Consider the following 72,089-nt stretch of genomic DNA (forward strand, 5'->3'; position numbering starts at 1 on the left):
TGAAAAGACACTATGAGACACTGTAATGTAGTTTTATGCAGATATATAATATATTAGGTTTTATTAACAACTACAACTCCACCTAGGCATCCATAACGGATGTATAAACAGAATGCTTGATATCAGTGATCTAATCATGTACAAGGATGGGCTTAAACTACTTAACGCATATTCAAAACAGTTTTAAAGCCACTTGTGAATGATTTGTTCATAAAACTATGATAAACCAATATACAATACAGTTAGTCCCCTCCAATCTTCCCTATTATGTTGTATTTGTTGTATATATAATAAATAAAAGCATTTTCGGGGTTGTCTTGGTAACAGATTATATATGTGATCCAAGGTCCCTGGTTCAATTCTACCCACTGACTATTATTGCATGTCATTACCATTCTATCTTTCTCCCCTTGTTTCTTGTCATCACTGTTAAATAAATGCAAAAATACTTTAAAAAATACATTTATGATTGATCAGAAAACTTTATCCTATGAAGTAACCAAGGAAAGAGTCCAAAGTTAATCAGAAACTTACTACAGATTAAGTTTTTCTTGAATAATTAAGACTCAACGACTATTATTTATTTAACAGCCAATCTCGGAACCCATCGGCTTCTTGTCTGATGGAAGATGAGCCTCTGGGGGCAATGGCTAATACTTCAGGCTATCCTGTGTATCCAACAGATATCCTGGCCAAGACTCTTCCGAGCAGAGTTCAATGTTTACGGCCCGATTATCAACTTGAGATGTGTTAATGGATTTGGACTTAAGAGACAGCATCTCTACTACATATGAATGCAGATAGATAATAACAAAGAGCTAATGAAAAGCTAAATCGCCATCAGACAATAGTTGATGGGTTCTGTGATTATGTTGACAGCTGCACCACCTTGTTTGTCCTCCACAGGGACTCTTTACCTGTATGCAGCCGAAGTCTGCTCAGGCGTGACTGGTAAATACTACTCGGCCTACAAACAGAAACCCAAATCTTGTCCCTTTGCCTACAGAACCTGTTTATAGAGATGACTTAACAGCAGGCTGTGAAATTTAGTCATACTAAACTAGTACCTATATATCTATGAATCTGCCTGCTGACTTAAGAGGGATTTGATCGTGTGACTTCAGGGAGAGACGGATATCAAAGAGGACAAACGCAGGATCTTCTGTTAAGGCAGTTTATTGCAGTAAAGTGGGAGACACGCAAGTTGCTCTCCTCATAGTCAGATAAGACCACTTGTTATATACTCATACCACATACAGCACACAAAGGATTTCCGGATGTACAAATATGCTTATGCAAATTATTTACAAGACTTTCTGGCACCAAGTTGAAATATTACTTGTTGGAATATCATGCCTTCATTATTATCTTTCTGTCCGACGGTCCTGCTGACATATGCCTCTGGTGCCATCCTTACTTAATGGGCCCATATGTTCACATGTTTATGACACATAATCCACAGCAAGCACAAAAATGATCATCACAAAAATAATTTCTTCATACATATCAGGATTTGCAGATTTTTTTTTAATTATACAATTTTAAATTTAATGTGTCTGCGTGTTTGGCATGCAATTTGGAGATGTCACCATTGGCTAAGTGAAACTGTGAGGGGCTTTTGTCATTTTATAGATTAAATGGTAAATTGAAACTGGGAAATCGACACATTAAAAAAAATAAGTAAGCTGTGGCCCTAATTACCCCCTTATTATGTGCATATTGCTATTTTTGTGCTTCCCCAGGAACAGCAGGGCTCACTATGTGACCAGGAATGCATCATTACTACCCAACCATCAAACCTATGTGAGGGAGAAAGTAAAGCTGACACAGACACTATCTAATTAGTGTATTTATGTAGCTGACACTTCAAGTAGAATGTCTTCAATCACTTTTGGATACAGAATCCAATTCATGTACAGTATGTTCTCTGCCCACGCTAGCTATTAGCTACCTCCGCTTGCCTAATTACTGTCATTCATCCTTTATCAATGAGAAGTGGTGGGAAGCAGCTGCTACTAGGTGGCTGCGTTCTCATATGCACGCAAATATACATGTGCACACACACACACACACACACACACTCACTGCACAAAAAATGTCACTCAGATGGAAAAACATGATGGATAATTTTCCTGCATATTTTACCTTTCCAAGTGATCTTCTGCCAATAGCTTACTTCTGTTTTTGGTATTTCTAAGCTGTCTCCTAGATATACGATGTGCAAGTGTTTGTGTGTGTGTGCGCGTGCGTGCGTGCGTGCGTGCGTGCATGCGTGCGTGCGTGCGTACATGCGTGCGTGCGTGTGTGCGTGATGGCATATTCTATTAGCTCATGCTCGGGGACGGGCGAATATCTCACAAGAGAACTCAACTGTGCCACTGTGGATCGTGAACTTCTTTGTTCCTTCTCATCTGTCTTCCGATCCCGTTTCCGCTTCCTCAAATCATCCTGCCTCCATCCCTCCATTTCTCCCCGCCTACCCCTTCCACACCTTAATTCCTCTGTCATTCTTACTTCATCTCTCTCCTGCCTCAATTCTCCAATCCTTCACTCTGCTCTGGCCTTTTCGTTGCATCTCCAGCAACAGGTGCCCGTTATCGGTGAAATAACCCTGCCAAGCCGCGCCTCCTGCTACAAACCGGCCTCCTCCTCTCATGACAACTAGCTAATTATGTGTCACTGTGGAAAATGAAAGGGAAATGGTCGGTAGATACAGTAAATTCATAAAGCTGTTAACTCCCTCACTTTTGGCAAGCCAGGAGGATTGGAAGAAATGGAGATGAAGTAGATTAGGTGTGGAGGTCAGCAAAGGAGCGAAGAGCGCTGGAAGGACGATGAACGGATGGAAGGGATTGGGAGGAATTAGGAGGATTGAAAGCTAGATAAATGCGGTAGAAAACGAGAAGATGGGAGTAGAATAGATATATGCTAAGAGACGTGGGAGGGGAGAAGGTGAGAAAGTGATTCAAGAGGCAAAGGCCACTACTGCCGTTCCCTGTGGCCACTAATAAAATGCTCCAGTCAGACATCTTGTATGTACACACATGCATAAGAAAACACACACACAAAAGGGCAGTTAGATTTCTTGATCGATTGAGCCATGCCCTGCTCTGACGTCTCAGCAGGCCTCAAGATGAATGAGCTGACCTATGAAGGCAAAGAGAAACAGGAGAAAAGAGGACAAAACAAACCTTTGGCTTTTAAATCTCAGAGGTTTTTCATGTAAGTTACCACAGGAGGGTTCAGTGTGTTTATCAACACATATTATGTTCTGTATGTATCTGTAAAACATTTCACATCAATGTGTTTCAATTGTTTGCCCTTATATAGTCTCAGGAACAAAATCCTATTTAGGGTTATGTTTAGGAAACTCAAAGAAAGTTGGTCAGGAAGTAATCGTGACCCTCGTTAACTTCTGTATTTAAAAAAAAGTTAAAGCTGACTTGAAGAGCAAGATTTGACATGTTAACTTTGCAAATTATTTAAGCCAAACTCTATCTTTCCTTAACCTTAAAGGGATCTTTCTGGTATTTTCAAGTGGGGTTGTATGAGGTAGTTTTTCATACGGTAGGAGCGCCCGCAGTTTGGAGAAGCAGGCAGGATTCTCAGCCCTGGGGGTTTAGGAAATGTGATGTTGTAGATGGGGGCGGTGGCAAAAAAGGTATTATAGCCACCTAAAAAAAAGACTTGAATGAGGAAATCTATACTGTATTTAAAATAATTTTACCACTTAACCTTGCTATCAGAGAGTCCTTTCCTTTTGGACGACATTTTCTCAACCGTAGATCTTCCATATTCCTACAGTGCCACGCACAGCCATAGATCAACTGTTGTGCTCATGCATATATCATGCTCGTACATACTGTACATTGTAGGAGACAGGATTGTCATGCTTGCTAATGAGTTAGTAATCTGTATGATACATACATGTGTCTGTTTGTGTTTGTATCTAGTTGTGGGTGTCCGTGTCAGAGTTTTGTGTTTTAAACTGTACCATAGCCAGAGACAGTTTTGAGCTGCTCCTGTTCAACCCAGCACTTGAGAACCATCCATCACCTCTCAGCTGACGGTCCACCACGGGCCAACCTGTCACTGCCACTCAGACAAGGCAACAGTCGCACAGCAGCCAAGAGAATGACTGTTGTGCACAGAAAAAGGCTCATCGACTAATAATAGGAACCGTGCCCAAACTGAGCTCGAGGCTAATTAGCTGTGTATCACCAAAAGTGTGACCTCCATACTAATGGAGGATATTCTGTTTACAGCTTTTCAGACCACAGCAGGTAGCCGACAACAGACCCCCCCTAACATTCATATTTCCTTTGGTAGAATCATGAAAAGTTAATATAATATAATCACTCTCACAAATATTCAGTGATGATATTAATTCTTCATTAAGGCAATTAGGAACAAGAGCATCCAATCAATCAATCTCATTAGTTTCTTTGTGAAGTAGTTCGTCTCCTATCCCTGCATGGCGTACAGTATTTATTGCCATGATGCTCATTTAGTGTCAGTGCTTATTTAAGTCATTGCATAGCTATGAAAAGCCCCGCTCACAGATGGCTTCCTATTACATTCCATATAGAACATATAAATGAGAATATTATTCAGGGAGATGATGACTACACTGTTTCATGAGAATGACTGTAATTTTCTATACACAGTAATAATGACAGAGTACAATCCCTTGTTTAAGAGAACAGCAGGTACTGTGACTGACAGTAATTCTGTTGCTGGAAGTGCATTCATCAATCCCATACACAAACAAACGTGCACACAAAGCACCTGTTTGCTGAACTTACAGTCCACACTATACAAGCCCTAAAACCATCTTTGAAACAGGTCTGGGTCAAGAAAATCACTGAAGCTGCTTCTGAAATAAGAGGGGTGCAGTAGATGCAGCAAAGACTGCACAGGCATGAAATGGCAATGAAACATAGTAGGTCTAGACTGCATAACAAGAAGTGCAAGGGATTTCAATTTCACTTCATGTTCGTTTAAGCTTGGCACGGGGAAAGCCATTTAGTGTCCCAAAGAGGAGGAGAGGAAATGTAACTTCTGGTAAGTTGTTGCGTTTGCATATTGCAGCTGGCTTGTTAACGTTATACCAGTTGTATTTTGTTAAGAGCTGGAGCATATCTGAACCCTGCAGACTCATTGTTAGGACGAGACTTTGGAAGACCTGCCGCGTTCACTCACCATGGCGGCGTAAAGCTAGCTGTTGATGCACAGTAGATACAGCCAATACGTTAGCTGCTTGTTAAACCTTAATGTCTTGTTTCCTATTTCTGTGTGATGCCCCATTTTAAACCTTAACATCGTCTCAACGGAACAATAATCATCAAATTAGCCACCAAGGCACACATTAGATGAAGTGAAATTTCAATTACCAAGTTAAATTGGCAAGCATTACAACCTACCTACTCTGTCTGTTTGGTCCAAGAGCTCTAAAAGGAGCGGATACTATCCCTTCCACTGAATAAGCAGACTTTGAATAGCTAACATTGCTGGCTGCTTGTATAAAAGCGAGGGTATTTTGTCATGCAGACACTGATGAGTCTTATGTTAACGTTTCTTATAGCTTCATTCAGACATGTCAGGACATTCATAGAAACAGCAGTGTTGCATAAGAGATTTGGATTGAGACAATACAGGTATATTCCAGAAGACAGTACAGATGTGCATTTACTCTCTCTTTCCTTTTGTGCATATTTTACCTTGTGCTGCTTCAGTGTTTACGTTTATAAGATGGCATTCAATTCAGACTTGTGACGTATTGATAGTGATTCGGAAACTTACTGTACTACGTCCGTTCTAGTAAGATTGCTGTTTCCACTTTTAGATGAAAGTAAATTTATACATGAGATCAACATGTTAAAATGTAAATGTAAAGGCATGTCTGGAAGGAGTTAAGACTAACATACAATGGTTCTTTGGTTTCCTATGTATGGTGAGAGCAGGGGTGCTGTTTCAGCTATAGTTTTGGGAAAGCTTCTTTCAGACGGTTGTTTCGCTTCACCGCATGAACTCTAACTGTAAGTGCGATGAGGTAGGTCTGTAAGTGTGATGAGGTACATTGTGTTATACCTCATCACACTTACAATTAGAGTAGCACTGTGGGCCAGTTAGCAGAGATATGGTGAAAAGTTTTACTACAAAGTCATCTCAGGGAGCCTCAATATTAGCCTGAGGGTGCTTAGCATCCCTTAGAACTGTGCCAGCTTTGAAGCTACCAATTCCAGACATGCATGGATGGCAAAAAAACAAAAAGAATACCTGTATACACTTGCCGGCACTCACACACTTTGTAAACTCACATCCTCCCTTCCACTCACACTTTCATGTACAGTAACCCCAGGGGAACATCACTCAAACCACCGAAGAGCAACAGGAGGTGATTACTGTGATCTCGCTGTACTCTCCTTGTACTCCAGTAATGGAGTCAGCCACGGTGATGCCTGTTGAGTTGATGTTTTAAGAGCTTTAATGGACTGGAGAGCCACAGATGAGAGCTGGGTCTCTCTGTGCTCTATTTTGATGATGTACTCGTGTATATACGTATATACTCTGGGATACAATGTGGGTCAATTAGATGAAGATCTTAAGTGTACTATCCTATGGAAATGGGAGGGTTTACATTTTCAGCCATGAAAACAAGCAGATTTTATACGTCAAAGTATTTGGGTTGCAGACGTATAAGGAGCAGCTCTGCCTCTAGGGACCTATAGCAATGCTTAGTCTTGAGTGTTGATTACTGCTTGAGTTACACACAAACACATTTTAGAGTGTTTTAAAGGCCCCATTATTATGTTGTCTGAAACCAACAATCACATTATTGCTGGAGTTAGAGACAGTTTAAGTGGGCTTTTCCAAGCAATGTTCTAAAAGAGCCACGGCTGGTGATTTAGTCTATCTTTGGTCCATCTCTATTATAGATAATGCTGTGTAGTTCTCCCAAGGGCTGCATTAGTAACTCTGATTCCATTGTCATCTCCTTTAACTTCACAATCCACCTCTTCTGTACATTTGACTTTTCAAAGTCTAGTCTATTTCTTTTTTCCTCATGTCTTACTTCCCTTCTACTTCCCCATTCCCCTCTATGCCCAAGCCTCGTGTAGCACATTCAATATTGATGAAGTAGATCGATCAGAAGAGCACCGCCCTCCCCTTTCTGTTATGTCTTGAATAATCTATCCCTCACCCGATGTCCTGATACAGGCAATAAATGGCTGACGTTAAAGATTCCTTCTACTTTCAGATCATCATCTTCTGAGCCAAGAATTCTGACTGTCAGGAGTGCACAAACTACTGTACTGTATCCTGAGACATGCTTAGGGACTGACTTACAGGTGCAGACACAAATTCACCCCCAAATAGTAAGAGCAGTTCTTGACGCCAATAAGTAGAATATATTTAATCCTAATAATAAGAGATTAGAGAGCCTTTAATTGATAGATCTGGGCTGCTGCACACAAAACATTTTATCTCACCACTAGGACTCCTAAATAGCACTAAACGTTCCTGAGAGAAAGGGCGGACCCCGTTGCTATGGACGATGCCATGTTTCATGAAACTTTGACTGTTTTGGGTCTAGAAATAATGTATGTGGGATGTTGCCATATTCAAATAAAGATTTTAACTGACTACTTTAGCTGACTACTTTTTATTTAATTTTAATTTTCATAGATTTAGGATCTGGATGTAGTACTAACCCGTTTTGAGAAATATTTTTAGATCAAATATTTGGGAGTCCTAAAATTAGGACTGACCCATTTTGACTGACCCAGAGTTACTTAAATCAGCAAGTTAGGAGCTACTTTTAGCCTTTAAATGTTTCGTGAAAACGGGCAGTGGCCTTTAACTTTTACCACCCCAGGACAGTGGTCCAGAGGATACAATAAAGGAAAAAATAATGACATATATGGCTGCAGTATTTTCTAATTACAATATTAAAGGTGAGAGAGAAAAAAGGGCAGAAAGAGATTCACGGAAACCTTTTCCTTTGTTTTGACTCTTCTGACATTGTGGTGTGGTCCTTTTTATATCTCGTCTCTGCTGACATAATTGTGTCAAGCCTCTACCATTATAAATTGGGGTTTCATCTCAATTGTGGCCTTTAGAGATTTTGCCACATAAGTGATCCTTGACTGTAGCACCTCTTGCATCAGTCATCATCACAGAGGATTATGTGACTGTTGGTCTAATACAGAGAACAGTTTGCACGACATTTGCCTCGCATGGAATTTAACTAGATACACTGATGATTGCCTTTTCCTTCAGAGACTCTTAACTAAGTTATATTTTAATCTTCTGTTTCATCTAAACACTATGACTTCTTACAGTGTCTAAATTAAATGAGGACGTCTGCTCCCTTAAACTTGATACGGTGAAACAGATCTGCCAGAGGAGTAATTGTGGGAAATTGAAATTGTGTACTGTGTTGTTCCCTGTGTATAAAACAAATGTAATACACACACTGTAGCATGCAAACACCGGGCCGTCCGGCTGGCTGTGGCCTTCTAAACCATAGTTCACAATTACCCACAATGCTACCATAGCTGCTCCTGAGGGACTTTGACTGAACTCATAGCAGCTTTTTATCACAGACAAACAATTATGAAATTGAGTATAATGCCATAATGGCATGCTGGTTGTTTGCTCATACTTGTTAATCTGGCAGCTAACGGTTTGTTTGTGTTCCCTTAATCCTTTGACAACAAGCTGGTGATGATGGTAATCAGCCTTAATTGTGAATTTGATGTGATTTTGAAATTAAGACCGAGAGTAAGCTCAGGAGAGCTTACAACTCGGGCCATATCGGAATAAGTCTGATTGTTATTGATTGGCTTGAAGCATTGCATGATTGTGTTGTGAGATACTTCTGTAATGGCACACATAAGCATAAACACAGGCGCACAACCACACCAAAGACAATGTTGTCAGATGAAATGTTAATCACATCCTTTCCCGCGAGGACTTGAAGTAAACAGGGCTTATATAAATGTTCTCATGCGCTCCAATACTTGTTCGCTTATAAATAAGACAACAAGGAGATACGCTCAAATAAATGCATGCTCTCTGGTCCTTTTTTTGTAACCTGTCATGGAAAACATGCAGAGGCAGAAAAAGCCTGGACCCATTGCCAAATGCACACACAAATGCTTAAACACACACTTTCACTTTTACTGCAGTCTGAGTAGAGGTCTCAGAGACAGGGGGAGTGTGATGATGGATGTGTTGTATCTTCTTCCTCCAGACAGCTGGTCTGCGGTGTGGACAGAAGGACAGGGAAGGCCATCGGTCAACACACACTTTAGACCTATTTTACCTTGTGTGTGTGTGTGTGTGTGTGTGTGTGTGCGTGCGTGCCATTGCACATCCTGGCTGTTGTCCCGTCTCTCCCTCTGACCATGCCTCCTCTGGTGGTGCATTTTCCCTTCCCATCTGCCCCAACACCGCCTTTGTTGTCCCTCTGCTAGCCGCACTGACAGGCAGAGTTGCAGCGGTGATGGATGACTGTGCGCTTAGTTTCAGTGTCAGAGTCCTGCACCTCTGCTACCTGCCGTGTGGGTCTCTGTCAAAGACTTCCTGTCGGGTCAGCTATACTCTGCCCCCCCCCCCCCCTCTTTTATCCAGTTCTTCATCTTTGCTTTATTTAGCTCACTACTGGGACCTGTTTCGAAAGTTAGAGCAGGGTGTATAATTTCCCAAAAATAGGTTGTCAACCTCATAACTTTTGAAGAGCCACCGAACAAAGAGACTGATTGAAGAGACATTTAAATGCTCATTCAAAGCCATTCTCCTTCAATCAGTTGGATTGAACGAGTCTATTAAGAGTTTAGACACAAAGTATGTTAATTAATGCATTTTCCCTTAATTATCTGCATGATGTGAAGTCATTGCTCCCTTTTCTGCCAAGAAATTGTGTATGTTAGTGTGTGAATGTCTCTGTGTGTGATGGCGAGAGTGCACCTGCATTCTCCAATGTGTGGTTGTGTGTTCATTATACAGCAAGCTTCCTTAGGACCGACCTCAGTTTTACGCCACGCATTTTAAATAGTGGCCCTTTGAAATGAGGTCCATAAGCAAAGCACTCATGAGCTTTGTCTGTGAATGTAATTAGCCAATTAGTCCGTACTTTATTAGAGACCAGCAGCAGCCATGCGTCTCTGCTACCAGGGACTAGTTAGTGTGTTCTAATGAGCCTTTAGCTTCCAACCAGAAGCCCTGTGAAGCATTATTAATAAAGAGGCTATTTGTGCAGGCCTTCCAGTTTAAACACTGTTAATACCAGAGAGCCATGCTCATACACATTCATCTGCAAGATTTGTGAAAGTTGAACTGTAAAACCAGATTAAAAGAAGGTAGAAGAAAAATAAACTGATTCTTGAATAGAGTTAACTCATTATAGTTTTTATTATTCATGTTTGTATATTTGTTATTTCCTTGGCTGATCTCCAGTACAACTATGGCAACAATATAACAAGCAGATTTCTGTAGCATCCACTATAAATGTCCTTGGGCTGTTTTACAATTACTTTCATATTATACCCACATTTCCTCAAACCTTTGTTTTACACTATTAAACTGTCAGTGGGAACAAGGAAGAGCAAAAGCGTGGAATTACTTATTCTTCATGTGAAAAAGAGGATAATATATTTAGAATTTAATTCTCTGTGCAGTGTTTTTGCACTGTAATCATAACAGACTTGATATGCTAATAACAAAAGCAATTTGTGACAGGTAAGTTTTAGAGTAATTGGTGTAGGATTTCTCTGAACTTTGAATTGATCAAAGAGACAGTGGAATGAATAGAAACTGCCATCACCACTCTTAAAGGGGAGCTTTGAGAATTATTCAAAATGCCAATACCAAGCAATAGTATTACCACCACCGAAAACTGCAAATTACACAATCCTGTATGCATGTGTCAGTAAGCCAGTTCCTTAGTTCCTGTCATATATATCTTGTTATAATATCAAATGTTCTTTCTGAACATGACTACAGTCTCAATTAATGAGGTTACGTGTTTAAACATTTTCTAAATTGATTTTCCCAATAATTCAATACACGTATCATGACACATACTGATATTGTGATAGATGATAACATTTACCTTGATAGAGGATCACCCAATCTTCTACCTCTGTAAAAGTGTTTTCTTCATTTGCTTTATTGTTTAGTCTCAGTGGAATAATTATTAAAGATAAGGTGCCAGAGTGAACTTGTCGGATGCAGAGCTTTCAGTAAGGGCAAATGGACTGCATAGGTGAACCTTATACACCCATATTGGACATGAGACCACTCAAGTTGTGTCTGCATCTCAGCATAGCATGAGTCTTCCAACTGTATGGAAATTCTGCATAACAACAGTCAAGACCCCAGCTTATCTCAGACACACAACTGTGCAAACCACCTGGGACTCTTTACAGTCTGAAATGTGACTGCTGCCTCTCATTTTCTCCCCCCTCCCCTGCGTTTCTCTCTTTCTCTCTCCCCCCACAGCCTCTCAACAACACAGGGATGAGCGATGCCGTCTCTGCGTCGTCTTTGACTAGCAGAATAAACACTGTTACCACAGCAGCAATGCTGAGAGACCAACTACAAGGTACAGAGCTAGACAGACACACCACAACTGTGACAGTATACGGCATGAGAGATAAAGCTGTGACAGTGTGTGTGTGTGTGTGTGTGTGTGTGTGTGTGTGTGTGTGTGTGTGTGTGTGTGTGTGTGAGCTCAGTGATGATAACAGAGTTAGGAGGCAGATACAAGTATGATAGTATGAGAGATGATGCACATGAATATGACAGTACAGGGGGACCTGTGGGTGGGGAAACTTTGAACGATGATAGTCGGTAGAGGCACTGACAGTGGGACTGAAAGGTTGACTTGGAATATACTCATAACTCAGGTTTGTGCTTTACTCTGCTACTGTTCCGAGCATATTATTAGTTGGGGAATCACGGGCAGGTATGCTATTAGCACACCCAACCACTCAGGAAAACAAAACTAGCATTAAAGAAACCTTTTAAGACCCCCTCCCCCCTGGCTCTTCGCTGCCTGTAATTAACACAAGAAAGAGAGAATTGAGACAAAAAGGTAACACAGGAAATGGGTAAACTGAGGCAGGGGTGGGGGTGGGGGTGGGGGTGGCGGGGCTGGTGAGGAAACAGGAACAAACTGAAGATGGAGATGAAACACTGCAGGCAAAGCAAGGCACGAGCAGAAGAAAATTTGCACAAGAACAGTAAAGCGTGCCTGAAAACACAGCACGGATAGAAGGACTAAAAGAAACAAACATAAATGTCAGGGTATCGAAAAGGAAGCAGTGAGAGGCAGCACAAACTGGGAGAGATAAAGAGAGATTGACAGGCCAAAAGGAAGACCACAGAAATGCACATACCGCCGATATTGTCATTCTGTGCAGCAACCCGGCTCCAATGTGCTGATTATGAGAGTATCATTTGAGACTGACAACCTTGTTCCTATAGTACAGTATGCCAAACATATTCCCAGCCCCCATCTTTCTCTCACCGCGTTCTCCCCCTGAGCTCACACAATAGCCATCTGATGAAGACTGAATGATTGGAGGGGGAACAAAGTGAAACGTGAAAGAATAACAGAAAAACACACACTTGGAAATGCTTGTGTGCAAAAAAAACAACAAAAAAAAACTGAGAAAGAGAGGAGAGGAGGTGTGGAGAACATGGGTACAATGCAGCTGCAATTAAGGGAGCGATTTTGTGCCAGGGAATATGCTAATTCTTCCTTTGTGTGAGCAGTCGATTGGCCATTGCACAGTGCACCAGGCGGCAAGAGAAGGGGAAGCAGTAGGCTTGGACGCCTCTGCCTGGCACGGCGTCCATCACAGGCCTCGTTTTGCTACACCATCACAGTTAACAGCATCGGAAGGGGAAAAAAACACGTTTTTGTCAGATCTCTCTCCTTGCTTCGGCATGTACATCCAAGGGATGTAGGGAAAGAGATGCTAGCTCAATTAGCAAGCTCCCGGGACAGAGACAGGTACAAAGATACTCATTAATAGTCTCGTATGACCTTTATATTTGAGCTGAGCCTCAATCCACTGAAGACTGGTTGTAATTTTGGACCAGAGGGATTATGGGAATATAGGAGGAGTCCAGGCAGCATGAGAGGAAAAAGAAGCTACTGTATAATTTCCAGTGCAGTTAGTTTCTATTTTGAACCAATAGATATAATGTGCTGCATTTTACAGATACATTTACAATTAAAAAAAAAGCATCATCAGGTAATGTCCATCTCCATAATCAGAAGAAATTAAACAGGTATGTCCGGGCATGCTTTGTTGCCTGTTAAAACAAAACTTTCCATAAATAATTATTGTTTCCTTTGCTGCTACAATAGAGCAGGTCTTTGTTTTTTTTACAAATGTATCACATCACACATTGAGTCAGATCTAATAAGCACTATTAGGCTTTTGTGCTCTCTGATTCATGTTGTATAATGTTGCTGAGACATGCATTGCCATTGCCATTCAGCACATTGCCTGCACATACAATTGCAGTCTTTGGAGAGAAGTGGAAGCTAAGCATCACAAGGCAGCGTCAGTCTGTCAGCTGAGTGTGACTGGTGATTAGCTTCCCTTGTGTAATTTGCACACCTGTCCCTATCATATTGCCCAGCATGCACTTGAACAGTGAAATGATGGGGAAAGTGAGTTGCTATCACTGATGCTGAGCAAGCAGTCCTGGCTAATGTACTCTGTGGTGATGAATCTCCATAAAATGTTATCCCCTTGTCTCCCGGTCTCAAAATTTGTAAACATCTAACAGCTATAATTGCATTTAGAATTTAAAAAAAGCATTGTTCTTATCTATAATTAACGCAGGGAACAAAAGCAAAAGCAGGATGCAGAGTCGTAATTTAAGATAATTGGCAAAAGCCTGATCCAGCTGCAATATGGGATGGATCAGATCAGTCTCAATGATCAGACGTGCTCTTCTTAAATGAAAGCATACATTCACATCTATTTTACCTCAGCGTTACCCTACATAGGTTACTCACTGTATTGTAATATTCCTTTTGATTTGTCCAGAAATTAGGTTGAAAGGGTTTTTATTCTCCTTTACATTTACTCAAGTCCACCTCATTCATATCAGACTACATACCTCTCAGTTTAACTGAATACAATTCAAGAGCAACACAAACTACAACCACTAAAATGACCATTTTGTTGAATCGCCACAAAAGAGTTTGACAAAAGTAAAACACAATATTACCTTCATGGAGGTTGGATTTATTGCAGGGGCCATTGCTTTACTATACCTAAAGTTTACAATTTAAATTACCTCAAAATTGCACTTGAGTATTTCCACTGAACCAATTTATTTGCCCAAACATTGGTATTGGCCTTAAGGCAAATAAGATCACTGATAGCAGTGGCTGATGTTTATCTGCTGTGTTACATCAATTTAGTGCTGAATATATGTTGTGTTAAAAGGCTGAAAAGGCTTTTGAAGCAGTTGTTAATAAAAAACAACATTTTTCATGTAAAAGAATTGGTTAAATTAAAGGTTGTTTGCATGATTGAATTTGTGCACCTTCAAAGAAAGGGGAATGAAACACTGAATTACTTTAAAGCTTGTGTTTGTGAGAATTAGGATCTTTCTTTCCCTTGCTCAAAAGAGTGGAATAAACAATGAAAATGAAACAAAAAACATCACCATCAGCTATAGGCCAAATCGTTATTTTAAAAATCGCTATTAAACCAGAATTTGACCATCTCTGGATCCCTACTTCTACTCCAAAATAAAATATTGCAAATATTTAACATTTTACTCCGCTAAGATGGTCTCAACAGTTTGAGTTTCTTTTCACATTGCAATTTTGTATACCCCTCTTATACAGTGAAAGTGATATACTTCTGATATGATTTTGAATATTACTTTTTCTGGTATACTGTAGGGTAAGGTGTTATGTGTTGAGAATGTTCTCCTACTTCTAAAAGCTAAATAAAGTATTTGAAAACACTTTGATCAGCTTGAAAAAACATCGCCATAAAGCTGAAAACAGGGATGTTTCCCTGACCCTATGAAAAGTAGATTTTTTTTTATATGTGGTTCTTGCAGGGAGACTACAAGTATATGATGTTCTTATATAATATGAAGCACTGCTACAGATTAAACTGACCAACAGTATAAAAATGAGTTAAAATTGGCACAACCATGAACATTCACAGCAGTAAAATGCAACATCTACAATCCAAAAACATCATAAAGTAAAACTCCAGGAACCATTTTAATGCAGAATGAGTACTTTTACCCTTAATACTTTAAGTACATTTTACTGATCCATAGTTTTACTCTAGTTAGGTTTTGAATGCAGGGCTTTTACTGATAGTGGAGTTTTTCACAGGCCATAGGTGTACCTAATCAACTTGCAACTGAGTGTATAATAATACATTATGTGTAAAAAGGACTATTGACTTTGTATTGCTTTTGATACTGCCAGCCCATCTCGCTGGTAAGTGCTAATACTTACATATTTTTAGTTAAATATGATGAAGTACTTCAACCACTGAAAATTACACGATGCAGGGTTAAAGTTTTGATACTTGTCTTAATTATTGAATGAAAATCAACCATGTCCAATTTAATAAAAAAACAACAACAATAAAAACACAGAGTGCGCTGGTTGGTCGAAATGGGGTTCAAATCATTGTATAAAAACACAACACTGTTCTGACTACATACGCGTATCGATTAGAAATACACATTCCCTCTCGCTCTCTCCCTTTGTCTTTATGTGATGATATCAAAAACAGTCGGGTTGAGCGACCGGCTCCATCACCATCTGGTCCCCAGAAGAGGGAGGCACAGCAGCGCTTTCACGATGCCCACCCACTCACCCGCCCACAGGACACACACATAAACACACATACAACTTTACTCCAAGGCAAAAGCCAAGATCCTGCAGTAGCACCTACGTGAACACACACACATGCCAACACACACGCTGGCCCCAATAGGAGCATTCACAAGCAAACATACAGGGACATGCAGACTTTACCACCCACGCTTTCTGTCCATCTGCTCACTGTACCACTCTCACATTTATTTAGATGGCACAGTCCAATATGTGCTACGACTCTCCAGCTTGCTGTACATTAAGTCCCAATACATACAGGTGTCTGAGGTACGCACCACTGGAACCTGACCAATCCACTTTAATATGGCTTCTGTAAATGTGTCGGCCAAAAAATAGCTAGCAATGGTGTCACAGAAGTCCACCTTCCAATCAACAGATCATTAATATCCATCTATTTGGATTGGTATTGTCATTTTATTCTGGCAAAAAATGCCAAACATTCAGTGGTTACAGATGCTCAATTGTGAGGATTTGCTGCTTTTCTTTCTTCTTATGTGTGATATTGAACTGAATATCTTTGAGTTTTAGACCGTTGGACAAAACATGAAATTTGAGGACATAAGTTTGGATTTTAGAAAATTCTTCGACATTGTTCACTATTTTCTGATTTTGTACACCAAATGGTCAAAAACAGATTGTTGCCTGATTAAACGATAATGCAAAATGATGAAAAAACATTGTTGCAGCACTACTTAAAGACATTTTTTATATTTTCTGTCACGATGATGTAATAACATTGAAAGGACGATTAAACAAAAATTATATATATATCTCAGTTTCACTCTCAGCTGGGCTCTACGAATGACCAGAAACATGCATATTGCAAGACGGTAAATAAAGATATTCACCAGAAAGGTCATAAAAATGCCCCGAGGCATGTTGGAGAACATACAAAGATCCATGAATAAAATATACTACTTCCACTCTGAACAGGACCTCAGGCACAGAAAGTAACATCTACAGTGTGTAAACATCACTCGGAAATAACACACCAATAAAGAAATGTTAAATGAAGGATGGTCACATGCACGAACATGCAAGGGCGGGTGCCTACGAGCAACACACACACATAAATAAATTCCGAGAGCCATTTCATCGTAACACCCAAACCAAAAGTGCAGCAGAATGCCCATGTAGAGCAAACTACAGAGATCAGCCTACAGTACAGAGCTATGAGCGTTCAGGTTACTTGCTACAGCTTAAAACATCACTGATGGCTGTTTCACCCTCTGACTCACTAAATTAACTCCAAATCCATTTACCAGCGTTGCAGCTTAAGCCCTCCAGTTTGGTCTTGGTCTTCTGCGGTTTCTTCTAATTGAGTTTCTAGTAATTACCACAAGGCTAATGCATTGTAAGGGCCTTCTAAATCAGGGGTAAAGATTTTGTTTCAGACTACAAGTGCACACAGTGATCGTGTGCAACAGGATGTAAGATAAGCTTTGAGATGTTTGTGGGGGAAACAACATAGATCCATCGCCGACCTTTATGATAAGCAGCTCACATCCCAAAGAGAGGATGATCGTCTGACACATGGCCTTGAACGCCCTCCCCCACTTTCCTTTAATCCGTGACTTTGATTCAGAATGCCAAGCAGAGGTAACCAGGCTGACACACTGCACGGGGCGCTTTGATGTGCGCTGGCATATTTGACAACAATGAGTGGGCTGACGTTGGTTAGGTAAATACACGTGAAGCTGAACAAATTAGTTACCTCGTGTAACCCATTTCTTGATACAACTAGGCACACAGAAATAAATCTGAAGACTTTGTAAAATTGTGATGCGATTGTGTGTGCTGTTCCTCTGGCCTTTCATTATCTCACTACTTTTTCTTTTACTTTGTTGTGTTGGTGATGAGCTCGCCAGAGAAGTGAGTAAACACAGTGCTCCCTTACCCTCATGAAGTTGCCCGAGACCTTCCTTCTCTCTGAAGACTCCTTTAATTAGGCTTTAATTGCCTTATTAGCTCTGGCTGTCGATGGACGAGGAAAGGCAGAGAGAGAAGAAGGTCAGGCAAGGAAGAGAGGAGAGATAACAGGGCAAATAAACAAGGGTGGGCAAAAGGGGCAGGCAAAGGCCTGGAGAACATGAAGAAGCATCCACAGCCACACATGCTAACACACAGACGGGCGTGCACGAAACTCCGTTCACACACATACTGCATATGTGCAAGGATGCGGGTTGCTGTAGGTGAAAGTAAGGCCATCTCCTGAGGGAAAGAGTTGTCAGCTGATATAAAACAGAAAGATAAGACGGAGTGCACAATACATGACTACTCCTTCAAGAACAGGCTCTGTGGTGTGCCCCAGCAATTGACCCCTCACCCTGACCCTCAGTACAGCGGGGGAGATGGACGAGGTAAAGGAGAGAGCTGAGAGGAAGGAGAGGAGGGGCAACAAGGAATGATGAATGAGAGGGATGTGGAAGAGAAGGGGATAAGCAGGTGGAGAGGGAGTTGCAAAAGCAGGACAAAGAAGAAGAGGGTAAAGAAGGAGAGCAAAGTATCCCGCAGTGCTGGGGCTGGAGTCACTGAAATAAAAACTATGGAAATCAAATGAAATTAGCATATGATATAGATGGTTAATACTAGCTACATTTCTGGCTTGTTTACTAATGATCCATGATGTAAGCATTTAAAAGCTAAATCATTTGGAAGTGTATTTAGCAAGTTTAAGATTTGCAATTAGTCTCTAATTTTGCTGCCACGCTTACTCTGCATCTTCCACTCGCGGCTCATACCTGCCTTTTAAAATTCCTAGACTGGACCTGGGTTGCAAGCTAATTTGATTTTAAATTTGTTTTTTTGTTGACAGTGATCTCGCGAACATCATAGCTGACATTTGTTTGTTTTTTCATTAGCCTGTGGCTAGTAATATCCATTTCAACTTTCATTTCAGAGACGGAGAACAAAAGAAATTGTGAAATGTGAAACTTAGTGGAGTCGAAGCCCGGCGCACAACACAACACAGAAATAAAACTAACATCTGTTATACAGGCCCAACAAGAATAACGGCTGACATTTTTTATCACTGCTGTAGGCTTTACCAATCCATCTGTTGCTATATCCAACTTCACCTAGTGAAGTGATACTATAAAAGGACGCCAGTGGGAGTGAGGCTTTCACATAGCAGCATCTGCAGAGTCAATATACAGCCAGTTACCTTTCCACTGTCTCCTCTTCATCTGCCACCCACTACACACACTCATACATGCACACAGCACCAAATTTATAGCTATAATCTGAGAACTGGTTGCATTAATGTTGATTTGCGTGCATCTTCATTGTAAGCTTCCTCCCATGTGCACGCCAGTGGGATTGCTGTAACTGTGAGCCAGCGGGTGTGTAACCGTGCATAAGCGAGTATTTTTGTACCTACGTGCGTTTGTCTATGTGAGTACGTGGGTAATAAAATCCATCAGGGAAGCTGAGGAGTGTTTCTTCCTTTCTTGCACGTTGTGTTCCAGCCTCATTAGAACCCATTCAGTCAATCAAGCATGAATCCCTAACACAATAACATGCAAAGTGCTTTGTCTGGGTGTAATTGGCCTTGCCAGAGCTGTTTTTCTCAAACGGTTAGCTTCTCTCGCCTCCCTCAGACCGCAGCCAGGAGCCCTGTCCAAGAAATGCAGCTGGCTGGAGGAAGATGGAGAGATGAAATGAGGAAAAGAGTGAGGGATAAAGATAAGGAAGTAAAGTCTTAAAAGAGCAAGAAGGAAGGGTGAGCATGGATTATTGGCCCCCTTTCTGGTTTCATTTGATAAAAATATGAAGTATTTACGATGTCATTTAAGCCATTTTACAAAAAGAAATGTTCATATTTAGTCTCTACGTGTGTGTGTGTGTGTGTGTGTGTGTGTGTGTGTGTGTGTGTGTGTGTGTGTGTGTGTGTGTGTGTGTGCACATGCATCAGTACTGTGTGCGGTCATCCAGAACTCCTGTCTGTCACAATCACACATGTTCCCTATTACCATGACAAAACAGATGACATCCCATTTCCTCCCCACACACACATAAACACATCACACGTGCAAGGAGCTGCACACATGCACTCACACAGGAAGGCATAATGGGAGATGGATAACACATGGGCGCAGAAACACGGCCCCGTCTGTATCCCCATAGGAGAGGCTGTTTGTTCGCTATGATGGGTGACGTAGCTGACTGACACTTTCCTCCATACCAACTCAGATAGCCAGTCTACTGAAAATGTGTGGTGACGTTGATTTAGAAGACATTCATTGTAAGGTGGCGCGTTTGTTACAGTGTGGTTTCACTGGTGCAGCGAAATGCAATCTCAGTGTGCATGTGCCGATATATGGATGTTTGTATATACTGTATGTGTACATAAAAACTAATTTCAAGGACATGTGACAGTCAAACGAGTACATTTGACTTTGAACCACAGATCTGCAGGACTGAGCCAGGCCACAGCACCACCAAACTGCTGAGATAACCATCAGCAGTCAAGTACTGCCATCTAGTGACAATAAAAAGAGCTTATTCTAAAGCAAAAATACAGCCTAAAATGATCAACTGCTTTAAATGTGGAGTCATATTTAACGGAAAACTGAGCTTAAGGTGTCTATTTAGCTTGAAGGAATGAACTGTAATTAATGAGGCTGTTCTTAATGGACACAGCAGGATCACTGTGTAACAAAAACCCAAATTCATCCTTGCGCTGGGCTTCCTATGAATCTTTCTCACTCGTCCTGGGATCTCTCAGCCTCCCTCAGATCAATAGCTTTGTTTGTTCCAGCAACACCTCCCAGTGTTTTCACTTGTCCCTCTCGGCAGGATGCGAATCGGGTGTCCTATCCTGTGCAGTGGTTATGCTGTGAATCAAAAAAGGCAAATTAAATTGCCTAATTGGTTTCCTTGGGAAGGGTAAAACAGATTTAAATTGATTACCAGTAATGGCCTTTTGTGGAGCCACATTGGCTGCTGCTGTTTGAGGAGGATTTAGCAAAACCAATTAATTTGCCTCACCTCTTACGCGCCCTCCTTCTGTTTCCCTTTGTCTCTGTCTGGGAGCTTCTTCATCTTTGCTTTTTCCACTTTCTAAAGCCTTCCTCCATACTCCCCAAAATAAAAGGGATGATGCCGATAACGTCACTGGATAACAATCATTCAGGCCTAATTGGCTGAATACTGTCACATTACGGTGCTGATAATATGTTTTTTTTGCCGTTACGTCTACTTTTAGGAGTCTGGCCTGACAAAAGATAATTCAAATCTCTCTTTCAATTAGGAGGGCCATGTCTGTTTGCTTCGCTGCTGCCGCCTGCTTCAGCTGCGGGAGGAAGAAGCAAGATGTCAAGGTCACATTTTGTCACACGAGCTGATTAAATCCCCTAATATGTTCTCCCTCCTCTGCTTCTGTGTTTCTCCACCTCACATCAAATATTATCACAACCAGACCTAATGTGGCATTTAGAATGGGGAAATTACAAACTCTTAATGTGATTTCATTAACTACATTTGGGAAACTATTGTGTTTGATTAAAACAGATGTCATCCAACTCATGGGAAAGGGAGGACAATCACTTTTCTCTCGCCAAATACTTTTAGAAGCAAAGTCAACTTTTTTTCTCCGGCAAATTATAAAATATTCAAAGCAAGACCCAGAAGTCGACATCATCTGTTACTGTGTTTGGCGACTAAGCAAAGTCAGAATGGTGTGCTGAATTGTTTTCAGCTTCATTGCGTGCAGTAAAATTAAATGCAGTTAGGCTGAATAGCCCATGACAAATTAACAAAATCATTTCAAGCATTGTAAATTTATTTATAGCCGACTTGCCGGATTACAGATGTGTGAAGCAACCTTGCACTGCCTAAAGGTTCAATAGAGTTGTAAGAATAATGGCTTAAGTACTGCTGTTTAGTTGGATTACACGCAAAACCCTTAAGCATTACAAATTACTGTTGAAAGAAGGATTTCATTATGGTATTACTTTAAAAACATACTGCGTGGCTATTGCAGATTTTTATTAACCAGAGTTGGTACACATTCTCCTGCAAACAATGTCAGGGCACCAATTTGACCTTGATGGGTGAAAAACAGGGAGGCAAGATTACTGAAATCATCTGTTTTTAGAAAACTTAAATTAATTGAATGCACATGTTTGGGTCTGAGCAGGGAGGCAAGGATGCAGGTTTGAGCTTTAAAAAAAGTTATTTGCCCAAAAGATGAGAAAAGACAAAGTCAGAACTGAACCTTTGCTAAGACACCTGTGCTGGGGTTGTACTTCCAGCATCCTTGCTCAGACCACACCCATCTGTAAACTCTTTGAACTGAACTGCTTTTTGTTTTATTTCTAAAGTCTGTGACTGTATCTTGCACAATTATCAAGCCAGGGGTGGCATTCCCCACCACAAGCCCCCTTTGCTCGAATCACACCTATTTTTCCAACGTGGCCTTCATTTTGCTCTCAACATGCACACCTACAGTATAAAGTTTTCGTGACTGTACCTTTCACGTACCGGATGCTACTGCAATGACAAAATCTATCCACTCACAGACAGACTCAGATGGGTCAAAGGTAACGTTAGTCTTTGAAAGCTGCTCTCTCTCTTAAGTATGAATCCGGTGTCTTCTCGCAACATCTTGCGAGATTACGGAACAAGACTTCACTTTCTTTCCATAATGCAGCCACTTATGATAACAAGCCATGCCTGTCAGTGGCAAAAACAAGCCTTTTTAGTGAACGTATGTTGATAACAAATGTAATAACTAATATTACTAATATTTTTCCATTCACTGAGCAATAAACCTCCCCTGAAACAGTTTTGAGGCCTGCATCACACTTTGAAATCCTCTATACTAAAGCAAATGTAACTGGACATGAGAAAAAAAATGATAGTTGAGTGGACTAGATATTACCAATTGCAGCCCTCAAAGCACTGACTACGAAAATGTGGTTGTATTCTGTTATCCGACTCGTTTTTATGAGCGTGTTGTATCCTGGCCATTACTTATGACTTATTCCTACACTTCAGAATCACAAAGGATAAATCCTTTTAGTATTCCGTCAGCGGTGAGGATAAAAAATATATTTCTGTCATTTTTCTTTTTCTGCAGTGTCACAATCATAGTTTATATGGAAAGCGATTATCAAGGATCGGGCGGCTCAAGTGTCACGATGGAAACGGGAGGAGAGGCTGATCTTGAAAGCAACGGTCTGTGAAATATATTGAAGGACAAAAAACATAAAGCTGAGATATTTCTCTGAAATCCATAATGCCTTTTTTAATCATATCAGACAAGAGATTCACCCGCAAAAGTGTATAATTTCTCAATTTCCTTGGCTCTGTCATATGTTCACATTTTACCCCCCAGATCTCCTTTCACTTTTACCTCCTCCTTTTCCGTGGCTGCGCCCCCCTGCTGCATATGAAGAATGAATCTGAGATAACCTTTTACAAACCTCAGAATGCTAAAGAAGGTACAACTGTATCGGGGAAGATAGAGCAAGAAAATGCTATCGAATCGAACAAAACGTCCGAAGACAGCAGAAAAAACAAGAGGAGATATTTCTTGACCAAAATGAATTATCCACTATGAAACTCCCTGCCCACAGCCTTTATCTGTGGCTTGAGGTTTGCAAGGCCACAGCAGCAGCCGGTATCAGCAGCATCAGAGTCTAACCATCAGACTTTTTGAACAACCCAGTTCTGTTTAGTGAATAATTTATTTCAGTCAAAACTGGTGAATCTGACATTAAGCCCCAAGATATAAGGATACAATCTGCTTTCAGAACTATGTTTTCTATAAACGTTCAACTTGTCTGCAACCAAAGTTCTCAGCCAACTTGATGTGCACACATCTGACTATGGCAAGCATATTTATAATCTAAGAAGCTCCTTTTTATGTATTTTGTACAGGGAACAATGTATTGTTAAACACACCAGCCTTGACTAAGGGAAAACTGTTTGGAAAATGTACAGTGCAGGGAGCTATGGTAAATGGATTTGTACGTACATAGCACCTTTTCAGTCTTCCGACAACTCAAGGCCATTGTAATTCATACATTTCCAGTTAGATGTGAGCACACATTTATTATTTGTCTTTTTTAGAAATGCAAATGCACAAGTTGGAAGACAAGAGGTTCAAATGATTTCCTGTCACAGTTTATGTTGTCAATTGACTTTGTACAAAAAGCAATTAAATACTAGAATTAGCAACATCCAACATTTGCATGCTACTTTAGCAACAAGCCAAAGCTAATGCACAGTTTCTCATACTTAGCATCAGGGCCCAGAGGTGGCATTTGCCAGCAGGCAAAACAGGCAACTGCTTGGGGCCCTAGGCAGGTAGGGGGCCCCAGGGGGCTGACAAACCTTAAACTACAGCAGTGACAGTGCACAACGTTTGCAATGACAGTAGGACAACTGACCTCCCTAAGGGGACTCCACCCGTTTGCTAGTGAAGTTTATTATTCATTTTTAAAAAAACCTAATGACAACAAAAGCAAATAAATGTTAAAATTGAAATGCCCTGTATTTTTATATTGTTCCGAGTTATTATATTGTACTGTCAACAATGGCTGTTTTTTTATAGAGCACAATTTTCCTTTGTTATGTAAAGATTTATCTAAAGATTTTATCTAAAGACTCTAGAATTGCCTCTTGGACCCACTGTGTGTTGCTATGCTGCAGATTGTTGCAGAAATGTCTTTTTTTTTTTTACCTGTTTCTCTTTATGTTTTTAGCAAAATAATACAAATCACAGTGGCAATTAACATCAGTTAACACACTGATGTACAGGTTGGTTAATGTTATCCTAGCTTATTAGCATGATAACATCTGCTAATTAGATTTAGGCTATTACTAAGGCTTTACGTCATTTCATGTCATCTTGGAGGGCATGAATGTTTGCACCAAATTGTGTGACAATCCATCATATAAATGCCAGCCCTGACACAGCTTAAGTTGACCTTTGACTCACACTTACTGTAGAAGTGACAGAGGATTATTCCTAAGCATCAGACTCTTATCCTGCACATGGATGCTACTGTACCATTTCATGAAAAACACACAAATGTCATCCATGTTGGCACTACAGAAAGAACCAGAGAATAATTCATCTCAGTGAGCTTCCTCCTCTGGGGATCACAAATGACTGTGCAATATTTTATGGCAAAGCCGTTAATAGTTACTGAGATATTTCAGTGTGGACCAAAGTGGTAGATTGAACTTTCTCACAACGCATCAACACAGTTATACTGCACCAATATAATGGTGGACAATGAAAAGCAACACAATCATGAACAATTTTCTTTATTTTTTTTATCTCTCAGTTCAAAAGATGTTATTTCTTTTCATTTAGGCTATTTACAATCGTAATAAAGGTTATCATATTAAAAGTGCAGACAGACTTCCAACGTCCATGGAACAACAGAAGGATCTGATCCCATAACTCAGTTTGTTTATAAAATTAAAGAAAATTATGTTTCACTTTTCTCCTCCTCATTGAGGAAAGCCCTGGACCTGAAATTCCAATGAACATGCACAACAATCAGTTACTGAACAATACACTGCAGAGTGCACACAAGTTCAAATAGCATTTGGTCATAAGATGAGGTAAACTCTTCTCACCTGCTCAAACCAGCGGGTAGCTGGACGCAGTAGCAATGCCGCACTGGTTGTGTTTGTTCCTGGTCATCTTGATGTATCCCTTGTCTCCCCATCCTAGACCCCAGCTACAGCAACACACAAACACACATTACCAGCAATATTCAGCTGCTCTATGTAAAGAATCGTAATCATAATATTAATAACAACGGCATGTAGAGACAACTGTATTCTGATAGAGGTGAAATAACAGCAACAATTCATTGTAATGGGGTTGTTTAAGCAACATCCTGAGTAAGTTTCATTTCATTATGGCACCTATAAATAAGACATTACTGCTGCTGTCTCTGACAACAGCAAATTTCTGTCTCCACTATTGACTGAGTGCTCGCAGGAGAACGATCAATAATTTAAAATGAGGACAACAGATTTGGGTGTTTACCTGTTCTTGACCAGCCAATAGTCACTTCCCTTGTCACTGCCGTAACCCACAGCCAGCACACCATGGTCCAAATCTTCGCTGCTGCACTCTGGCTCATCATACAGTCCTAGAAACATACAGAAATTATGGAAATATGTGTAGGTTAAAAACAGATGATTTGATGAGAATATTTTCTGTCAGAAGCAACACAGTGTTTAAAACTGTTCACCTGAGTGGTACAGCTGGAAGGACACGTGAGAAGCATCAATGCCCACAGACACAGGTCCAATGGTGGCCACGGCCTCCTTCAGGGCACCCTCGTCGCCTTGTGTCACATCAACATAGCCTGTGCATGTGGCACCAATAGTGTCAGGGTTGTAACGGCACTGACCATCCTAATTGAGAGAAAAAATATTTCACAAGTCTTTCACAAGATTTTCACAGATGGAGTTAAAAGTCTGTTTTAGGAAACTATGCGTTTTGGCCACAAGGTGGCAGCATCAACATCTCTTACATGGAGAGCCATCTTTTTTTACTGTCTGAATCATTTGTATTTCCAACTCTTGCTTTTTAACATGATGATGACAAATGACTGTCTGACACTGTATGCTGTACATTTAAAGATTTTTTAACCAAATTGATTCCTGTTTACCTCAGCCTCATAAGGGTAGGAGACCTCTGTGTCTATTCCTCCGTTCGCTTTGATGTACTTGAAGGCGTCATCCATCAGACCCCCGTTGCAACCCTCGTTGCCGTAGTCGCCGGAGCAGTCAACCAGCTGCTGCTCACTCAGAGATACCAGCTTCCCTGTCTTCCTGAAGTGCTGACCCTCCAGAGAGCCAGTCTGAAAGAGATATAAGTTAGATTGAAACCAGAAGACAGTTGTGTAAAGTTTCCCTCATCACCAAAAAAAAAGGACGCCAACTTATAGTGTGTACATACTGTACTGAAGGCCCAGCAAGAGCCACACTGCTTTTGATCCTTGACATCAGTGACATATCCCTTGTCCCTCCAGTCAACAGTGTCTGGCAGATCAGCTCCTAGAGGCAGCCGGAGGAAAGCAGAGCCATGGCGAGGTAGAGAAGAGTTGAAGGAGCCCAAACAGCCCTGGACAATCAGATGTTTGTACTCTTCGTTTTCCTGGTGAAAAGGGGCTAAATGTTACTTATCGGGGTCCTCCTCCAAAATGTCATTCAGTGTATCCCCACAAGCTGATTTCAACAGAAGGACGTGGACGACAATTAGTCCCAAATGGTTAAAGAAAAGCCAAATGTTGAAAGAAATCACATTTCTAAGTTTCTGCGCATACCATGTCAGCAAAGTAGGTCATGCCGAGACGGTAGGACTTGATTCCCTGATCGGCCATGATGTTGTGCACCAGTACCAGTCTGCGGTTGCTGACCCAAATTTCCCTGCGGTGAGCTTCCTCTGCCGGAGAGTTGTAGGACCTTCCTGCAAATCAGAGAAGGATATTATCTGTTATTCATTATGAATCAAATAAATCATTTTCTTTTTTTTTGCTGGCAAACAACATGAAAAAAGTACTTCTAAGCATGAAGGCAGATTACAAATTTTAGACATTGTTGTGTGAATGAGCACAGTCCAAATGCAAGATTCACAGGCAGTAATTTCACAGAAAACAGAACAAAATCTACTGTATTTGACAACAGGCCGCAATTAAAGAAGGCAGTCTGTTAAGATCTTCTCACCAAACTTGAGTTTCCATGCATGGAACTCCAGGTCTTCCAGAGAGATGTTGGCACAGCTGGCCACGGCCAGAGCAGCAGCAACCAGCAACAGCTTCATCCTGACTGACACACAAGCAGAAGAAACAGAGAGATCCCTTGTGACTTGCAGGAAACCACACAGGTTGAAACTGAACTTTTTTCACTTCAGCTTTGCCTCAGAACCTTTTTCTGCCGTGACGTTCGTGCACGCTACCACTGTACTAGATCAATTTCCCGGTATCTTTGAATCTCTTTTTCATCTCTACCTCTAACTCTTTCTTTTCTCTTACGGCTCTATGTTCTTTGCATCAATGCACCTGCAGTACAGGAAACGTGTGCTTGTCTTGGCTTGCCTGTTTGTGTTTTCCTTGTCATGTTAGCCAAGGTTGCTCACCTGCCTCTGTCTCTGTTTTTGTGTTTTGTTGTGTCTGCTGTAGCTGCTTACCTGCTTCTACGTCGGTGTGTGATAACGTTTGAGGTATAGCCACCTGTAGATGATGCAGGGCTCAGTTAGAGAGGCATTCTTATATAGCTTACTACAATTATGACTTGCAGTATGTCCAGTCAGGTGGCTGTCAGCCGCTCATAAAGAGAGAGAAAAGGAAGAGAGAGTCAATCATTGAAATAGGGAATGGGCGAGTTAAACAAGAAGTTTGCATGATGCCATTCTTTTGGGAAACATATACGTTACATCAGGGTCATGATTTATTTTTCTAAACCACAGAGTTTTCAGTGAGACATGATTAGTTACTCAGCAGTTTGTTGCTTATGAATCATTGTCGCATAAGAAAGAAACACAGCCTGTCTGTGTGTTAGTGTGATGCCTTCATGTGGATAACCACTTTTGGGATTTTGTGGGGGGGGGGGTTTCTTCAGAGCTGATTCCAGTCATGGTCGGGAATACTCTGAAAAAAAAACAAAAGTAAAACAGACATAGATACAGTAACATTATGCATGTGCTAAAATGCGCCATCACCCACTTGTTATAGTTGAAACCTTACCAACTAAATTATTCCACACTGGAAAATGAGTTAGTAATGGAGGCGTTCTTATTTCCCGGATATGTAGGTGGCACCCACTATGTTTGTTTGAGCGATTTACATCAATGATCGGGTTTTATTTGAAGTTGTCACCCTATAATTTTCCTTTGAAATATTTTATTCCTTTAATTAGAGACACAAACAAACTGAACAAACCTTGACAAATCGCACACATTCCCACAAGTTGTGACAACTTTTTCAAATGTTTTCGGAGATTTCCTTGAAATACTGTAACCGTAATTACACTCATCGCCACTTCACAAGGTACACTTTTGCAATCAAATGTGATCCAATACACAGCTCTGCCATGAAAAATAAAAAGTATTTATTATAGTATCTAAATCATTTTATTTAATCGAACGTGTTTTGACCACTATGAGTCTTCGTGAGGGCTTCAAGCCCTGATTGCCTTCCTATTTATCCGACTTTATTCCCCATTTTCCAAGAGCACCCAACACTTGTTTGATCTATGTTTAAGTATACAGAGCTCTGCTGTTTGCTCTCTTTTTACGAAGCATATACCTTTTCAGTTTTTGTTGACACTGTCAACGAAAGGTAGTAATTTTATGTTCAGTTGATTATCAAGGTTTTAGTGGGTGTTGGTGATCTGGGGTGCATTTTATTGTCAGGTGTTTCTAATATTCTGCCCCTTTCCGGTATGTAAATGGAATGGCCATAATATTAGGAGTACCTCCCAATATAATGCAATCTAGTTACACTACAACCTCAATAATAAACACTCTCTGTCAGCGGCAATAAAAACAAGAACATTATTTTTCACATTACTTTGTAAAGGCAGTACTTATGGCAGAGCTGTTGCATTGGATCACGATAGATTGTTAAAGTGTACCTAATGAACCGCACACACACACACACACACACACATTCTGAGAAATTAAACCCTTTTCTACATGTGATATTGTTTGATTTATGATTCATGAGTGTTTCCATTCAAGGTTCTTCAAGACTTCCTTTCTGTTTCCATACACATATCCTGTTTTAACCTTGCTCGCAACATTAAATCTGCTCTGCAAATATTACCTATTCAGCATTGTCAGGAACATGGGTGGAAATATTATTTAACACAAAAGAAGACTGAATAAGAAGATAAGAAGGGAAAAGCAGCAACCAGATTTACATATTGCGTAGGCAATATATTTAAATTTCACTGCTGTCAGCCGGTCTCTCTGCCCCGCCCCCTACTTGCCTGTTGTTTCTCTGCTTGTCTGTCGCAAGGTTTTCAGGTCATGACAGTGCTTTAACCCTAAGATCATAAAGATGCTGTGAAGTGAGAGAAGACTCAGAGCTAAGCTAAAGGTTTACAGATGTCATTAAACTCTATCAGCTTGTCTCATGCTTCTGCCTGTTGGTGTGCGTGTGTGAGCAGTCAGTAGTGTGTGTGCACATGCTTGAAATCCCCTTCCCATAAAAACGGAGCAAAGAGTTTGCTAGCTAACAGCTCTGATGCATAATGGTAAAGAGCAGAAACACAGTTCCTTCTTTTAATTTGGTATAGCACTATGGTTTTATTTTAACAACATATAGCTTTGCAAGACTTGCTCATAAACACTCCATTGATAATAATTTTAATTCATATAATGTTATCTATGACATACTGATAGATAAAATTGATGCAACAATAAGCATTTTACTGTTGTGGCTGGTCCAGTGGTTCCTATTCCTAATGTACGGGTCGGGCCCTCAAAAGAAAAATCTGAGGAGTCACGCAATGATTAAAGTGGAGTGAAAGTTCTGCTACACAATTTGTATTCTGTTCTTCTTTTCTTTTTTACTTTTCTCTAATCTTTTTTTGTGAGATACTTTTATCCAAGTTGAGGAGTTTATAGGGTAAATCACTCTTTGGTGGAACTGCTAAAAACTTGTGAAGAAGGGACTTGTAAACTTTTGTACTCCCTGCGTTGGGAGTACAAAATATTTAAAAAAAAAAAGGATAGTAAGTATTATAAGAACCTCAGAATTGTAAAGTACTTAAGTAAATGTACTTAGTTACTTTCCAAGATGCTGACCAGCAGCTCTATACGTGTCACTTTTAAGTTAACTGAACTAAAGTTTCATACTCATCATTATTGGCAAGTGCACCTTTATACTGGTTGTGATGTACCTATCTTGCATACTATAAAGCATTTACAACAACAGTCAAGTGACAAGAAGGGTTCATGACTCAGCACAATACAAATTCAATAGGAACACTTTCTACGGTCATAGAACAAGGTTTGTTTGTGCTTGTGCATGGCCTTGAAAACGACCTTTAAACGACGTTTAGTATGTTTTTTATTACACACCTAGAGAGTATATGTGTCTGTGTCTGTAGGGGCTGATGAATGTTTGATTCTGCAAAGGCAAAACAGAAACCCACTGACTGCACTGAAAGACTTTTTTTTCTGTGATTTCCATCACCACTTCCACATTGTGTACCACTTGTTTTGGCTGCATGTCATTTGGTTTTATTTGTCACCTTCAGCTTGCACATGACAGTTATGACAGTTAGTTCTGGATGACAACATCTGAAATAAAGGACAGAGATACAAAGTTATGCAAAGTGTCTGAAATGAAGGCACCTAAATCAAGCCTTTGTTAACCGCCATGTTAAGTGTGAGGTTGTAGAAAGATTAATGTCAATTTCACAGTATTTAGTGAAGATGTGATATGAAAAATGATTATAAGTTTATAACTCCAACATTCATTACATGATTTAAATGGCAAATGTTCAATTTGGATCAAATTGCTGATTTCAGATAAAGTAAATGTAAGAAATAAATATTTCTAAAACTGAATGTGAATCTGCATCCTGTATCATGTGACTGTCACTGGTGACCTGTCATAACACCCACTGTCTCTGAGGTTAAGAGGGTTTGTCTTACTGTAAAAGATGACTCCGTATATGGACACTACAGCTGGGTAAATCAGCTGTTCTCAGGAAATAACACTCACTTCCCTTTACATTATAATTTATTTGGAACTGCACAAGTAGTACACATACATTTTTTCCGATTTTGCTCTGATCAGTACATGTTTGGACCAAACTGAGTCAAGACCTGAGTCTGATTTATTTTATTTTAATTCTATTTTTAGTGCTGTTTCTACATGTTTTTTAAGGTAGACTATTATGGGGGTTCTATGGCAATGATTTTTTTTTCTAGGAAAAGTATTCAACATGAAAGTGAATAGATTAAAGGCATTACCAACATTCTATCTGTTATGCAGTCTGCAAACTTTCTCAACTTTTGTAGTGACTGCTCACAACCTTTGTACGGCAGTATACCTCACACACAATCAAGTGTTAACACATACAGAATGTCAATTTTGCCACAACTGGGCATTAAGTCAGTTTTGTGCTAATTAATTAATTTTGTAACTGGCTATTGCAGTGTTGGAAAAATACCAGGAGATGGCAGCATTTCCTTAGGCTTTGCTTCCTTGGGCTTTGTGTGTCTGTAAAGGAAGTAAACTCCCTGAAATGTGACTCTAACAGTACTTTTTTCTGATGCTTCTAGTTAGAATCCATAATGACTAAATTTGTGTAAGAGACATGCCCCCACACAATCTGTTGCAGTATGATGGTTAAAATTGAAAGTATTCATGCTATGTAGAGTTTAATAATCGCTAAGTAATATAATGTGACAATAGCTGTGCATGCATACTATGGAGTAGATCCTGGAAGTAAAGAGGAAACCCTCAGGCCCAGTGACAATACTAGTGTGAAAAGGCACCAAGATGCTTGGCATGGGAAGCTGAGAGGATCGCTATCCCCGGTAAACTCTTCTAATTTCATTATACATCCTCAGCTTAGAGCCAATAACATAGTTGGCTGCTCTCTAGTGGGGGTCACATATAACAGCCGTTAAATTGTGACAGTGGCCCAGACAGGCATACCTTAGCACATAATCTGATTATCGGATCAATAACACAGCAACATTTGGTGCATAGCTGGGATGGCTGGCTTCTTCTCTGGTTACACATTGCTGGCATTCACCCCTCGTTCCCACTTTATAGGTGACAAACTGTGAATGCGAGCAGGAATTCAAATGGAAGGCCTTTTAAATAAGACAAGTTGCATAGCGCACATCTTGATCACACCTGGCTGTGCTGCTGTGTCTAGGATTCACACAGCTACTAAAATATCAAGACACTCTGTATATCAGAAACTGAGACTGAGAAACATTTCATGAAGCTAATATTAGCATTTATCCTCTGGGCGTATATATTTCTATCGGTCCAGCTACACGAAAAACGTCCTTTGAATAAAATCTCATAGCTCAGATACTATTACCCATAATTTCATGCAAGGGAAATATTAAAGAGATGTGGCAGTTTACCATAAAAATATTTATTGACAATGTTCTTGGACACAAAAATGAGAAATGACACACAAAAAAACATCCCAGAAATATTTAGAAAGCTCAAAACATCTAAGAATGACATAGAGAGAGAAAAAGAACTAAAATGGAACATCATCATCAAATAGAGAGGTCCCTCTGCTTCCGGTGTCACCCATGGGACCCTATTTTGGAAAAAAATATGCAGGGTTGTGAACGACGAGAGACAAATTCATATTTTTGATCCAGTTTGAATTGCGCCATGTATTACACACATGATCTTTGTCAATTCAAAAGATTATTTTGCAAGTCAAGAAAGTTGCTTTGCCGTACTTCTGTGTTCTCATCTCCTTGTTATCTTACCTGATGAGTCAGGAAGTGAAAAAACTAACTTCTACTCTATGCAAACTAACTACCTTGCAAAACTTTTGTGTGTGTAGTCTATTTAATTGTGTATTTTTAACTCATAATGTTGTACTTGTACAGTCTTAAACACATTTAACACAAACTGACTTTATTGACTTGCAAAACTATCTTTTAAATTGACAGACATCATATATTTACATTTAAATTAAAAAGGGATAAAAAAGATTTGTCTCTTGCAATTAACTACTATACATATTTCTTCTGAAATAGGGTCCATAGCGGTCCACCGAAGGGGGAGGGACTTCACCTCTCTATTGAAATAACACAGTCTTTGAGTCTGTTCAGAGCAATCAAATGTTTGTTGAACTGAACCCATTTTAACATGTTTTTTTTTTAATTACCTTTATGCTCTACAAAAGATTCCTTCATGGATGGATGAGCAAGTCCGCCAAAAACATATGGTATGGTCGTCTCCACTTTAGAAAACACAAACTGAATCACAATCATGTTTAGAACACTGGCCAAACATTTTCAGAAATGCACATAAACACCAATAAATAGAAATACTTTATTTCAGAGAGCAAAATCATATAATAACAACCAACCAATGATGAAAGTCACAAAGCATAAACCACCATATTCGCTGTTCCTGTTTATCGCTGCATGTTGCATTTGTGAAATGCAGATAAGTGGATGATGACAACCACTGTACCAATAAAGAGCATGAGACAGAGATAACCAGGGACGTTGGAGGGAATCCCTGCTTGCCACTATTCATTCCCTGTTCCTCCATTCATCCCTCTATCTCTCTGTCCACTGCAAAAGTCTGTTGTGATCCTGTCTTTCTCAGTCCAAACAGGTCACTGTGGCTCACACCTTGCCAAGGTCTGTGCTGCACCAGCAGCGTCAGGAGAGAGTGGAGGAGAGGTGCAAGAGAGAGAGAGCGCAACGGCACCAGTTATAGGCAGTGACACTGTCTCTCTCTCTCCCTCTCTCTGTTTTATCTCCATGGTGCACACACGTCGACCTGGAGCAAGGCGGTATACTGGCAGGGGAGGCCAGGAGCAGAGAGAAGGGGGTGGATAGATGTGGATGGAGTGTGTGGGGGGATAAAGGGACACGCTGCTTCAATAGCTGAGCAGGTCCAGGGACTAATTGGATCTGGTAATGGCTGGTCAATGTGACTGAAGGGCTCGTTAGAACCAGTACAGCTCCTTGCCTTTCTTGTGTTGCTGGAGGCCTGAGAAAAAAGAACAAGGGAACAATGAGGAGGACAATGGCAAACAACAGAAAACAGGTTGTCATGGAGCCTACTTTTGCCAAACATCCAGTTTTTACAGAGGGGGGAAGAGAGCTTCTGTGATGATTAGTGTGTGTGTGTGTGTGTGTGTGTGTGTGTGTGTGTGTGTGTGTGTGTGTGTGTGTGTGTGTGTGTGTGTGTGTGTGTGTGTGTGTGTGTGTGTGCGTGTGTGTGCGCATGTGTATGACAGGGCCTAGTGTATTTAACATCACAAATGTATGCATCTCTGCATGCATTTCCTACAGAGGGTATCACCGCGCTTGAAAGTTGATGCAGATGTGTGTGCGTGCGTGTCTGTGTTTGTGGGAATGGTTTTTATGATGCACATCTACTGTGTTGGTTGATTAAATTAAACCAATACCAGGGGTAAAATTTTTCAGCAATTAATGGCGCAATAAAAGCTAAATCTATAAAGTGAAAAATTTAATACGAGCTCTCATTATGTTCAACTTGACATAGATACATAGAGATACATTTGTTTGTTATATTTTTACGGCCTTAAATAATGTCATCTTGCTGTTTGCGTTTGTCTAAGCTGATGTCTACCTGTTTTCCTTTGCATTTTCTGATTTTCATGTCTGGTCGAAATAGAGACAATTTATAAACTGTAAATAAAGGAACACTTTGTCCAGACAGCATTTCCAAAAGCCTGACATGGTTGAGTGGTTACCTGCATCCATGTTGAGCGCTAGCGTCTGGCTGACGTCTCCTGGTGGAAGCAGGCTGGGCCAGGAGGCAGTGGGCTCCAGCTTGCTCACTTCATAGTGACTGGGCAAGGTAAGGGGATGAGGTGGCCTCACTGTGGGCATGAGCAGGGGCCCGTAATGGGGCTCCAAAGCTGATGGGGAATACAGTTCGTGGAGAGGCCGTGGGTGGCCGTAGGCCTGGGCCTGGGGATATCCCCAGCTCTCTGGTGGGTGAGCGTGGGAGTGAGCATGAGCGTGTGGGTGAGGATGAGCATGTGGGTGCGCCAGGCCCGGGTGCAACGCTGATGCGTATGGGTCCATGGAATAGGACGGCGCACCTGTCTCACAGTGGGAGCGACTCTGAGGCGAAGAGTAGTTACTGTCCCAGAAGGAGGGAGGAAAGCTTCGTCGACTGCTAGGTGAAGGGGTATCTGATGGGGGAAGGAGGATAAACACAGTCAGGTTAAGGCCAAGTCACGAACTGTTGCACAACTGTGTACTGAATCATCAGATTTAGAGAGACAAATGGAAAAGGCTGGAGGAGCAACGCGTGCTAAAACATAGATGTCACTCACATGACTGCTACACCCTCTGGCCCAGATATCTTCCCTATTGGATCATACTGTTATACAGCCCTAGCCCCAACAAGACACAGAAATAAACACAACCATGTTCTCCCAGACAGAGGGAGAGAGAGAGAGCAAAAGAGAGTGACAGAAGGAAAGGTAGAAAAAGAGGCGTCCCTATATCCTACAATTCTATATAAGGTAGACACTCTGACCTGGAGGGAGCCCAAGGCTCACAGAGCCTTAAATCACTTGCTGTGGTGACATGTCTCACTCTCATGTCAGCCGAGTACTTCTTAAAGTCTCATAACACACTGATGCATGCACACACACTCAGACACGTAACTCTGGCCCTGTGCTAGCACCCGCCGCCCCTCTCTTCTGTCTCCTGCACCCCCACCTGTTGTTTTCTCTGCTCCCCCCTCTCCGCGCCCTTGACAGAATGTCAGCAAGCCATTATATGTTTTTAGCAGTATACTTATAGATATTCCTCTGAAAAAAGACACCATGCGGCACCCTGAGAGGTAGTGTTTCCCTCTGCCCCTATCACACTGACCACAGCATAAATCTGACTAGCAGGCAGGCAACTGACTGAGCAACCATTGTGGGGCAAGAGCTGGAGCGATAGTCAGAATGGCAGCCGCAGAGACGTTTGAAGGGGATACGCCGGCGAGGCTGTGCGATTACGGCCATGTATAAACATAGCATCTGTTGTGAGGCAGGAAGCGTGTGTTAGTGCCAAAATGAAGACGTCCGACTGAACTAGGAAAGGGACTAGCAATAGCGGAGAGAGTAATGGCTATAGGCCCTATATGGATACTCAAGGGATCTGCTGGCTACTGGTAGAAAGGGACTTGTGTAACTGTAAAATTGTAGAAAATTTTAGTACTTTGCGTTTTGGTGCAATTTACATAAAAGCAAAAAACAAGCTAAAAATACAAACATCTAATAATGTTGCTAATTTTGAAAAGTATGCTTTTCAGGGTAATATGTATGAAATAAGTGTAATTGTCTTGCTTTTAAGATAATGTACAAGAGCTTTATCACAACTCATAATTGGCTATGAATGTGGGGTTGCCAGCATATAACACAAGACCAAGACCTGGTATCCAAAAGCTACCAACAATATATTTGAATTCCTGATTTCTGCAATTAAAAAAAAAAATCGAACCACACACATTACACAGTGTGCATGATTTATTTCTCTCTTCTTTAAATCTTTACCCTAACCAACAAAGTCCCTGTGGACTCTCAACAGCTCCTGACCTTCATGACCTCTGAACCCTACTCCCTGTCCACTCCAGGGACAACAGCCCCAGCAAGCAGCTTTTTAGCCCTGACACCTGATCACATCACCTGTCTGACACTCTGCTTTGCTCTGCACAACTGTCAACTCACCCTGTGTGGCCTCAAAAGCAGGCGCATGACACCACACAGACAACTGTGGCAATGGTGCTCACATAAATACATTGAAATAGTGAAAGTGCAGGGAGGTTTACCTCAGTTTACCTAGCTTTTTTATTTTTAAGGCTAGCATGAATCTTCATGAAATAAATTAGTTCTAAATTTCGTAGTGTGTCATCTTAACTGATGCGATAACATTCAGATTGGGTCCCTAATTAATTTAATGAAAACATAATTGAATAATGCTTTTCGGGTGTGTTTTTCTCTTTATTTACACACTGGGCACAGGATTCACTGGAGTTTGTGATTTCTATGAAGAGCAGCCTACTCAACTATGTCTCTCTAAAGGATTTCATACTATTCTAATATTATAAACATGAAAGGTTATTTGCATCCAAAATCAGTGCATGTAAGTACACTTGGTGTGCCTTTATTTATCTTCTACAAATTGGTATACCTGTGCCCCGTTGGTCTGGTGCCCGCCGTTTGCCCTCTCCATCCATGTAGGAGCTGAGGGCCCTGGAGAAGTGCTCATCCACCACGCTGCTGATGTCTCCCTGGTAGTAGGTAAAGAGGACACAGCGAGAAGTCAGGTACTCTGCCTCAGGGGCCTCCTGCTTCTCCTTGGGGCTCTCCTCTGGCCTTAAAGCTGCAGGCGTGTATGCGGAAGAGGAAGAGCTGGATGAAGATGAAGAGGAAGTTGATCCTCCAGTGCCTGGGCCCCCAGACATCCCTTCTGGACCCCTGGGAGTGTCCATAAACTCCCGGCAGAGAGAAGTGCTCAGACCTGTGGGAGCCTGTCAGAATGGGGTTAGAAGAGGGGTGGGGGTGGAGGGAAGGACAGTGTTAAGACAGGTGCTGCAGAGGACAGTTCTGGAGCTGTCTATGAGTAATTTTGACATAATGTTTTCCTTTGTGTGTGGCTGCGCTGGCATTCGTGTGCGTGCGTGCGTGCGCGCGATCGAGCGATTCTGCGTGCGTCAAAAATTTTGTGGGTGCAGAACGACTTCTGTGCTTAGAAAGACACAAACAGCCCTGATTATATTGATATTTGTAAATGACTAATTGGATCAAACGAACACTGATATCACAAACATAGGAAACACTCAGGTTACTTGCTTTTACGCACAACCTGCATAAATTAGCAGTTGTTCCTCACCTCAACGACCCCCCTTCTCCCCGCTAACACTAAAAATAACACTGAAAATGAAATAATTGTTACGAGAACATTTAAATATTTTCGCACTTCCTACCTGTAAGCTACTGATTAAAGCAGGAGCACTCGGTGCGTACGGTGCGTAATGTCCATAGGCTGGGTACATAACATCCAAACAGCTCATGGTAAATGAGCGGTGTCTTCACTGCTCTGTGGAAACCGACCTTGCTGAGAGAGAGTGTGACAACATTCCGGGTTTTTTTTGCCGAAGAGAAACAGGCTCGGTGATCGCGATCAGCGGGAAAAAGCCTTTGCCAGACTCGACATAGTCACCCAGAGGAGCGCAGTTCTCTGCTCCACTTTGTGCGCCACAACAGCTGCGGCAGCAAAATGTGGTGAGGTTTGTGAAGCAAGCATGAGGGTGTCCTGTCCTGTACATCTCTGTGTCAACCCCTCCCACCTTTACCAGCCCACCACCCCCCTACATCACCACCACCAACACTCCCACTACCACCACCACCACACAACATCTTAAGCAGATTGTTAATTGCCCATGAGCACAAAGTGATTGTTTCCCTTGACATTAATTGGCTGAATTAATAAGCTAAAAGCTATAATCACTTAAAGCCCATGATAGGTGCCAAGCTGGAAATAATGTCAAAGTCCATTCAAACATAAAACAGGCAAAGGTGATTTCTAGAAAAGCTGGAATCAACCTATGACTAATTATGGATCCACAATTTCTTAATCCTGGCGTAAGATAAAGGTTAAATAGAATATCATCCTGTTACACAAATAGAGTCCGATGAAGTCATTGAGCTTTTGCAGCCACACGACAATGAGCACATGATACGATTAAGTGACGTTTTATTTCTTTCCATGTACTGTGGATACCTAAAAACTTTGTGCTAAGTCTAAGCTGAAAGTGTATCTGTGGTCTTTAAACAGCCGTTGGTTGCCAAGTAAACCTTCAAGTCATCTGAAGTATTTAGTGTGTTCCCAGAATGACACATAAGTGTCAACTAGGGTTGCATACACTGGTCATACCAACATAGAGGAGAAAGGGACTCTGCACAAATCTATGACAAATTATCACCTATCAGCAGTGCAAACAAAAAGATATTTTCACACACACACACAAACATACCCGATGACAATCACAACCAGAGCCAGGAGCCCAAAATTTGTCATGCGTCCATGCACAAAATGACTAAAAATGCATCTTGAAAACATGAAACTTGATAGTCAAGAAGTAAGATACATTCTCCAGAAAGTGTACTTTATGTCTCTTGCTTTAAGGCTTTACAGGTGCCTGATGTTTGGGCATGCCAGTCTTTTTGACGAGCACTTCAGAGTGCCTGGGAGAATAGTGTGGAAAATTTGCAGAATTCCATGGACGAGTGTCAGATGAGGTGGAATGTCTCTGATGTATGCGAGTGGACCAGCTCCTCTGGAAGTTACATCGTCCCTCTGCTGCGTTCTCTAGATGGAGAACATGACCAACATCTCGCTATGCATACATCACACATAGTATGAATAACTAGTGGCAGGTTATTGGCATGCTAATGAATTGAACATGCTCTTAAATAGCGATGGATATAGTTGACATGCAACACTGTGGTTCTCACTTTGACCTCGTCTTGCATCACTGTTTTGATTCAGTGATTTTACAGCATAGCACTGCAATATAACAATGGACAGTGTTGCATACGGCATCAGTAGAGTATCAACAGGGGATGTCCATTTCTAAAACAAATGAATTAATAGACTGAAAAAGCGTGAATCCACTTTTCAAACTGATCAGTCTTGACATTGTTGGGGCACTAATCCCACTTCAGTCCATTACCCTCACAGAATGTTGTGCATTATGACAGACTAGATCCATATACACGTAGGGTAATGCAGGACAGCAATAGAGACAGGGAGAAAGAGAGTGATGCAATGCTGGAAAGCTCCCTGTTACACCAGCGTGATCAACAGCTGCAGCTGACAGAAGGGAAGGGAGGCCACTATTAGTATTAATGGCCATGACTAAATTTCTCTCTGTGTCTCTGTCTCTCTTTCTGTCTCTGCCTCTCCCTCACTTGTCTTCCCTAGTGATACACACACCTTTTCTCTATTCAATCATCGCCCTGTGTTCCCCCTGGAACAGCCCCCCCCCCCGTCAATTCAGTGTGTGTGTGTGTCTGTGTCTGTGTGTCTGTGTGCGTGTGTACCACTGCATGTGAACATACACGCTGCAACAGTTGTCACTGACCAAACTAGGAAGAGATCTAGAGAGACAACCAGCTTGCATAAATATGGCAGAGATCTTAAAGTCCATAACTAAATTAGTCGGTAGATTTTGTCAATGATACTGGACTGTGCATGCTAAAATCTTTGCATGTACTGCAAAGAACAGTATGTGCAAGCATCTACAGTTGCTGCTGCTGCTGCTGTGTGTGTGTGTGTGTGTGTGTGTGCGTGTGTGTGTGTGTGTGTGTGTGTGTGTGTGTGTGTGTGTGTGTGTGTGTGTGTGTGTGTGTGTGTGTGTGTGTGTGTGTGTGTGTGTGTGTGTGTGTGTGTGCAAGTGTGCGTGAAGGTGTCTGTGTGTCTACATTTATGTGTATATGCTGAAAATAAACACAGGTTACATCACTCCTTGTGACCCTGCAGCACATCTAGGCCCCGCCTCTCTTAAAAGAGGTCTGACCAAGCAAAGTCTCTCATTGGCTGAGATGTTGCAGGGCCTGGTGAGGTGGTAATGGCAACCTGGTTTTATTTAGACAACTATTCATATTGCAACACCACCATTAATAGTTTATACTCTATGCTACAAATACCCAGAGAACATTAAAGGGGACATATGTTCATTTTCAGGTTCATACTAATTTGTATCTAAATCTAAACGGATTTGGGGTTTTTACTAAGACATGCTTACAAAAACACATCGTTTTTCTTAAACAGTCTGCTATGATTGGTCAGTGTTTTCAGGTCTTCTGCATCTGCACTTTCTGCGTCTCTGCACTGTCATTGCAGCTGGGTAATGACTGAAACAGCACTGTAGCAGCACTTTCTACCTACAGTATGGTATAGCTGTGACATCACAACCGTGCCAAGTCGTTTGAAGGCACAGTTTATGAAAACGGGCTGTGGGCATTTATCTGTTTTCAAAGTATTTATAAAGCAGCTCGACCTGCTTTGTAATTGAAAAAAGACATACAAATCTTTTAACAAAATCGGACATTTAAAGAAATAAGTGCATACATGTACTTTTATCAACCCTTTAAATTACCATTAAAACACAAAACAATTAAATGTATGTAAATACAAATCAGGATAATACAATCTGTATGGTAGTGGTCTGTAAAATGGGGCTTGTTGAGAACCTGAAACCACATAAGCTACCTCCTGAAACAACAAGGCCTTTATTAAGGTCTGTAAATGACCCAGTCTGGCTTGGTCCCAAGGGGGTCGGACCTCAGGATTCCACTGTTGTTTATGTGCCTCAATGTGTATGTGTGTGTGTGTACGTGTGTATATGTCCAAGACAGAGATGTACAGCTGCCCCGTTGTCCAGTTCCACTCAAACTCATCTCAGCTGTTCAAAATCATCAGCGAGTGTCATCGGAAACACAGACACACTCACACACACAAAGGGCCACATATGGATAGGTCTGGCTCATTCATCCTTCTACACAAATGTTGGTGATAAATCTTCTGTGATAGAATGTGCATGTGTGAGGCTATTTTCTTCCTAAAACAACTCCCTCATTGTGTCCACGCAGACCACCAGGACCCAGGACACCAGAGCTTCAAGTCTAGAAGTCAGTTAAATATAAATAAAGAATTTTAAGGATCATATTTGTTTTAGCCCATTCATTAGAAATCATGTACACTTGCTGTCAACATTTTTCCTCAGCCTACATAGGCCTAAGTTCTCACAAGGGTTCCATGCATTTTACCATCTTCTAGAGTCATCAGGTCTGGCTCTTGGCAGCACTGTTTGAAAATCAACCTGTAGGGAGGTGAAGCCTGAGTAGGATCACACAGAAAACATTGTGTTGCTTTAATAATACCAATGCTTCTGTTTTTTATTGTGAAAAAGATATCATCTGGGATTTTGGATACTGAAAAACATTGTGATTGGTTGATCTTTTCCTGGTCTTAAGTGTTACATTTAGTTTATTACCAAAATACCTCAAATCATTCCCCATCCCCATCTCATATCAATTATCAGGAGCAGCGTAGTATTCTGATGTTTGAGTGTCAATATCACAGCCCGAATTGATTGTTTTATGATATCATGTGAATTGATTGTCCTGTAATTGCATTGCTTTTCTCAAGCAAATTTAAGTAATTTAAGATTTTAAATCCATGCAAGTTGATTTTCATGCCAATCCGAAAGTAACCGTGGCGTAGAGGGTATTAACAAGCTTTTCATAAATCTCAAACTTTGAAAAGAGGTCAGCGGTATTATATGTGGTTTGCAGTTAATTGGCGTAAAAATGCAAAAACACTGGGTTGGTTCTGCTATTACTGTGTTCTGTTGGTCATGATTCCTGTGTGGTAGCTTCAGCAGATGCAAGCTGTCTTAGAAAATGTCAAATCAACGGATCCTATTAGGGAAGCAGTTTACACACAGAGAGAGTTTGTGCACAGGTAAATACACTGAGTGTTGACTCTTTATTAAAAGCTAACCTTCTAAAACAGACAGAATGTGAATTAACAGCATCCTCGCAGAGGCTGACAAGTGCTACATTCCTAACATCCTATTACCGAGAGTACCCTGCTGCCACACTGCCACTGGGTCACCAGAGTTATGTACACACAAACACAAATTCACACACTTTGCAAACAAACACACACAGATATAAAGCCAAAGGAACACATAGAAATGCATGAAAGATGCACACAGAAACATTGATCTGGACATGTGGGATTGTCACCTTCCTGCCTGACATTCCTGCAACAGTGTTCTAGAGGGGACTGGAGTTAGAGGGCACTATGGGCAGCGGGTGGAGGGAAAGAGATGCGGAGGGTGGACGAGAGGGCAGAATCACAAATTTGGCATGTCACATGGTCAAACAGAGATGATTTACGACTGATCGGGTTCCACATCGGCAGCATGGTGTTGTGGCTTCAGAATGCCAGGTATGGGAGTGAGATCAGTCTCCGGCTTTAGGCTATACACCCTTTCTGGCAACTGCAGACAGTATGACTGGCTGAAGATGGTAGTGCTATTGGTGTCTGCCGTGGCGAACATGGCCCCTCACTGTCCATTCTTTTACATCTTCCCGGATGTATAGATTTACATACCTCTGAAACACGCAGACGTAGCAAAATAGGTGCGAGCGCATGCAGGAAGACATGCAGAAAGCTGATACAGGATTGGAGTGAAGGCAAGAAGACAAAAGGAGTGTAGTGTGAAATTCATTTAAACAAAGGAGAAACATGAAACTGTTAAAAAAAAATACACCCTCTCTTTTCTTTCTCTCTCTGCAGTCAGGAGTTATGATTTACTCACCGGTGACATCATGGAGTCCACAGCTATTTTTATTGGCTGGTAAATGGCCAGCTCTTCCCCATGCTATGCCACCTGTCCAATCCGCACCAGTCAACAAGCCCCTGGGAAAAAAAAAAAAGTCAAGCACCCAAAAATGATTGAGAGTTGAAAGGCGGAATATGATACATGCATGCCATGCTACTGTCCTAGACATGTTTCACAAGTCAAATATCTTGTCACTGCTACTGGTTTGCAATCCTTGTTTGTCTGTCTGTGTTAGTCACACTGAGTTTCCTAATTATACACACCAGCTCTTCAGTGTTATGTCTGTTTGTTTCACTCAGCATACATGCCGTTAAATTTTGCATATGAATTTGAAATCGAATTCCCTCTGTTTAGTGGCCCCTCATGTTCTGTGGCCATAGTTCTCGTGCATGCGTGCGTGCGAGAGGCTGTTTGTATGACTCCAAGTGTGCAGTTATTCCTGGCCATGCGTTGTCTGTTCTGAGGTGCAATTTAGTCACATGCCATCTGACCAACCCTTGGCCCTGAAAAATGATAAGTACAGTAGGGGGGTCATCACGTAACCCCGCTGCCCTGCATGATGTCAACTTTAAGCAAAAGCAGGTTGCGCTATGACCTGATACTAAAGATGAGGAATGACTGTGGATAATAACACATTTAGGCCTATGAGATGAGTGTTTAAAAGAAAAGCAAACCTAAGACTTTGTTGCATTGTTGCCTGTTTACAGAACCATACAAAGGTATCAATATTGTAAAAAATGAATGACTGAGAGACTAATGTATTCTTTTTTGATGTAAGGATGCTTCTATGGGCAGGTATGGCTTGGTGCATTTAAAAAGGATGCTTCACAAACTGACACAATAATATATAGAGATACACTTCCAATTAGTGTCTGTGAATTGTCTGAGCTTGGATGGACACCAACAAGAGCACTTCTCATGCATACGAATGGCCTGTAAACCAAAAATTTAACACCAAGGATCGGCTGATGAATGCATATGTGAATGAGTAGAAATCCTTTCAGTGTGATTCATAGAAAGAAAAATAGAGGAGCGGTCATGAATGGCCATGTGTGATAATTGAACAGCACACAAAGCCACTCTTGACCCTACTGCCTTACTTACAGTGTAAAGCACACATTCAAGACAGTGACTAGGAGTCCACCTTGTGGTTGGAGCAGGAAATGGAAAATGGTCCTGGAAAAGAGATTTTTTTTCCTCTGAACTAACACTAGTGGGTGCTAAAGGAAACAAATGGAAGCAGGTCAAAATACTGTCTTAGCTGCTCTTTGTCTAATGGTAAATATCTTCATATTGTGGTATAATCAATATTGTTTTATATACCGCAAGACATTATCAGTCAATAGCCTAAATTCAGTCTGTAGATGCAATAAATAGGAATCTAGACACTCTTACATAGATCTGCCAGATTAAATAGAAGCGTAATAACAAACACTTATTCAGAATCAGAATCAGAATCAGAAAACCTTAAATGTCCCGCAGACGGGGAAATTGTTTTGTCACAGCAGCAACAGAATATTACAAAATAAGATAAAAAATAGCAAAAATAAGCAATAAAGTTAAATTTAAAAGGGAAGAAATGGAAATAGACATATATACATATTCACATGATATAGTGCAGTTGTTCTTGTTTTGTTTGTTTGTAATAATGTAATATGGAGTGAATAAATATGATTAAATATGTCCAAATAGTGCAAAAAACAGAAGTGCCCATAGTACAGGCATATTGCACAGTGCAGGGGACAGGATGAGGACAATAGTCTATTGGGAGCAGTGCTGATTGTAAAGTCATAGTCCACTGAACTGTTTTTAGAGCATTTGTGAATTTAAAAAGTATAAAGTAAAAGCATACGTATTGTATCTTCATAAAGAAAGCATTCATTTTAATCCATAATCAATAGGTCTAATTTAAATGTACTGAGAAGAGGCAGATGCAAATTGAAAGAGAACAGCAGCCAATTTGGGAATTAATTTGTCAAAGTTTGGAGCAGCGTGCTTGTGTCCTTTAAAGTTAAGACGTTTAGTGATGACCATTGGCTCCCTGTCATCATAGTGCTTCTGGAAAATATTACATTCAAAACTGTAACAACTAACAAGAATACAATCGAGTGTAATTTGAGGATGTATATTTCTACCCCATAAATTACCTTGCTGTTGTGGAGTAGGCCGAATGTGATTCCAGCTATTTGTATCACGACCCCTAGTGGGGGACCCACCCTCCAGCTTTGGATCTGCTTGAGGACACCAACAAAAGAAACCACAGAGGGAATCAGAAACCTTTATGGTGAAGAGTCTGTTGGGTTAGGCTATTTAATATTGTGCGTTGCCCCCATAGGGATCTTTTAAAATTTAAGTACAGGGTGACGTTTATGATGTACCTATCGTGCCTTCTTGCAATTTTATTAGGCTTGTTATTATAATTATTTATATTATTTAAGCTTGTATAACCAAAAGGGTGTAGGTTACAGCCAAGGCTTATATACCCCTACCCCTTTTACCTTTAAAATGAATACAAAATGCAAAAGCATCAGATCACAGACATTTGAAACTAATCAGTTTATCACTTAAATTTCTGATCACAACAAAACAAAGCACAGCGCATAACCCAAAATAGTACAAAAACATTCCACTTAATTTTCCGTACTGTAACGAGTCATTCTCATAAGGTCTTTTAAAGCTGACTAGAGTACAGCATAATTTAATACTTTCAGGACAATTATTCCAGATGTTAACCCCTCTAACAGAAAGACAGTGTGTTTTTTACAGCAGTTTGATTCTTTGGTTTGTCAAACAATAGGGGTCTTCTCAGGTTAAACACTTCATTTTAAACAGATTCTGGATATCTTGCGGAAGAAGTTTTTGCTTTGTACATGGTTTGTATTGTAATGTAATCAACTAAGTCCCAGGATTTCAAAGTGTTTAAGCCACTAAATAGTGGGTTGGTTGGCTCACGGAAAGGTTTATTACGGATGACTCTTATTGCCATGCAATAAAAAAAAATAACAGAATTACGGGGTCATTGTCAAACCCATCGAAACTATTTTTAAATATTAATCCAGACTAAATATATTTTCTTATGGAAAAGCAATACCTTCATTCTGTACCCCTCAAAACACCCCGTGGGTGTTTTATTTATTTTTTTAAATATAGCTTCTAAGACAGATTCAACATATTAAACCTTTAAATGTGGAATTGATTTACTTCAGCTACTTGTTAATACCAAAATGTTAATTTTAAATCGAAATATTTAGATTTAACATTTTACATTTAGCATTTGGATTTAACATGAACTTTATATTTCTACAAGAAATGTAAAGTTCCCAAATATTTGCTCAAAAGTTAATTTTAAAACTTTTTTAACCCTAGAACACCAGTGCAAATAAGTGTACGTGATTTTCATTATGCTGCGTTTATCTGAGTGTCATGGGTATAGCGTCAGCATCGTCTTTGACATCTTTGACGGGTGTTTTCCTAATCCAAAACACACTTTTTCCTACAGGCACATGTTGGGTGATTTTCACCCAGCAATAGTGATAGAAGGTAAAGTAGCTTTTGGGTGGATTGTGTTATGTGTGTGCCAAGGACACTGAGCCTTTACCAGGAATGGGTGGACCAAAAAAACAAGTTTCCATCTTGATTTTTTTGTTTAGGAATCTTTTGTTCCCAACGTCCTAATTTTCCATTCATTTTGGAGCATTATTATATGGTCCACTGATGCTTTTCTTTCATTTTGTTCAACATGACAGTGTAAAATAAAAGAAAACTACTTAAATCTGTCATATATTGTATTGTTTTGATATATGTTGATGACAAGTACTCTTTATTGGGTGTATTATCTCGTGTAAAAATCACCCGGCGTTATAATGGTGAATTTGAGCGATAGAGCTCTAGGATTAAACGTTGTTTGTTGCAAAATGTGGCGAAATGTTGCTGTTTAGTTCAGCGTGCACCACTTTACCAATCAGCGGCCGTGCCATATACCTCCGCGCCACTGGGGGGCGCGCGTCCGCTGTAAATAAATGCCATCGTGGGTTTGACGAGGGCCGCCCAGCCATGTTGAGAAGTCTGTCAAGCAAACTGCAGCCCGCCATTGTGTAGAAACCAGGCTCTAAAGGGAGATAGGGGTTGCTTGGGTGAAATTCTTCAATAGCTAGACCAATTCTGCACCCAGCCGCTTTATTTAGGAGTAAAATACAGTTACACAGGCTCCGGGGGGGAAAGACATGTCAGCCAGCAGCCTTCTTGAACAGGTAAAGAGAGGTTTTTTCTGACCATTTTTACGAGGGCCATTTCTCAGCATCGCGACGGGCTAGTAGCGAGGATAGCTTAGCACAGAGGCAGCGGCTGTGGCTCAGTAGTGCAGTAGGCCTGACCACCTGCTAAAAGGAAACTGACTGCTGCTGAACAAATATCTCTTCATCTATTTTTCCCCTTCCTCTCTTCTCATAAATCAAACCTTCATGAATCACCTGGACCCAATCCAGAGACCGAAAGGCCAAGCTAATAAAGGTAAGAACAGATATTGTCTTACATTTATCGACTCGGGGTTGTTGCGTGAATGCGGATCTTTTTTTTCTTCTTTTTCTTTACGTGCGGTGCGCTTTGAAAAATCTTACGTGCGCGGATGTATATGTTTCAGATAGCTACTGTGCAAATGGGGCATGTCTGTTTTTAAGTTGTACATAATTTTACGCTGTGTTTCATAAGCGTGTTTTCAGGCCTTTAACTCTTAACATCCCTGAAATGGCAATAAGGTTTCCACAGTTAGCATTAGCTCACGTTAAATGGCAACATGATACACAGCAGCATCCTTTTCCTGGTTGAACTCGCGGCGCTATTTTATTATCATTGCACTGACATGTGCGAGAATACACTCTTTAGGATGCAGTGTCTCCTTTTTATATTTGATGTGAGACATGTTTGCAGTGTTAAAAGCTAAGTTACAGGTGCCATTCTGTCGGCTAATGTTAGCCAAGTCCGTCATGTTGAAAGGACTCTTGGCGCTCGTTAACATGGAGACGCTGCGCACTGCACGCAGCTAACCACACACAGCTTAGCGTGCTAATGTTAGCTGGTTGCTAAGTTAACCAACATGACACGTCTTCCGACATGCTTTTTCCTGGGTCCAAATGGGCCTTGTGCTTTACCGTCATCATGCTGTTCAGACTGTAATGTAAGTTATCATGCATTTAACGCCCTGTGTTATGATTTAACTTCCATGTCCCGAAAAGATTCCCAGCACAGTAACCTCAGCTGAACACTGATGGAAACTTGTGAAAACAATCCTCACAACACTGGTCCACCTGCACACGAGTTGAATCTGCCCTGGGAATATAACTAAAGTGTTTCCTGTGTAACCGGTGTCAAGTGCATTCATTCTTCACCGGGGCTGGTTTTCTTTTCTTTATTTTATTTCATTCCACAATACCAAGCCTCAAACTAAACGAAAGCACTTGCGTCTAGTTAGCAATGAAAAACATGTTCTGTAGACTGGTAAGGTGGAAGCCTCAGCTCATCATGCCTACCCTTCTTACATTTAGGCTTGCATAATTTAAAACAGGTCAGTCAAAAGAGAAATTATTGCAAACATAAAACAATTACATGTCCTTACATTGAAAATACATAAACAAGTTGCACATGTTACAGGTTTGCTTAATTGCTGTTCATCGCATATGCAAGGCTATGCTTTGTAACTGGAGCCTGATGAGCAGTTTGTCTTGTCATGCTCACGTTTGTGGCATTTCCTGTGTTTCTAATCAATAATTGCAAGGAGTGGTTTTGTTATGTAACAAGTGCCGGTGATGCTGATCCGAAATGTGAGATAAGATCCCTCACGTGTCTGTAGTCACACAAACCTGTATCCTCTGTTTACATCAGTGTCATTTTCTTTTCAGTGCAAAACGGAGCTGTGACCCAAAAGGATACTTTGAATGACGATGAGTTTGAGCCTTACCTGAATACTCAGGCCAGACAGGTAAGCTTTTATTGACCTGTGTTTGCCAACAGGTGCTGCTTTTCAGTTAACTACTTTTATTAAAAACTACCCTCAACCATCAAACAACTGAAGTACCATCAATTTAGTTTTTGTTCCTGTTTGATTGTACATCCTCTAGTCTATGGCTCTCTAATGATAGAAGTGGAATTCATAGAATCAAACCAACAGGTTTTAACTTCAACCTGGACTTCAGTAGTCGGCTTTTGATTTTAAAGGAACTGTACTCGGAAAAAGTGCTGTTATTGCTTCCACACCGCTCTCATAGATCGTTCCCCTATAAGTGAAATACTGACTGATTTTCCCACCCACATGCCCATGTAGACAGACTGGCTATCCAAACAGATAACAACACACACACAGGTGATTTTATTTTCTGGAGGATGCCATTAGTCTACTTTATTTATACACTGCCTTTTTAATGCTGTGAAGGTTGAGTAAAGCTCCTTTTTTTTTTTTTTTTTTTTTTATAAAGTTTTTTGCATTATTCTCATGGCACTTGCACATACATAGACATAATGGCTTAAACCAGGAGACTATAACAAATGGAGAAAACAAATAAAGACTATCTATAGATGGGACTATTACATAACTATTTGAGAAAAAATAAATGTGTATAAATGTACATAAAATGCATCAACAATTTAAAAAAAAAAAAGGTTTATAGACAACTCGGTGTGTAAACTATACAAACGGTGCAAAGAAATAAATACTGAATGGTTGTACGTAGACTGGATGTAGATGAACAGCCATTTAGGTGCATCAGAAGCCTTTTTCACACTGCCTGTTAGTTGCATGGCTGTTTTGTCTTTATTACGCCCCACCGTCTGTGCCAAAGGTACAATGAGGGACAGATCTGTTGCACCTCTGAGCTGACAGCAGAGGTAGTCACTGTCGCAACAGCGTCAAGCCAATGTCTGTGTAAACTGGATAGCCGGTAGGGTGGTATGACGCACAGTAGTTGACCCACAAGCAGGTCAAAAAGTAATAAAGCAGCATACACAGTAGTGCAAGTTATTAATAACTTACAGAAACACTACCTGCAATAGTCCACCGTCTCTTCCCCTCTCTCACACCCTCACGCTGCAGTCTGTCTGTCCTCCTCTCTACTGCAAATTGTGCGTAATATAATGTGGAAAGTCAGCGGTTTGTGTGTAGGGTACGACTGGTTGACATACAGTGCAGACCGGCTCACTCACACTAGACGTTAACGGCTCTTTTGCGTTCGGCTTTACACTGCTTTTGCTTGGTTCTGTAGGAACAAAAAGTCGCCATTGCGGCGCTGTTGCGGAATCTCTGGGAAAGGGGCTTAAGAAAGAGGAAGCTCAATTCCTAAAATAAGTAGCATAGATCTTGAGTCAACATTAATGATGGCCTCATAGTCCAGGTCAATTTGTAAACGCCTTGATTACTATCTCAGAACGTTCCTCATATTGACATGCTACCATGTTGAAATGTATTTTTGGTTGATATGTTATATTGAGTGGGGTTATCTAGGTTATTATTAAACATTATTATTATTATTATTATTATTATTAAGAAGTTTTATTTGTGGGAATGCTAACATTTCCCAACAAACATATTTACCAGAAGAGTAATATACACACTTGTAGAGTGTTTTGTTAAGGGGACCTTGAGGTTTTTTTGTGTAGTGCGGTGCACATCCCGTGTGCACATCCTTGCTTTTTTTTGTGTTACTGAGAACTATGGGAAGACCTTTATGATGTGCAGAGGGAATAAGTGCCTTTTGTTGATGTTTTAAGTGACCTTAGAATGTATTTCTCCTTGGTAGATGGATTTCCCCTTGTGTGAGTAAAAGATGCACTGTCTGAAGTGGGCTGTAGACGAAAAGAATGGAGCCTGTATTTTCCTCCACTCAGAAGAATGCACCAGACTTGCACTTTTTTCTTGATTTTTAGTTCAGTGCTATGCATTTATAGATCAGGTCAGAGTAGAGAAGGAAGGATGCTAAGAAAGCATCATTATTGTGTGGCGAATCCTTGGTTTATGATAATGACGATACTTCAAAATATTTGCTCATCTTTTGTCTTGGTTTGACTTTTTAGATCTACAAGAACAAGTTATAACATATAAAACAGAAGATAATGTGAACATGTAATGTTAATGTTCTGTTATAAGTTACATTTTTATTATGTTAGTGAAAAGAATAGTTTTTTAAATGTTTTGTACCTCCTTGTCACTAAAACCAAATTCTTTTTTTTTTGCATTTAGAGCAATGCCTATACGGCCATGTCGGACTCGTACATGCCCAGCTACTACAGCCCCTCCATAGGATTTTCCTACTCCTTAAATGAGGCAGCATGGTCCACAGGCGGGGACCCTCCTATGCCTTACCTGGCCTCCTATGGACAGTTGAGCAATGGGGAGCCCCACTACCTCCCGGACGCTATGTTTGGCCAGCCAGGCCCCCTGGGCAGCAACCCTTTCCTGGGCCAGCACGGTTTCAACTTCTTCCCCAGTGGCATCGACTTCTCGGCATGGGGCAATAGCAGCTCTCAGGGACAGTCGGGGACACCGCAGAGCTCTGGCTACAGCAGCAGCTATGCCTATGCTCCCAGCTCACTTGGGGGTGCCATGATCGATGGACAGTCCCCATTTGCACCTGCTGCCAACGAGCCGCTGAACAAGGCACCTGGTATGAACAGCCTTGACCAGGGCATGGCAGGGCTTAAGATCGGCGGTGCTGCTCCTGGTGGTAATGGGGACATGGCTCCTAAGGTGGTTGGCTCTGGCTTACCTGGTGGGGGTCCCCTTGGCCCTGTATCAGCTGTAGGACCTCCCAGCATGCCTCCTGTCTCAATTGCCCCTGCCAAACCCGCCTCCTGGGCAGATATTGCCAGCAAGCCAGCCAAGCCTCAACCCAAGCTGAAAACCAAGGGTGGCATGGCAGGTGCCAATTTGCCTCCTCCGCCCATTAAACACAACATGGACATTGGCACTTGGGACAACAAGGGCACTATGCCTAAAGCAGCCACCCCTCAGCAGGTGCCCCTTATTCCCAGCAACGGGCAGCCGCCCAATCAAGCTTCCCCACAACCCGGAGCTACTGCTGTAGGGAACCCACAAATGCCCCTCAGCAACGGACAGCTGGTAGCCCCTGTTTCCCAGATGGGGCAGCATCAGCTTCCACCCAGTGGGCAACCAGGTATGGCTCAGATGGCCCAGCCTCCTCTCTCCCAGGGTCCTCCAAGCCAACAGCAACCTTCTCAACCTACTCGTTGGGTTCCACCACGGAACCGGGCCAATGGATTTGGGGATGGCAGTGGGGGTGGTACAGGCCAGTCACCTCCCACTTCATCTGGTGTGGGTGTGGTGTCTGGAGTCCCCTCTGAGCCTCACCCAGTCTTAGAGAAGTTGCGCATGGTCAACAATTATAACCCCAAGGACTTTGACTGGAATCCCAAGCAGGGCAGGGTGTTTATCATCAAGAGCTACTCCGAGGATGACATCCACCGCTCCATCAAGTATAACATCTGGTGCAGCACGGAGCATGGCAACAAGAGGCTTGATGCAGCGTACCGCTCATTGGGTGGCAAAGGGCCGCTTTATCTTCTGTTCAGTGTCAATGGGAGTGGTCACTTCTGTGGCGTAGCAGAGATGCGCTCACCCGTGGACTACAACACGTCTGCTGGCGTGTGGTCACAGGACAAGTGGAAGGGTCGTTTTGATGTGCGCTGGATCTTTGTTAAGGACGTTCCCAACAGTCAGCTACGGCACATTCGACTGGAGAACAACGAAAACAAGCCAGTGACCAACTCACGGGACACACAGGAGGTACCACTGGACAAGGCCAGGCAGGTGCTAAAGATCATCGCTGGATATAAACACACCACTTCCATCTTCGATGACTTTTCTCACTACGAGAAGCGTCAGGAGGAGGAAGAGTGTGTGAAAAAGGTAACATTATGAAGCTGGTTTGGATGTATGTTTGCATGTATAAAATTAAATTTTGCATTACAGATTCAGGAGCCTCAAGGATTTCAGATGGATTTAGATATTTGTCAGAATTTACTGTGATTTAATATGCACAGTAGTGTATTTTGTGATCTTCCTCTCGGTTTTGCACTATGGTTGTATGTGTTTTATCACACTCATGTACTACGCTGCTTCAAAATAGTACAGACACAAGAATGGACATCAGAAATGATTTTACTTAGTGACATTCACTCAGAGCTAATATTCTGAAACAGGACATGAGAACATGTCTAAAGAAATGAAATGGTCAGTTTGTATTGTGGTTGTTACATTTTGACAAGTTTCATCAGGGGTATCTGTTGCTATGGTCACAACATAATCCGTTATGCAGCCTCCTGAAGATATGTGAAATGTCTTTTTATGCCTTATGTCTGAACATGCATTTTGGTACTGGGTGAAATCTCTTTAACTTATTTTGTGTTGAACTTTCAGCATCAATATAAGGAACAAAAGTAAAAGAGCAAATGTTTATTCCAGCTCATAATGTAGTGTATATTTGCATTTCTTACACATCCTATAATCTTTTTACCTGAGAGTGACTAATGGCTTTTGTCTACTAACAATTTAATGTAGAGAAGCGTATTTTATTCTGAAGCTGTAGGAAAACAATTTTTTCCAGTGTGTTGATTTTTAGTGGGTTCATGCCAAGAACTGTTTTAGTTGGATCTTTATATTAACTTCGCTGTATTTTTGAGGTATGCTTTAAAAGCATAGTGTACAGTCTGTTAACGATACAAAAAATGTGTTGCTTAAAGGAAACCTTTTTTTTATGCTTAAAGGCCAACATGCTTGAGATCTAGAAACAAATGAGTTTTAAAATATTTAGTTCACATTACAGATTGTTAGAATCACTGTTGCTTTCTTTTTCACACTTAACAACAAGACAGACATCTGTATATAAATAATCTTAACTATAAGTATATGGTTACTGTAAGTATTTGCATTGCAAGTATATAACTCAACTCAGTGTTCTTTTCAGGTATTGATTTAACAAATGTGAGCAGCTGTGATGCACATTGCTTTTTGTGTGTGTACAAAATCTTAAGTCTGACCGGCAGTTTTCCAAAACTAGGGAATGATGTATTTTAAGAGCTGTTCTATCAGCAACACCCAGGCTTCAGAAGTGAATTGTGAAGATGTTATTGACACCATGGGGACAGATACAAGAGATGAGCTGTGTAAATATATGAACTCTTTAACCAGAACACACAACCTGTTATTGCAAATTATTCTTGGCTTTTGTAGATTGTACAATCTATTCATGTGTAATATAAAAAGTGACATAGTTTTAGATCCTGCATGTGAGGTATTTGTATGTAAAGCTTACACGTGTGTAATGTCTGTAGTTGAAGTTGTAATCTATATTAACATTGGTGGTGGTTAATGCACAGTGCCAGACCTTTCAAAACCCTCCAGAGGATTTTGAGAAGACTTTCTGCTGCATGGTTTCAGCTCGACTTTTCTCTACTCAGTATTCCACTGCAGATAGTAGTGTAGGCAGGATCCTAAACTGATAGCCATAGCAACAGCACATGAAATTGCCGTGACATCTTCAACGCAACACATGCTCGTCAATCCAACGGGAACGCCTACAAACCAATGTTTGTCAGTTGTACGCCATAGTTTTGTCTCTTTTTTTAATTTTTTATAAAGTCTTGAAATGGCTGCTATTAGCAGTGGCTATTGAAACATGACGGGCTTATGCAGGAAGCCCTGTGTCGTGCTAGTGACTGTTCTCTCGGAGGAATCTAGTGTTCTAACTACACTTTTTCATATCGGCTCGACTGGAACTTTAACCTAAGTGGCACCAAAAAGCGAGTTGAGTCGCACTGTCCAATGCAGTTGGATTTTTTTTTTTTTGTCAAATTTCTGACATTTATGTATAGTGACTTGACTAGTCTGTTCCAATTTTGCTCAGTTTTCACTCCTCTGTGTGACAGGTGGAGGTCCAAGGCAGTGAGCCATATCCCAGCAACCCAAGCAACAGGAGTCATTACAGGATTCAGGTAACTTGTTTTTGTTCACCACATGCAGAAGCAGTTGTCATGTTTTGATACTTAATAGAAACCGCTTGTAATACTTCAGTCACACTAGGTTTTTGAAGTTCATGAATGTCGGTCACACACGAAGCACCTACAACCTGCATCTGTTACTATATCTGAACCGTCCTTTATACGTAGTTTGGCAAGATTTGCCCTTTTGATAATGGGATATATAGATATAGATAGATAGATGTATCTCATCTTCATCAAAGAATAACCCAGAAGAATTCGTAAGGAACTTAAGTTGGAAATATAAATATTTTGTGTGTAACTTGTGGTCTTCTTATTTGTGTTCTAGGAGCGCCAAGGACGAGTCAAGTAACAGTTGCTCCTTGGGTCAAAAGACTGCAATGGCCCCCCCCCTAAAGCCCTGTCCGCCCCATTACATCATTACATCCAGATCTCTAAGAAATTCTAATAGGGGTGAAGAATTAACTAAGGACAAAAAAACTAAATGAAGACTTTCTTGATTTCTTTTGACTTTAAAGACTTACTTCGAACTTGTAGTAAAAAGAAAAGGAAACGATTATTCATAGGACTACAACTAAATGCATAGCATCCTTAGGTGAAATCTTTTTTGCCCCACCCCATTCCACTACATATGCTTTTCCCTTGTATGCTGCTTCTTCCTTTTTTTTTTTTCTTTTTTTTTTTAATGAAAGGATCATCCTGTTTCTATGGTCCAAGAGCAAGTCTGTAATTCTCACACAAACACACAAATCCAATAGAAGTTTGTAGTGTTGACTTGTAATAGTGTCCCAAAGTCAAGAATGGGCAGTTTGTCTCATTTTCTTTGTAAACTCCCCTCGCCCCCCTCTCTCTTCTGAAGATGCTCACATCCAACCAGGACCCATTGGAGTTTCATCCTCAGTGGATTTTCGTCGTAGACGGGTGTCAACTACGCTCGCTTCAGAATCTGTTTCCTACATGCTTGCCATGGTTTTGTTTGAGAGGACTGCAGATGTTCAGAATGGCCCTCTATTTTGTTTTCGCATGTGTTGGACAGTGTGTGGGGAAGGTAGGGTATGGATGATCTGGAGAGGAAGAGCAGGGGAGAGGGGGTCACGAGTTTGAAAGCAGAAGAAATGTTAAGTTGATGAGCCTTGCTCAGTGTATAATTGTATGGTCTAAAAAAAAATTGGGGCCCTCTGTTAACAGTCTTCATTGGACTTTATTTACGCTGTCTCTTTTTCTCTTGGACAAATTAATTCATCGTTGCTATGGGCTGCTTTATTTTTGTTTTTTCTCCTTCCTCAGTTTTCTAAAGACAGTGATGCGAGTGGCCTTGCCCCCACTCTTTCTATTAATCAGTTCAAAAGTAATAAATGTGGTATATTCAGCAGAACTGGTGTGCATTCCCCTTGTTTGACTGTGTAAAGCAATTTTGTCATACGGTGTGTCTGTGCATTCTTTTCATCTGTTTTCCTTTTCCCAGATGGGTATATGAAAGAATGGATTCTAACTTTCATACTCATCCCGTCCACTCTCCATCCTGACTTCCCAATTTTTCACTTGCATTTCTTACCTCTCTATTTTCCAAACCCACCTTGTCCTACACACATTTCTGACTGCTCAGCCAGACATACTATAATATCACAATCAGCTTCCACCATTTTCAGAATGTCATTGTTGGTGAGTACAAAAAAAAAACGCAAGGTCCTCCAGAACTACTGGCTTTTATTTGTGGCATAATAAAGATGCTCCACAAAGTGGTGTGTGGGTTTTTTCTCATTAGCTTTTTTCCTCTCTCTTCAGTCACATTGGTAGCCTTTACCTAAATACTTGTGTTGTATCATTTTGCCTAAATCAGGTGGAACATAAAACTTGTTTGGATATAAGTTTTTTTTTTTTTTTAAAGAAAAAAACTTTACTATGCTGTATTTTGTTTTGTGGCTTTACCAACTCTCAAATTTGAGTTACTTGTGCGTAAAGGACTGTGTTTAACGGTTATATCTATGCTATAGCATCTAAACATGTTGCACGGGTGAATGTCCAAATGTCCTATCGTGTACCTGCGTGTGTACTAAATCATCTGCAATCCGCCATTTTCTCTCCTCGTCGGTGCGCTTGTACTGAACGTAGCGGCCACAAGAGGGAGACACAGCATTATTTACCGCTGCTCATTTGCTCTCCTGACTCGGGGACAGGCTCTGCAGCCGGGGTCGACTGCTCCAAGCATTAAGGCCTGCTGTACATTGGCGAGCAGTAGGTGGCTATTTGTATAATTGTGTATTTTATTTGGAATGAAACGCTGCCTCTTATCACTGCACACTGTGAATTATCCAGTGCTAGGCTATGTGTTTCTATATGTCTGACATTTGATGGATGTATGTGTCCCCTAAGTGCAGACGAAGCCTATTAAAACAACCAATAGCAAGACGAGGGGGGGAAATGGAAAATGTTGTATTTACCTGAGCTATAAAATCACAACACAAATAAACTGTAGCGTAAACCTACCGCCAAAATTAACAACCTCCTAAAATGAAGCAATCTTTAAAAGAACAAACATTAAAGATCATAATATATTCTATAGCCAATAAAATGCGTTTAATAGGCTGTAGGCATCAAATATAATGGGTTATAAAGCGTAAGCGCATAAAGTTAAATCTTCTGTGGATTTATGATGTCTAAAATGTTAGGCCTGCATATGATGCACTGTCACAACAGGGTTTTTTTTATTTATTTGTGCTTATGTTTTAAATCTGAACTATGATTTCACTTCGCCTCTATCTCCCTGCCTCCTGTATTAACCGATGTGGGTCTTAGCCGATATGTCCAGAGCCTACACAACGATGATGACCTTAATATAAAAAGCCTGTAGTCTTGACAAAGTGCAGCCCAACAAAGACAGGCCTATTTTGAAAGGCAGGGTCTTTGGATGAGGCACTGAGGGGATAACGGGGCGAGCATCACAGCATCACTCAGCTTTTAGCGCTGAAGTGCTGTTCTTGGGAAGACAAGAACCAGTGCGCGCTGGGGAGGGGAGGGGGGTCCACGGCACGTGTCGTGTCTGCGTTTTGAGGGTGCGTGGCACACACGCTGCCTCGAGGGGATCTCCTGTGACCCTTATCTGCGCGTCTCTGGGGACGCCTTTTAGCCCCTCCTGGGATGCAAATGAACGGCCATAAAAGAGAAGCAGATACAGCCACCGAGACTATTGAGGAGAAGAAGAAAGGGAAATGGGACCGTGGGGAGAAAAGGGGAGGCGAAGAAGAGAGAGAGGGGGGGTCAGCAGCAGCACTCACATCTCAGAGCGCACATCAAGCTAAAGAGGAGATGGAGGAACAAAATAAGTTGCCCTGCAGTGATTGGAAGAGAAATTCCTCCCTGTTAGAGAGTGTGTGTGTGTGTGTGTGTGTGTGTGTGTGTGTGTGTGTGTGTGTGTGTGGACTGTAATTCAGACATGGGCAGCAACAATTTACTGGGATCCTGTTTTTGCATTGACTCATTCTAAAGATGCATTAGGCCTATATGTTTAACATTTGTAACACTCAGAGACCTTGCATTTCTGTGATCATATAGGGACATACGTATACAGCGTCTATTGTGTTTTGTCCTGTAGGAGGTGTTCAGTCAGAGAGCTACACATTAGAGGGGATGTGTCTGTGGGTTCATATCACACTGCAAGGTCATGGTTCTGCTTTATTTTCCTCTCATTATCATAAAGCATCCATCTCTTTCTTCCATTAGTGACGCTTCACCATGTCGCCAACCCGACCTCTATTTACATGACTAAATTAGATTTTCTTCTCTCTTTACGGGCGTTTTGTTTTTAGAAAGCCTGCCTCTAATATTCAAAAGAAAAAGAACAAGTAAGATTCATAAAACAGAGGACAAAAGCTGTTGACTGCTTTATTTAGAATATTAAAAAATGTACGTCACTTCATCATGTGGTACTTGTATTTTATAAATACGACTAATCATATCACATAAGTTCCCTATATGTTATTTTAAAAAATCTATATGTAATGTAAGAAGACTTTTTACCCTTCCGGGACTGTAGGACTGTAACTCCACACCTGTCACAAAGTTATCAGCATTATTTTTGCATCATAACTAAAAACGAAAAGAAAAAAAATACTATTTAGAAATAGGAATATGTCATGATGAGTGTTTTTAGCACGTACAGGGGGGCTACATGCGTCACCTGCTCACCCTCACCAGGGGTCCTGCACTGTTGACATATTAAGTATTACCCCCTCATTTCTCCTAGTGTCCCCGCTCTATTGCCAGTTTGAAAATGCATAATGTGTAGACGACGAAGGCGGTTGATGACCTCTGTCTCAGCATATGTGGCACACTTGCTCTCTGCTCACTCAGGGCAATAATGAAATGCCTTCCACCGCTATATGAAAACATAAAGAAGCACACAGGCCTAATAAAGATGCACAATGTGTTCTCGGAAAAAATACATTTGGCATTTATCGTAACATCGCTAGCCTGAATTTTGAACTTACTTTGATGCTACGATGGTTTTTGTGATTCATTTGTCAATTCTTCCTACAATAAACACACTGAGTTATAGCTTCTAAAGATTATTGCCTTTAAAATGTAGAATTGAAGCAGTAAGCGAAATAGACTGAAAAAAAAATCTGACAAAGAAAAATCTACTTTTTTTTTTGCATATTCTGCTTCCATCATCGAAGATGTAGGTCAGCTCACACCTCTTATCGCCTACAGCGATTTACAGCTTGAATCATTTGATGCAGCTCTGTGATTATAGAGTAGAAATGAAGCTCATTATTTAAATCACATGATGTGCTTTGGGCCTTTTTACTTTGAAAAGAAACACTAGATAGTACAAATAGAAATGTATTCCGTGACATGACTTCTTTATTGAGAGTTTGCAGAACAAAAACACAAACAAAGGCATGACACTGAAACAAAGAAAACTCATAATTTAATGTAGAATTCAAAATAAAGTGCAAAGCTGGTATTTTCAGAGTATAGAGGGTCATGGACACATGCTCAGTTGAGCTTAAATAAATTAGCATGCATGAGAATGATTCAGGAGCTTATTGCCTTTTAAGATAGAAAGAATTCAAACAGCACCTCATGCTCTTTTCGCATTCTCACCCTGTTTTTCCATCTTCCTCTCAGACAGGGCAAGTGTACGCTCATGCGTAAACACACAGACCTTTGAAGTGGCCCTCTGTCACCACATGGCAAATCCCCCTGGTGTGATCCCTCTGTCCATTTGGCCACAGGACCGACACTGGTAGGCTGCCTACGGCTCTATCTGTTCCGTCATTATGGAAACCAGTATATTACTTGTTACTAGACTGGTGCCCAGGGATTTAGGTGTGTATCTCTCTACTATGTTTCCTGCATGTCTCCTTTGGATTTCTCTGGCTTGCGTTAAGTGATCCGTGCACATGCCTTAGGTCACAGCTCTGTAACCTCTTTGCCTAATGCTTCCTCTCTGCGACTGTTAACGTCGTTGCTCGTTAATCTCACAGGATTGTAGCGAGCATCCGTCTGTGCAGTTATCAGTGCCACTCTCCTGCAATGTCGAGGCTGTACGCCGGTCTCTCAGGTGAGCGAAGACTGTGGCTTTTCTCTTGGCATTCACCGCGTGCCTTAATTGTATTGAAATTAAATCAAGGTCCACTGTGAACACAAAGAGCTCAAACCCAAACTTCCAAAAAATGTTCTCATTTCCTCATCATACCTCGTTCTCCTCTGTCACTTACCCCCGCTGTTAGCAACCCTTTCCCTTCTGTGTCCACGTTCTATACAGCAATTTTGCAACGTGAACACAATTTGATAAATGCTGGTACTTTCTCTGTCTTTAAAAGTGCATCCTAACGTTGCATTTCGTCAGTCCATCTCATTTCTCTCTCCTCACCTGTGATCTTTTCTCCTTGTGGGCTCAGAGCTATGCGGTCCTTTCACACGTCAAAGTACATTGCATGCTAATCCCACACCAGCATGCGTTTTTCCCTGTGCACTGAAAACAGGTTTTCTATACAGACATACAGGGAAAAAAATACATACATGATACAAGCCAATGACATTGTGATTCCTCTGACCGAACAGCCCCGAGTGTGTAAATGCATGCATGTGTTTGTGGATGTGCAAGAAAGGGTTTCCAGCAATAAAATGTGAACAAAAAACACATCTAGTGATCATCAAGCTGCATTCGCACCATTAAGGCATCATTCTCTGTATAAACATAACATCATTAAAAAGCACCACAGAGAGAGAGAGAGGAAAGCACAGAGACACAGGGAGTGAGAGAGCGAGCGAGCGAGCAAAGCTACCTTTGTTGCACCATAAAGAGAGCAGCAGCCCAGCTACCTGATTGCGACCATTCCTGCAGACCATCTTCCCCTCAGAGCAAAACAAAGGATGACGACTAGATATTTATGAGTACACACTGCGATGCGCCGCTATGCCTTATCCTCACCATAGCACTGCCTCTGCTGTTCCTGGTTAAGATCTTGGTGCGCTTTCATCAGACCAAGCAGTTCTTCGTTACACTTGGTAAAGCTGTGTCGTTATCTCCCCCTTATCCTCCCTCTCTCCCTCCCTCCTACTCTCCATCTCTTCTGTACTCTCTCTCTCTCTCTCTCTCTCTGTCTCTGTGCTCTGCGCATGTAACCATAGCCATGTACAGACTGGAAAACAGGATCTGAATAACAACAGTTTCCATCCTCTCATTAATAACTACATATACAAATAATTTAGCAAAGAGTAAATACGGATGTATAACAAAAGCAAAAAGAGGAGAAATTTAGCTTCTTTGCCGTTACGCAACACTCGACATCCAGAAAAACTGTTACGTTTAAAATCCTTTTTCTTTTTAAACTCTTGACCACTGCGCTCAATCCCTGTCTATATAGAATACTACTGTAGCACAAGCAGAATAAGGTTTCTCATATCAAATACATCCCTTCTCTCTAAAGACGAGGCACAAAAATAGCAGAGGAGCTGCAGAGTAGTTCCTCCCTCAGGTCCTTGGTCCTGGTTTTGTTATTGTTGCTGTAGTTGTAGCTGTGACTTGCAGCTCCGTCCTGTGAAGGTCCTTGTGTGTTGGGAAGAGCAGGGGAGCAGGCACACAGGGGGTGGTGGGATGGCAGACAAGGGGGCTGAAGGGACGGGAGGCAGGCAGGTGTCACGCATGCAGTCAGGGGAAAGAGGAGTGAGGGTAGCAGGAGAAAAAAAAAAAAAACTCAGCTAAAATTTACCCAGCCACCACCATTAGAAAAATCCACTTGGATCTGCTCAAGACAAAACCAAAAAGGAAGACAAAAAAAGCCCAAGATGTAAAATATACATATATAAGCCAGGAAGGTATATATGTATAAGGATCCAAGGGAGAAGGAGGAGAAGGACAGAGATAAGGGATAGACGGACGAGGAGGAACAGACAACTGGCTCAGACACAGACACACTGCGCTGAGGCAAAGGCACGGGCTTCAATTTATGCTTTCTGGTCGACACCACCCCCCAACTCACACGCACACACACACACACACACACACACACACACACACATACGGAGTGTCCCGCCCCTATCTGCCCCTGTCCCTGTCCTGTCCCGTACTGGATGCGTGGCCCAGCTGATCAGTGCAGAGGGATTAGCCAACGGGGCCAGCTGGCAGGGATTACACAGGCAAAGTGGGGGAGGGGGGGCTAGGGGTGAGGAGGGTAGGCCTAATACTGGGGGGCTGGGGGTGGGGGGGTCTTGTCCTTCACACACACACACACACACACACACACACACACACACACACACACACACACACGTCCTGTAGGCACTCACACAAATTCACAAATTTGTTCACATGCACAACACACACATTTCCTGCAGATGCACATATGTGTCATGTACCGGCGCCTGAACACTATATGACTCTTTGGCGATTGCATGAGCTGCAGCGGCACAGACTGCAGGGGTAGCCAGGCAGTAATGCATGCGGTGCATCCTCTCGCCCTGGCAAGCCACGGCGACGCACAGTGTTGATAAATGTATGTAAATGTGCAGGAGGCAGCAGCAGGGGGGTGGATGGATGGATGGAGGAGGGGGTTGAGAGAGGGATGGAACCCCAGGGGACAGCGGGGGCCAGGCTGACAATGCAAGGCTTCGACCCTTGACCCCTCTCTGCTCCATCATCCACGGCCATCAGCTGATCCCGAGAAATGGACAGCCGCAGTTAGCCCCCCCCACACACACACACACACCACACACACACACATACGCGCTCGTCCACCAACAGCATTCAATCTACCAAGGCTCCAACTCACCTCTTTTTTTTTCCCGAATCCTTTTCCATCTCTTGCTCCCTCCAGCCCTCCGTTGCTCTTTCTCGTCTCATGCCTCACTTCACCACTTAGCTCATCCCGATATCCCCGCTCCTAACCTTTCTCATTATTTTGAAATGTGTCGACATCTACAACTGTCATATCTATGCAGGAAGAGATCCGTTCTGTATGAGTATATTTTTTCACATGTCTTCATGTTTTGACAGATCCCATTGTATTCAAGGTTTTTTTTTCCCTCATATGGGCTGTCAGTCTGAGTTTGACCATTATTTCTAAAACTGTTTCAACCTACAGTATGCCACAGTAATTTTATATTACAACTTAAGTGCACACAGGAGTTAAGACAATTACATATAACACATAAAATCAAATGAAACCCTCTTTGTCAATATTTCAAATACATTGATATGCTTTAAAATGAGTGCAGTGATTGTTTTATGAACATTAGTACTCAAAGCATATTTAAGGGTACAAATACCAGCTGTTGAGTTTCTTTAATGATGTCAAACACACAAGTATCTCTCTGTGTTCTGATCTAATTCTGATCATTTCTAATGTTCAGTTAATCTGAAATACTGCGGCAATGTTGGAAGTTTGAGTCGCGTGGTTCGGCCGCTGCTGGCTGTATGATGTTTGTCGGGCATTACCAAAAAAAAGGCTTTACGGCTGCATGTCTGCCCAGTAGCAATTCGACACACATTTACTTCACACCCTTTGATCTCCATTTTAGTAAAAAAGCGTAAAAAATATCTATTTCAATATCCTGCAGAATTACATACCTTGATGGGATAAATTGTCCTAGAATTTAATATATTATTTCATGGAATATACGATCAGTCTCTCGTGTGTCAAAAAACTGCCAGGTATAGCGGGATAATTCAGAGAGACGTTCACTTAGTATTAGTTGCGTCAAGCGTTATTTTGTGAAAAGATAAATGTCAAAAGTTTTTGCAGCCTGTCAACAGCCGTTTTTGAGCTACAGCATGCAAGACAGAGATACGTCTCAGTCCAAACACACAGAAACACTAAAAACACACACACACACACACACACACACACACACACAGACAGAGTGTTTTCTGTAAAATCAAAGAAACATTTTCTAGGGCCTCCCAGGCAAAAAACAGCAGCCGTGTTTTATAGTACATATATGGAATCGGACATGGTTGATGTGTGACAAATAGGACGTTAGTTTTGATCTGTTTACATGAAATGCACAATAACACTGCAGCAGAGCTCTGGGGTGGAACGACACAGACAGCCTGGCCTTCAGTTTCTGAGGGATAGAGCGATGGGTTTTTAAGAGAATGTGAATGAAGGAAGTTTGAAGTTTATTCGTCTTTTAAGAATAGGATTTTTCCACTCTTTACAATTTCTGTCAAATATTTTTTGGGTACTTCTTGGAGAAGGCTGGGACTTTTAGTATTCATGGGCATGAATAAAATGCCATAAATGACATGCATTCTGTCTTGTATATGTTCAGATATTTAGGTTAGGTTTACCCTTGTGCATGTTGGCATGAAGAGAGCGAAGGAGATTTGTGACTGCATTTTGATGTCCCGCTACCCCGTTCTCCATTTTAAAAGCTCGTACATGTGAGGATGAGATCGGGCGAACGGGCACGCAACCCCTTCTAGCAGACAGCTAGGGAGATCACAGAGAAGCAAGCAGAAAAAAAAATGTTTTATCATACAGAGAAATACAAGGGGAGCAGTTATACAAAGAGACAAGCTGGGAGAGACAGACAGGCAGGAAGACAGAGAGACAGGCCGAGACACATAGACAGTGCTCGTCCCTAGTTCGGTAATCTGATGGAGAGATTAGCAAGCAGGCAGCATTTGGGTCGGATTATCGAGTCATTAGAAAAGACTGGTGCTCCAGAGCCTCTCTCATGTGTTAATGTGGCTTTACAGATCCTCAGTGCAGTCTGCGCAGATTGTCTAGATTGTGTTGAGAGTTTATACAATAGATAGTCGTTCAATATGTAAATAGGGCCGCATAAACCTAATTTGTTTGTATGTATATGCGGATTATTTAGGTACCATATGAATTATACCAATCTTAATGACTGGTGTTTTATTTCTTATTTTATTTTAATTGTTTAAAAGAAATTAAAAGGAAAGTAATTTCATTTAGAATTTTGATTATTTCCCCCTTCTTTTGCGTGAGGAACTCAGAAGTGACTATGGCAGAATTGTGAGTGTATCACACTTGACATTACAATGTCCCCTGTATGTGAAACTTCAAAAGCAGTGTATGAATCTATTTTTGTTTTTTGGTTGTTGTTGGGTTTTTTCTTTTGGTTTTTTTGCATCAGTTGAATCTCCACTTCATGTTTATTCCAGGAGTGGTACTCATTTATTTTTAACCTTTGATCCTAAAATTTGCAATTCACCATCTATGAACAGAATTTATTTTTATGTAAAACACTACTTTGCATTTTTATTGAAAGCTTTTATTTTTTTTACCCAAAGTAATGATCTGAGTTTTCAACAATGACACAAATTCTGGCCTAGGGGCAGAAAAGGAGTCTCTGCATCAGCACCATGTGTCTCACTGTATAGCATTTAGCACCGTAGGTCAGTGGAGAATACAGAGGTATGTGGCCTTTGTGCACTTTGCATCATACAGCTGTGATGTTCGGTGATGACAGGGTTTAAACAGGATCAGGAGGAAGCCACAGAGCTTACGGTTGTGTGGGTGTCTGTGCAGGGGAATACATGTATTTACAGTAGGTTATGTGGATTTTGGGTATTTACTCTGGGAATATCAGCGGTGAGATGGGATGGGGGTAGCTGGCCGCTTCATTGACAGCTGATCAATGCTGCTCACACTCTCTGTGTCAGATGTGCTGATGTGGTCCAGTGACCGCAATATCAGTTTCAGTTTCCGTAGAGTGGACAATAGAGCCTCTGATGAGTGTGTGTGTGTGTGTGTGTGTGTGTGTGTGTGCTTGTGGTTTGTAATATTAAATCACAAAACAAGTAGGTGTACATGATCATGTGTCAGCAAGAAGATTTTTTTTTTCAATCCCTCACTGACCAAGCACTTCTTGGATGAGGTTGTAACTTTACTTTCAGGTTGAACCTAAGCGCTTTCTTTCTCTCTCTCTTTCTCTCTCTCTCTCTCTCTCTCTCTCACACACACACACACACACACACACACACACACACACACACACAGACACACACACGCAAAATACACTATCTGATCTGCGTTCCCAAAAACCTTCCCTTTCGCTGCTGCCTCCGCATACACCATGCCCCAGTTCCCCACCCCCATCCCTTTTTGTCAAATAAATTGCTATGTGACCTACTTCCCATTTTGCACCATTTCTGTCATGTTCAGATATTATTGTTTGAACATGAATGATTTGCTTTGGGGCACACACTATCAAAGAAAACACGGTGTATATAATATGAGGCATATTGTAATGTAAAGTGTAATGAATTAAATGTGTTTTAAAAAATAAGGGAGCGTTAACGTTCACATTGACAGTTCTCTTCCCCCCGAATTCTGATTTGGTGTTGTTGCAGTGTGGCAGCTTCTTTTTATTGTGTGGGCAACATTTCTTTTTTTTTTTTAAAAAAAGGCTTTTGTTTTTAAAATTGCCCTTTTATAATTTGTAATTAAAATACATGGTTCACATATTTTCTGATTAACACATACAATAATACTCACAGCCCTCATAATAACAGGATGTCTTTGTGATGGTCATAGACTGGGGAAATAAGGTAAATCAATTTTGCAGCCTAGTTAAGCAGAAAACACAGTGGTAATTTTCAATAATAAGCATGGCTAATTCATTGGACCTTAGCATTTATAACTCAGGTAGGTCTGCACTAGTTGGCATCCAATATTAGTTTGAGGTGCATTTTTAAAAAGCTCCTCTTTAAAAGGGGATTTTATTGTGCAGCACGCTGGATCCAAAATATCACATGTATGCAGATTATACGGCGGTGTTAGGAGTGCTGCGGTGACTTTTATTTTGTATTGCTGTTCATTTATTTACATGCCATTGTATAACAACTTTTTTTTCTTTTTCCACAGATTTTATTTCCTTTCAAATTTTAGTACATTCCTACATTTGCACGTATTCACGCACAAAGTTCAAAATCAAAAACATTTCACAAGGATCATCATATTTCTCATACTTCTTGTACAACATAACAGCATGTTAGTATATTTGTGTGTGCATATATATGTCTGTGAGTGTGTGGATCAGATAGAGGCTCCCCCCTGTCTTTTCCCAACCGTGCAGCGATGGCACCGGAGACCACACTGACCCTGATTTATTGGGATCAGAATCCACATGACAGCAATTAATTTACATCCATTAACTACATCGCTCGCTCGCTCGCTCTTTCTCGCTCTCTGTGGACATTTTGCACTCTAGCACAATCACTTTGAACATTCTTCGTTTCACCCCTCACTCTCCGACTTTTACCTTTCTCAGCATGTTCTGTCGCTCCCTCGCCTTTAATGAGTCACTCTCACTCTACCAGTCACTCATGCATCTTTCTGCTCCTTTTGCTCCTGGGATTCCATATTCTTAATCCCTCTAGAAGATCTTTAGCATCCCGCCTTACCTCTATGCATTAAGGTCTTCCACATAAAAAATAATGTCATCAAGTTCATATTACGAGTAAGTATGTTTGTGTTCATATAGCGTGTGTGTGTGTGTGTGTGTGTGTGTGTGTGTGTGTGTGTGTGTGTGTGTGTGTGTGTGTGTGTGTGTGAATTGCAGGCATGAGGAACTGCAGGATGGCTTGGAATCATATGAGTGAACCCTATAAATAATCATTATGTTACATGCACTCAGACTTTTTAATAAGCGAACATACTATCTGTGTAATCGGAGCGAATTAAACAGTGCTCAACAAATTGGCTGATTATGAGTGCGCAAGGAATTTGACATTAACATTATAAGCTCAGCGTCTTGTGATCATTTCAACAGATCCTCCATGCCGTTTTCTCATTAAAGCCCCCAACTCATGCAGGTTCTCCTGCTCAAGGGTCTCTCTCTCTGCCCCTGATGATAAGACACTTTATTGCTGGCCTACATCCGTTGCTGCCTCTCTACCTCTTACTCTCCATTCTACCAGGTTCTGTCTGCCAAGTGGTTTTTGCTGGCTTTTCAAGTCAAGAAAGAAGACTTTGCTTGAGGGAGAATTTGCCATTTATTTCCGGAGACAAAAAAAATAAAATGAAAAAGGGGCTTTAGCACTTTGTATCTTTTCCCCCTTTTGTCTTCATTCTCTCCGCATCTTTGCTGTCTGCACCATTGTGGAGTCTCTTGATCCAACTCGGGCCTCCATGCCTCCACTGTGTCCTCAGGGTGAGAGGAGCGGGAGAGCACGCCTGGCTTAATGCACTGGGGGTTGGGTGATTGGGACAGCGGAGTGGAGGATGATTTTTCTAGACTGGCACAAAAATGCATACATACACCATTACGCCATTGCATGCACAGCTCATGCTGTATGCACACTCTGTAAGTAAAGTCATGTATTACAGCATGCTTATATGCACATATACAGCAAGCATTTCATTTCAGCATAGTGCATGTGCCTGCTTAATTCACAATGTATTCTAAAGAGAGAGACAATGCTCAAATCCTTTGCTCACATCTCTTAACCAACATAGCTTGGGGACAGGTTCTAGTATCTGTTTAAGGATTGGCTGAGGATGTGGTGCGGGAGGAAAAGTTGCAGTTGGCAGCAGGCAGAAAGACACTGCAAGGGGAGCGGGGGTTCGCAATAAAGGATTTTAAACCAAAGCCTCTTTGGTAAAGAGGAGGAAGGGAGGGAGGGAGGGAGGAAAGAATGGGGCTGTGGGGGTGGTGGATAGATACAGGATGACACAAGGTCCAGATTAACCCTAATCTCAGGCCTGGTGGTTTAGGTGAGGCTAAGGGACTGGAGGAAGCTATCCCATGCCAGGTGGTCACTATGAGGTTAAAACTGGGAGAGGGTGGGGGGCACTGGGAGGATGAGGATGGGACAGGGTGTTGCTAGGGAAGACAGAGAGGGAGAGAGACGGAGAGAGAAAGATGTGAGGAGCATTAGGTATTTTGATGTCTCAGCCTCCACCGCGCTTTATTCGGGTAAAAATAAAACCAACCAAAAAACAGAAAGATGTTAGGGAACAGGGTTGGGGGGTTTGGGGGGGGTTGCACAGCTAGAAGAACAGCAGGCTGTGACGGTGGCTGCGGGGTGATTGGGTGGTTGGTGCATGGTGACAGTGGAACATGCCCTGGTGCATGGGATTAGAGGGACAGTCAGTAATCTGCAGTTTAGGCTGTATGTAGGGCAAGAGTGGCTTAGCCCAGCCACTCTTAGCACGGGTGGAACGCCAGAGCAAGAGGGAGAGGAAGTGGACTGGCCTTATAAAGCCGCACTCTGCTTGGCTCGCATCACCTCTTGTTTTCTCTGTCTTTATCTATTTCTTTTCTCTCCCGCCACTTGTATCTGCATATGACTAATGATTTTAAAAGTTCTGAAATTTATAAAAAAAATGCAACATCCCATGAGAGAATGAGAGATGATGATTGATGATTTGGAGGCACAACTAGAGTCCGATAAATGTTATTCTAAAATAAAAGTTGGGCTGAGGGGTGTAGGGGGGTATGTAGTACATATATGTAGCACATACAAAGTAAAATTTAAAACAAAATATTTCATCAAAGCCGTACAATCAGTAAAACCTTATGTCAGTAGTGGAAAATAGCTACATCTACTAAAGTACTTTATTAATTATTATTATTTGAGAATTGTCAACTTATTGTACTTCTACACTACATTCAAGGGGGAAATACTTCATCAGACAGCTATACAGTTCTCAGAGTAAGATTTTATATGCAATACATATAATCAGTTTATTGTAAAATACATTGCCTTGCTTTAGGTTAGACTACCCAACAGTCTATAAAGCTGTTAAAATGTGCCCTACCTTGACTAAATACAATCTCGAATGAATGCTTAGGTCTACATGTTAATCAATCACGAATAATGGTCCAATACTTTAATACTATAACTCTGACAAGGGCAGTATGAGATTTTACTTTAAGTTCATTTTGTTGCCATTACTTGTACTTTTGTAGTTTTACAAAAAAAAAAGAACACAGGGCTTTTACTTGTAATGGAGTCATTTCACAGCGTGTTGCTACATTTTTTCCTCAGTATATGATCGAAATACTTCTTCCACCTCTTCCTGCTGATGGTTTCCACATCTTCAGAACTTATGTAGAAAAAAAACATTGTGTCACGCATTTGACTAAATTATACAAAATTGGCTATCACAAAAATGGTGTAATTTCCCCAATAACGTATCTGTATATGCAGCTGAAAAGTAGGACAGCGAGTTTATTACATTTTATTGAAGAGAATAACATCCAGCAGAGATCCAATATGACTTAAAAGTGCAGGCAAGGTTCATTAGTAAGAGTCCCAAAAATGCATGTATAGCAGAACTTTCTTTATTTAAAAAGAGCTGTTAAACTTAAGATCTAGTGCCTAACAATCCATGTAATACTGTATAAAGCCCTCAGTATCAGGAGCTGTCCGGATTTACAAAATAAGCACCCCTTACACTGCAAACATTGTACAATGAACCAAAATCACAGTGGTTTAATTATTTGAACCACTGAAATAACAAATCCAAAACGCACAATGAACTGATATGCTATGTGGTTTTAAAGGGAGACTACAAATTGGCAGACTATCTCTTCAGGAGCAGAGGCACATCTGACCCCAGTATGGACTCAGAAAGCATCAAATG

At 41.2% G+C, this 72,089-nt stretch overlaps 3 protein-coding genes across 4 annotated transcripts; 1 reads left to right on the forward strand and 2 right to left on the reverse strand.

The window, feature by feature from the left end:
• Window positions 1–25,244: 25,244 nt before the first annotated feature.
• Window positions 25,245–28,152, reverse strand: ctsl.1 (cathepsin L.1). Its single transcript, XM_083923623.1, has 9 exons — window positions 28,077–28,152; window positions 27,614–27,715; window positions 27,214–27,356; window positions 26,847–27,044; window positions 26,557–26,748; window positions 26,134–26,299; window positions 25,926–26,031; window positions 25,508–25,611; window positions 25,245–25,399 (listed from the first exon to the last, which is right to left on the reverse strand). Exons 2-8 carry the CDS (start codon window positions 27,708–27,710, stop codon window positions 25,512–25,514), a joined length of 1,002 nt encoding a protein of 333 aa, XP_083779749.1. The 5' UTR covers window positions 27,711–27,715; window positions 28,077–28,152; the 3' UTR covers window positions 25,245–25,399; window positions 25,508–25,511.
• A 4,890-nt stretch (window positions 28,153–33,042) lies between these two features.
• Window positions 33,043–38,876, reverse strand: vgll2b (vestigial-like family member 2b). Of its 2 annotated transcripts, none has more exons than XM_083924209.1 (4): window positions 38,711–38,876; window positions 37,788–38,127; window positions 35,345–35,791; window positions 33,043–34,614 (listed from the first exon to the last, which is right to left on the reverse strand). In XM_083924209.1, exons 2-4 carry the CDS (start codon window positions 38,086–38,088, stop codon window positions 34,571–34,573), a joined length of 792 nt encoding a protein of 263 aa, XP_083780335.1. In that variant the 5' UTR covers window positions 38,089–38,127; window positions 38,711–38,876; the 3' UTR covers window positions 33,043–34,570. The 2 variants fall into 2 exon arrangements, with proteins under 2 accessions (XP_083780335.1, XP_083780334.1); XM_083924208.1 differs by having other exon boundaries at window positions 38,584–38,876.
• Window positions 38,877–48,107: 9,231 nt separating this feature from the next.
• On the forward strand, window positions 48,108–57,680 carry ythdf2 (YTH N6-methyladenosine RNA binding protein F2). Its single transcript, XM_083924698.1, has 5 exons — window positions 48,108–48,525; window positions 49,911–49,990; window positions 52,241–53,926; window positions 55,945–56,010; window positions 56,345–57,680. The coding sequence occupies exons 1-5, from the start codon at window positions 48,477–48,479 to the stop codon at window positions 56,366–56,368; spliced, it is 1,905 nt and encodes a 634-aa protein (XP_083780824.1). The 5' UTR covers window positions 48,108–48,476; the 3' UTR covers window positions 56,369–57,680.
• The last annotated feature ends 14,409 nt before the right edge of the window (window positions 57,681–72,089 follow it).

The sequence above is a fragment of the Echiichthys vipera genome, assembly GCF_963691815.1.
Source record: "Echiichthys vipera genome assembly, chromosome: 12".
NCBI classification, from domain to species: Eukaryota; Metazoa; Chordata; class Actinopteri; order Perciformes; family Trachinidae; genus Echiichthys; species Echiichthys vipera.

What these genes read in the sequence shown, in the direction of transcription:
- ctsl.1 (XM_083923623.1), bottom strand. Translation starts at nt 27,710, where the DNA reads ATGAAGCTGTTGCTGGTTGCTGCTGCTCTGGCCGTGGCCAGCTGTGCC. An exon ending in CCTACCCTTATGAGGCTGAG is followed by an intron (nt 26,300 to 26,556) that starts GTAAACAGGAAT and finishes TCTCTCAATTAG; the next exon opens with GATGGTCAGTGCCGTTACAA. An exon ending in TATTGGCTGGTCAAGAACAG is followed by an intron (nt 25,612 to 25,925) that starts GTAAACACCCAA and finishes GTGTTGCTGTAG; the next exon opens with CTGGGGTCTAGGATGGGGAG.
- vgll2b (XM_083924208.1), bottom strand. Translation starts at nt 38,670, where the DNA reads ATGAGCTGTTTGGATGTTATGTACCCAGCCTATGGACATTACGCACCG. An exon ending in CTTTAATCAGTAGCTTACAG is followed by an intron (nt 38,128 to 38,583) that starts GTAGGAAGTGCG and finishes CCATTCTGACAG; the next exon opens with GCTCCCACAGGTCTGAGCAC. An exon ending in AGCGCTCAACATGGATGCAG is followed by an intron (nt 34,615 to 35,344) that starts GTAACCACTCAA and finishes CTTTTTTCTCAG; the next exon opens with GCCTCCAGCAACACAAGAAA.
- ythdf2 (XM_083924698.1), top strand. Translation starts at nt 48,477, where the DNA reads ATGAATCACCTGGACCCAATCCAGAGACCGAAAGGCCAAGCTAATAAA. An exon ending in TGAATACTCAGGCCAGACAG is followed by an intron (nt 49,991 to 52,240) that starts GTAAGCTTTTAT and finishes TTTTGCATTTAG; the next exon opens with AGCAATGCCTATACGGCCAT. An exon ending in AGGAAGAGTGTGTGAAAAAG is followed by an intron (nt 53,927 to 55,944) that starts GTAACATTATGA and finishes TCTGTGTGACAG; the next exon opens with GTGGAGGTCCAAGGCAGTGA.